Source organism: Lithobates pipiens, unplaced genomic scaffold, assembly GCF_037356315.1.
Source record: "Lithobates pipiens isolate NorthernLeopardFrog02 unplaced genomic scaffold, aLitPip1_a1.2 Scaffold_3, whole genome shotgun sequence".
In the NCBI taxonomy this organism is placed as follows: Eukaryota; Metazoa; Chordata; class Amphibia; order Anura; family Ranidae; genus Lithobates; species Lithobates pipiens.
In genome coordinates, this window is record NW_027507790.1 from 59,443,146 (window position 1) to 59,515,234 (window position 72,089).

The 72,089-nt window shown below is 47.2% G+C and overlaps 1 long non-coding RNA gene across 1 annotated transcript; it reads left to right on the forward strand.

Annotated features, from left to right (window-relative positions):
* The first annotated feature begins 6,507 nt into the window (after nt 1–6,507).
* On the forward strand, nt 6,508–34,091 carry LOC143939979 (uncharacterized). Its single transcript, XR_013263776.1, has 3 exons — nt 6,508–6,718; nt 33,211–33,349; nt 33,445–34,091. It is a non-coding gene; the product is annotated as an uncharacterized LOC143939979 (long non-coding RNA).
* The last annotated feature ends 37,998 nt before the right edge of the window (nt 34,092–72,089 follow it).

The following is a 72,089-nucleotide window of genomic DNA, read 5'->3' on the forward strand; positions in this document are numbered from 1 at the left end:
TAGATCCGTTCGTCTGGATACCTGCGAGAAAGCTGCATCGACTCTGGGTTTCTTGTTCCAAACCTCTGAGTCTTTATCTTCGAAGGGAAACCTTCTCTTGAGAGCTTTAGAGAAGAAAGGGGCTTTTTCTGGGTCCTTCCACTCCTTTCTCACTGAGTCTGAGAGGACCCTGTGGACTGGAAAAACTCTCCGTTTTGTTTCGTCCAACCCCTGGTACATTTTGTCATGAACTGACAGTTGTACTTTTTCTTCTTGAATTTCTAGAGTAGTGTAGATTGCTTTTAGAATATCATCTACTTCCTCTAGTGATAGCTTGAATTTGGAGCCCCTGCTATCTTCTTCCTCTTCCTCCTCCTCAGAATCCCTGAAGGAGATGAGAGTACTACCCCCTTCGTCTCCAGACTCTTCAGTTTCCACCTGTCTGGATGACGACGCCCTGGGGCTGGGCGGTAAGTTCTGAGGCTCGGTCTGTGCAGGAGGGTTTTGTATCAGGATGGACCTGACTGAACTCAAGGAGTTTGTCAGTTCTTTAACTGAAGAAAACAAATCCTTATATTGTTGAGATGTTTCCTCTTCCACCAATTCTCTGATACAATTTCTGCACATTGCCTTCTGCCATGAATCTCTGAGGGGGGTCTTGCAAGAAGGACATTTTCTCTGACCTGGTCTAGCTTTTCCTAGTGATTTTTCCTGAAATGACATACAGGTTTAACTCACTAAAAGCTCTCAACAACCAGTGCTTAACACCAAGCCAGTGCAGAGACCCACCACCAAACAGACCACTAGTGAGACCCCAGAACTAGGCTGCAAAAGGTCAGAGCGAAGTCCACCTCTGACCTGCAGCGACAGGCCCCCAAGAGGGGGGGAACAGACAAAGACATAGCCCAACAGTAAAGCAGAGGGTGCCAGTGCACCTTACGTACCTGGGCTGGACCGGTGCTAGGGGCGCCTGTCTCCGCCATAGCTGGCTTACACTCTTCCATCGTTTGAGTGAGGCAGCTATCACAAACAGCTCTGTCGTTTTAAATTTTCCCGGCCGCCGCGTCATCAGGGCCGGCCGGAAGCACGCGGTCACCTGACCCGCCCCATGATCCCTGCGTTCCAGGCGCTTGAACCACGGCGCCACGCCCCCTCAGAGCGCCCGCGCGTCACCGTGAACGACGCCGTCGCCGCCCGGGACCCGGCGCCGAAAACGGAGCCATGCCGCTGACCTGCAGCGGCCTCCGCCAGCAACAGAGCCCTCCCTGCGCTAACCAGCGGACACCGGGCACCCGACGCCGGCACTCCGAGGGTCCTTACTCCCGTGAGATGGCGGGACCAGGAGCTCCAGGAGTCCTCTCCCCGTGGAGATGCTGCTGGGGGTCAAAAAAGAAACAACCTGCAACAAAAGGTAAGCCTTACTCCCCTGCAGAGAGTGTAGCTCTCCCTGGTTCAGGCACATGCTTCCTCCAAGGAGGAAACACAATAACTGAAGCCATGGAAGAAGAGGAGGTGTTTTTAAAGTGGGCATGTGTTTCCTAATTACAAGGTGGAGCTACACTCTCTCCGGGGTTGTCCTGAAAGGCGATTTGAGAAAAAAAAAAAAAAAAAAGAAATAAACATTAAAGTTAGCCCAATTTTTTTGCATAATGTGAAAGATTAAGTTACGCCGAGTAAAAAAGATACCTAACATGTCACGCTTCAAAACTGGACATGGTCGTGGAACGGTGCCAAACTTCAGTACTTAGAAAATCCCCATTGGCGATGCTTTAAAATTTTTTACTGGTTACCGTATTTATCGGCATATAACACGGCTGGCGTATAACACGCACCCCAAGTTTAGGAGGGAAGTTTAAGGGAAAAAAAAGCAACTTACATTTAAATGCCCATCAATGCAGCCTTGTCAGTGTCATATGCAGCCTTGTCCATCGTTGCAGCCTTGTTGGTGTTATTTTCAGGTTGTATTTTTAAAAATGCTGCCGCCGAGATGTCCTGTGTATATCGGCAGTGCCCGGTAGTTCTCGGCCGCTTCGGCCCTTCTCAGCGGCCAAAAGCGGCTTTTGGACGCTGAGAAGGGCCGAAGGCGGGCAAAAGCAGCCGAGAAGGGCCGAAGGCGGCTGAAAGCCACCCACAGGCTCAAAAATCATGAAGGATCAGCGTATAACACACACCCGCGATTTTCCCTTGATTTTAAGGGGAAAAAAGTGTGCGTTATACGCCGATAAATACGATACACATTTTGAGTTACAGAGGAGGTCTAGGGCTAGTATTATTGCTCTCGCTTTAACGTTCGCGGCGCTACCTCACATGTGTGGTTTGAACACCGTTTTCATATGTGGGCGGGGCTTGCATATGGGTTCACTTCTGCATGCGAGAACAAACAACCCTTGTAATAGGAATATGGCATGATCAGTCCTCTTTACAGTGAGATATGGGGTCAATAAGACCCACACATCTCACCTCTAGGCTGGGAAGTCTGAATTAAAAAAAAATTACATAAATGATCTTGGCTTCCCACCTCAAGGTGGCGCCATTTGTTTGAATGCAGAGGCCGGGCGTGATGTCATAAGATCGCACCCGGAGTACGAACGATCATAGAGACTCCAGTGACCATCTGGTCCACGGGAAATCTCTTTGGTAAACATCCAGGGCCGGCGGATCCTTTTTCCGACTCACCAATGTAAGTGGCGAGCCGGTAGAAGCACCGGAGGATGCCACCCATAAGAACGATCAAGCAGCGGAACAGCCGCTATGAACATTCTTATGGTGTAGGGAATCCCCAGCTGAAAAAGACGATATCTGAATGATGTCTGTAGCTGCAGGCACCATTCAGATATACCCCCGCAAAATCAAGGACGTCATATGATGTACCTTGGGTAGGAAGTCGTTAAAGTGATTTTTTATTTTTTTCAAACAAAACTTTACAAACATTTTATACTTACCTCTTCAGTGCAGTTGGATCTGAACAGAGCAGCCCAGATCCTCCTCTTCTCTGGTCCCTCTTTGCAGCTGCTGGCTCCTCCCTCCTATCAAGTGCCCCCAGAGTCAGCAACTTGCTATGGGGGCACTTCAACCGAGTCACAGCTATTTATTTTTTTTACTTTTTGCTATAATAAAAAAAAAAATGTATAAATTTCCTCATCAGTTTAGGCCAATATGTATTCTCCTACATATTTTTGGTAAAGAAAAAAGAAAAAATGTGCAACAAGCATATATTAATTGGTTTGCACAAAAGTTATAGAGCCTACAAAATAGGCGATATATTTATGAAATTTTTATTATTTTTTTTTTACTAGTAATGGTGGTGATATGCAATTTTTTAAACGGGACAGCAACATTGCGACGGACAGATCGGACACTTTTTTTGGGACCATTGACATTTATACTGCGATCAGAGCTAAAAATAGCCACTGATTACTGTATAAATGTCACTGGCAGGGAAAGGGTTAACATTAGGGGGTGATCAAGGGGTTAAGTGTTCCCTAGGGAGGTGTTTATAACGGTGGGGATCCCGCATCCAATTTGCAATAGTGAACCCAGCCTGAAAGTGGCAGAATTACTAACCTCTGTTTCAATAGTCGGAGGTCTTGATTTGCTGGTATGGAATGATGTTACATCCTGGCATGGCACTGTAAATGTAATGCACACCTCAGTGGACGTCCTGCAGAAGATTGTGAACAGGCAGGTAAGGTTTTTTTTGGGGGAGGGGAGGGGGGGGGGGGTTTGCATGTCACATCTAAAAAAAATTAAATAAAATGGCCTGCCTGTTCGTATTTTATTTTTTTTAAAAGGAGAAGTGCAGGAATCAAATAAATAAAAAAAACATACATACTTACCTACCGATGCTGCAAGCTTTCCGTCAGCTTTAAGCCTGAGAACTAAGTGATCATATGACCACTGATTGCTCAGTTCAACTCTGTTCTGCCGCTCCAGTGCTAACTGGATCACAGGGATGTGGAGGGAGCCTGCTGGCAGACTACCTGTAAAGTATCACTTGGGATACATCCAAGTTCATACATCCAGTCTGAAGCAGTTCTGTGACGTCAGCCTATTTTCGGTCACAGGAGAGCACAAGTAAATGCATTCAGAGACCCATGCAAGAAGCATGACCAAAAGAGCCTTGGCCATACATTCACTTTTACAAAAAAATATAAATACACATTTTTTGCAGGTAAAAAAAAATTATATATTATAATATATATTTATTTTTTAACCACTTGCCACCCACCAATGGGCAAATGGCGGCGAACGTTGTTGCGGGGTGTCAATCTGACACCCCGCAACTACGCTCTCTGTAAAGAGTCTCTGACGGAAACTCTATCACGTGATCAGCCGTGTCCAATCACGGCTGATCACAGTGTAAATAGGAAGAGCCAGTGATCGGCTTTTCCTCACTCGCGTCTGTCAGACGCGAGCCTATCGGCTGCTCCTCTGACAGGGGGGCGTCTGTGCTGATCGATTATCAGCACAGCCCCCCCCCCCCCCCAGGATGCCCACACTGGACCACCAGGGACGCCCAACACCCTAGACCATCAGGGATGCCAGTCAGTGCCCAATATGGGCATCACTGATTGTCATGTATTGTTTGGCGCTGATTGGCATCCATCGGTACAAAACAATGCAATACAATGTCGCTTATCAGTGCCCATCCAGGCCACCTATCAGTGCCCATCCGTGCCACCTATCAGTGCCACCTATCCATGCCCAATCCGTGCCACTTCATCAGTGCCCATCAATGCCACCTCATCAGTGCCCATCAGTGCAGCCCCATCAGTGAAGGAGAAAATGTACTTATTTAGAAAGTTTTGAAACTGAAACAAAAAAAACTTTATTTTTCAAAAGTTTCAGTCTTTTTTTATTTGTTTAGCAAAAAATAAAAACCATAGAGGTGATCAAATACCACAAAAAAAAGCTCTATTTGTGTGAAAAAAAAGGTAAAAATTTCATTTGAGTAGTGTAGCATGACCGCGCAATTGTCATTCCAAGTGCGACAGCACTGAAAGCTCAAAATTGGTCTGGGCGGGAAGGTGTTTAAGTGCCCAGTATTGAAGTGGTTAAGCATCGCCTATGGAGATTTTTAAGTACCATACCATGGTGGCTGAGTGTACTACCACTTTAACATGTTACAAAAGGTGAACTTATCCTTTAAACTTTATGTCTGCTGATGGATTCCCATGAATAACTGCTCCCGATTCGGGCTGGTCCAGTCTTGGTAGATCCCCCTCTATTGGCCTAGCGGTCATCCTCATCCAGTGGCTTCAATACTTGGAGTCACTGAGAGCTGCAATCACACCGTATCAGTTAAAGCGGACCTTCAGTCATTTTTTCATCTTTCCATCTATTACATTTTCTGCCCTTGTTGTTTTAACTTTGGATAGTAAAACTTTTTTTTTTCTGTCAGTAAATACCTTATACAGCCCACTTTCTGATTCTTGTCTGATAAAAAGCCTGGGCTTATGACATGATGCAAGGCTCTCTCTCTCTCTCATTCATATAGATAGAGATAGAGAGATTGCGATGAAGGGAGGGGGGATGAAAGAGGGCCAATGAAAGCTGCAGAGCTGGAGGTGTGTCTCTGTAAATCCAGGAAGTGAACAGGCAGCAGCTTCAGCTGCCCACAGTTAAAATGGTTGCAGCCAGAATTAGTGGAGGGAGATTTCCGCAGCATATTTGGCAAGTAAAAAATTACAGTATATATAAAATAATATACAAAGTGGTTGGAGGGAAGCTTCAGAATGGCAAAGATGTATTTATTAGAATTTACATGAGCAGACTGCATAGATGAAAACGGGAGCATACAAGAAAAGTGTTCCGTGTGCCCTGTTCCAGACATAATCCTGGACAGAGGTGGGTTATGTTGGGTAAGAAAACGCAGCAATGCTTCCTCTGCGATAATTATGGGACACTCCAATAAATAAAACCTTGCAAGTCATTGTATAAACACACAGCCCCACCCCTCACAATATACACCTGACCAGGTCTTATCACATGCATGCAGATGACAGATCAGGACTGGTGTACATTCTATCCTGGTGTATGACTCCAGCCATTCATCTCTAGATCACATCCAAACAACCACAGACTGCTTACATCCCCAACACAACTTTCCATACAGTGCATGGAGATGTATTTTAAACACTGCAGCCAACATTGCTCCATTCACCTGACCTGTCAGATCTGATGACAGTTGGGATATCGATTTCTCCATTCACTATATGAACACATTGCCTGATGAGCCTCCAAAAAGGAAACTACGTGCCCCACCCGCTACCTGCACAAGGAGTTCTCTGAGCAGACATTGAAACGTCTCGTGTCACGTGTACGTAGTACAGCGATCACGCATCCGCGCACACAACGTCCCTCCAGCTAGGCCGCACAACACGTGCACAGCCCAGTCCTCCGCGCTCAGGAACGTTCCATCTCATTGGCTAATCCTGTTCCGTTATTGCATGATTGGCTACTGTCAGATCTCTATCATCCTATCACCAGAAAGAGGTGGAGCGGTGTTTTCACTGAAGGGATGTAATCCGCAGGTAGACAAGGAGCGGAGCTGCTGGAGATGATTTTTTTCTGAATTGCCTAAGTATAATGAGACCCCCCAGTAAGGTGGGGGAGGCGCTGAGAGCAGAAAGATGTGCAGGAAGCAGCCTAGTTGAGCTCAAGGTTACATCTTTAGGACTTCAGCTTCTTACAATGCACCTCAACCCTCAAATGCTGAAATGACATCGAAGTAATAGCGGTAATTTTTTTTCCCATTAAAATAAAAAGGAAGTAATACCTGCTCTTTCCTCACAGGATTTGGTGCCCCCCACACCCCCTCCTCACAACAGGATTTGGTGCCCCCCACCACCTCCTCACAGGATTTGGTGCCCACACACCCCCTCCTCACAACAGGATTTGGTGCCCCCCACCACCTCCTCACAGGATTTGGTGCCCCCCACACCCCCTCCTCACAACAGGATTTGGTGCCCCCCACCACCTCCTCACAGGATTTGGTGCCCCCCACACCCCCTCCTCACAACAGGATTTGGTGCCCCCCACCACCTCCTCACAGGATTTGGTGCCCACACACCCCCTGCTCACAGTATTTGGTGCCCGACACCCCCTGCTCACAGTATTTGGTGCCCCCACACCCCCTGCTCACAGTATTTGGTGCCCCCACACCCCATGCTCACAATATTTGGTGCCCTCACACCCCCTCCTCACAGTATTTGGTGCCCCCACACCCCCTGCTCACAATATTTGGTGCCCCCACACCCCCTCCTCACAGGATTTGGTGCCCCCATACCCCCCCTCACAGCATTTGGTGCCCCCACCCCCTCCTCACAGGATTTGGTGCCCCCACACCCCCTGCTCACGATATTTGGTGCCCCACACCCCCTCCTCACAGGATTTGGTGCCCCCACACCCCCTCCTCACAGGATTTGGTGCCCCACACCCCCTGCTCACAGTATTTGGTGCCCCCACACCCCCTGCTCACAGTATTTGGTGCCCCCACACCCCCTGCTCACAATATTTGGTGCCTCCACACTCCCTCCTTAGAGTATTTGGTGCCCCACACCCCCTCCTCACAGGATTTGGTGCCCCCACACCCCCTCCTCACAAGATTTGGTGCCCCACACCCCCTGCTCACAGTATTTGGTGCCCCCACACCCCCTCCTCACAGTATTTGGTGCCCCCACACCCCCTCCTCACAGTATTTGGTGCCCCCACACCCCCTCCTCACAGGATTTGGTACCCCCACACTCCCTCCTGACAGGATTTGGTGCCCCCACCCCCTCCTAATGGGATTTGGTGCCCCCACACCCCCTGCTCACAGTATTTGGTGCCCCCACACCCCCTGCTCACAGGATTTGGTGCCCCCACACCCCCTGCTCACAGGATTTGGTGCCCCCACACCCCCTCCTCACAGGATTTGGTACCCCCACACCCCCTCATCACAGGATTTGGTGCCCCACACCCCCTCCTCAGAGTATTTGGTGCCCTCACACTCCCTCCTCAGAGTATTTGGTGCCCCCACACAGGATTTGGTGCCCCACACCCCCTCCTCACAGTATTTGGTGCCCCCACACTCCCTCCTTACATGAGTTGGTGCCCCCACACCCCCTCTTCACAGTATTTTGTGCCCCCACACCCCCTCCTCACAGTATTTTATACCCCCACACCCCCTCCTCACAGTATTTTGTGCCCTCACACCCCCTCCTTACAGGATTTGGTGCCTCCACACCCCCTCCTCACAGGATTTGGTGCCTCCACACCCCCTCCTCACAGGATTTGGTGCCTCCACACCCCCTCCTCACAGGATTTGGTGCCTCCACACCCCCTCCTCACAGGATTTGGTGCCTCCACACCCCCTCCTCACAGTATTTGGTGCCCCACCCCCCCTCCTCACAGGATTTGGTGCCCCTACAACCCCTCCTCACAGGATTTGGTGCCTCCCTATCCCATCTTCACAGGATTTGGTACCCCCACCTTATAGTATTTGATGTCCCCACACCCCCTCCTCACAATTACTTTAACTGACAATTTCATGGTCGTGTGATGTTGTACCCAAATACAATTTATGTTCTTTTTTTCTCACAAATAGAGCTTTCTTTTGGTGGCATAGTATCTCACAAAAGTGAGTACACCCCTCAAATTTCTGTAAATATTTTATTATAACTTTTCATGTGACAACATTGAAGAAATTATACTTTGCTACAATGTAAAGTAGTGAGTATACAGCTTCTATAACAGTGTAAATTTGCTGCCCCCACACCCCCTGCTCACTAGTGATGGCCGAACGGTTCGCCCGGCGGTCGTTTCGCGGCGAATTTCCGACTTTCGCCGTCCGCGGGTTCGAACGCCTTTTTCCGTCGTTCGCCCCGGCGGACTTACGTGTTTAATGTATACAAGAACTTTAACCTTTCGTGACACGTTTATCATGTGTTACAGGACAACCAATTGAGACATGACAGCTCATGGACACTTGGACATTCCCCCTAACCTATAAATACACCCGATCCGGTGGCCATTTTACATTCTTTCTTCTGTCACTGTAGGGAAAGGATCCTGTGTGGAGTAGGGACAGAGAAAACGCTAGCTATTTGGTACACAAAAGTTCTTTTCAGGACTGGTATAGGTGTTAGGTCAGCAGCCTGAGTTTCTTTTGTCAGTTTAGATAAAGGGACAGAGCGCTGTATGCTGCTATTTTAGGGACAGCTCAGCCAGATTAGTCTTTCTTCATCATCATCATCATCATCATCATTAGCTGTTACTATCAGGTCCACAAAAGAGCTGTTCCAGCTAATCGTTCCAGCCTACTCTTTTTTGCCAATTTGTATAGGGACAGGCAGGAAGCAGTGTGTCAGGCAGTGAGGATAATTTTAAAGACTTGCTGTTACTATTAGTTCCACAAAGGTTCTTTTCAGGACTGGTATCAGTGGTACGGTAATAGGCTTGTACACGTATAATATTCTTTCTTCCAAATATAGAAAGAATATTATACTTGACTGCTGCCCTTCTGCTGCAGTCTGCTAATCATTCACAACTCACTTGTTCCACAAAGCTCTTTATCAGGACTGGTAACTTGGTCTGTCTAGGGTGCTACGGTACATAGGCTTGGGTGCGGTACAGTCTGCTGTTCTGTAAGGACCGCTATCGGTCCACAATAGATAGGGTTGCCGTGCACTACTGCTGACCGCTGCCCTATACTGCAGCAGTCCTTCAGCGGTATAGGGACTGACGCACAGTCTGCTAAACACTAATACACAACCTGCTTGGTCCACAAAAGTTCTTATAAGGACTGGTAACTTGGTATAGGGTGCTACGGTACATAGGCCTGAGTGCGTTACAGTCTGCTGTTCTGTAAGGACCGCTATCGGTCCACAATACATAGGGTTGCCGTGCACTACTGCTGACCGCTGCCCTATACTGCAGCAGTCCTTCATTGGTATAGGGACTGACGTACAGTCTGCTAATCACTAACACACAACCTGCTTGGTCCACAAAAGTTCTTATAAGGACTGGTAACTTGGTATAGGGTGCTACGGTACATAGGCCTGAGTGCAGTACAGTCTGCTGTTCTGTAAGGACCGCTATCGGTCCACAATACATAGGGTTGCCGTGCACTACTGCTGACCGCTGCCCTATACTGCAGCAGTCCTTCAGCGGTATAGGGACTGACGCACAGTCTGCTAAACACTAATACACAACCTGCTTGGTCCACAAAAGTTCTTATAAGGACTGGTAACTTGGTATAGGGTGCTACGGTACATAGGCCTGAGTGCAGTACAGTCTGCTGTTCTGTAAGGACCGCTATCGGTCCACAATACATAGGGTTGCCGTGCACTACTGCTGACCGCTGCCCTATACTGCAGCAGTCCTTCATTGGTATAGGGACTGACGTACAGTCTGCTAATCACTAACACACAACCTGCTTGGTCCACAAAAGTTCTTATAAGGACTGGTAACTTGGTATAGGGTGCTACGGTACATAGGCCTGAGTGCAGTACAGTCTGCTGTTCTGTAAGGACCGCTATCGGTCCACAATACATAGGGTTGACGTGCACTACTGCTGACCGCTGCCCTATACTGCAGCAGTCCTTCAGCGGTATAGGGACTAAGAGTTTTGTCACAGGGTGATTTAAAAAATGACAGGCAGAGGAAGAGGCAGGCCCTTCCGCAGGGGTGGTAGGGGTAGGGCAGGAGCAACAGCCTTGAGCCAAAGTGGGAAGTTGCAGAAGGTGCGTTCAATTACTTTAAAGGACGCACCAGACTTGGTTGAGTGGCTCACTCAGCCTTATTCTTCTGCACCCTCCTCATCCTCTCGATCTGCACCCTCTTCTTCACTCTCTGCTATGTGCACCCCCAAAGACACTACCACCAACAACACCACCACCACCACATACCTTCCGCTTGAGTGCAAATGGGGGCCTTCATGCTCCAGTGTTTTAATAGGGACCCCCGTATAAAAAGCATGAGGGTCAAGGACCAGTACTGGGTGGCAACGTACTTAGATCCCCGGTACAAACACAAAATGGCGGAAATGTTACCGCCGTCGCAGAGGGCTGTCAGAATGCAGCACTTCCAGGCCTTGCTTCGAGAAATGCTGCATTCTGCTTTTGCGTGCGCTGGCAGAGGAGCAATTCCCACTCCCAGAGAAGGATTTGCGGGTACCAATCCAACAGCGCCTGCAAGAAGAGGCCGGTTTGAAGATGTGTTGGTGACTTCGGATATGAGGTCATTCTTTCAGCCGACCCATCGACAGGTGTCATCCGGATCCAGCATCAGGGAACGCCTAGACCGTCAGGTGTCCGACTACATTGGGTTAACGGCCGATGTGGACGCTCTGAGGAGTGATGAACCCCTAGACTACTGGGTGGGCAGGCTTGACCTCTGGCCAGAGCTTGCCCAATTTGCAATCGAACTGTTGGCTTGCCCCTCATCCAGTGTCCTGTCCGAAAGGACGTTCAGCGCAGCAGGGGGGATTGTGACCGATAAGCGTACTCGCCTAGCTCACGACAGTGTTAACTACCTCACATTTCTAAAAATGAATGAGGCATGGATCTCGGAGGAATTCAACACATGTGATCAGTAGACCATGTATATGTCTATAAACAATTTTTGGAATCAAGCACACAGACCTTCTTAATTCATTTGGCTCACTTCCCTGACCCAAAAAAGCACACCGTACTATATGCCCCTACCCTCCTCTTTGAAGAGGTTGAGCGGTGTCATATTTCTACTGGGGCTGCTTATTATGAGGGGTTCCCACCATCCCTGTGCTGTGCTGACTTCCTCCTGGGTGTTCTTATTATGAGGGGCTCCCACCATCCCTGTGCTGTGCTGACTTCCTCCTGGGGGTTCTTATTATGAGGGGCTCCCACCATCCCTGTGCTGTGCTGACTTCCTCCTGGGGGTTCTTATTATGAGGGGATCACACCATCCCTGTGCTGTGCTGACTTCCTCCTGGGGCTGCTTACGGTGCTGCTGTCAGCGCTGTATGTCACGGAGCTGCTGTCAGCGCTGTATGTCACGGAGCTGCTGTCAGCGCTGTATGTCACGGAGCTGCTGTCAGCGCTGTATGTCACGGAGCTGCTGTCAGCGCTGTATGTCACGGAGCTGCTGTCAGCGCTGTATGTCACGGAGCTGCTGTCAGCGCTGTATGTCACGGAGCTGCTGTCAGCGCTGTATGTCACGGAGCTGCTGTCAGCGCTGTATGTCACGGTGCTGCTGTCAGCGCTGTATGTCACGGAGCTGCTGTCAGCGCTGTATGTCACGGAGCTGCTGTCAGCGCTGTATGTCACGGAGCTGCTGTCAGCGCTGTATGTCACGGTGCTGCTGTCAGCGCTGTATGTCACGGAGCTGCTGTCAGCGCTGTATGTCACGGAGCTGCTGTCAGCGCTGTATGTCACGGAGCTGCTGTCAGCGCTGTATGTCACGGAGCTGCTGTCAGCGCTGTATGTCACGGAGCTGCTGTCAGCGCTGTATGTCACGGTGCTGATGTCAGTGCTCTGTATTACGGTGCTGCTGTCAGTGCTCTGTATCTCCTGCACCCTCTTGTTTGCCTACCCTGGTCCCTGACCTTCCCTCTCCTCCATTGCCTTCATTAGCTCCATAGTCCTGAATTGTCAGAACAATTTCCCAAATAAAAAAAAAATGCTTGTAGTTATCGATCCCAAATTCACCTCATACATGTATTATGCTATTGTCCAGGTGGTGGGACTACGTGCTACCCCCTAATAATTACCCCGTGGCCGCAAATTCGACCTAAAGGTTTGCGAAATTCGCCTCCCATTGAAGTCAATGGAGCCCGCGGCGAACGGTCGTTTTCGCGAACGTTTGTGTCCGTTCGCGTTTCGCGTTCGCGAAACGTCCCGTCGGAAGTTCGTCCATCACTACTGCTCACAGTATTTGGTGCCCCCACACCCCCTGCTCACAATATTTGGTGCCCTCACACCCCCTCCTCACAGTATTTGGTGCCCCCACACCCCCTGCTCACAATATTTGGTGCCCCCACACCCCCTCCTCACAGGATTTGGTGTCCCCATACCCCCCCTCACAGCATTTGGTGCCCCCACCCCCTCCTCACAGGATTTGGTGCCCCCACACCCCCTGCTCACGATATTTGGTGCCCCCACACCCCCTGCTCACAATATTTGGTGCCTCCACACTCCCTCCTTAGAGTATTTGGTGCCCCACACCCCCTCCTCACAGGATTTGGTGCCCCCACACCCCCTGCTCACAGTATTTGGTGCCCCCACACCCCCTGCTCACAGTATTTGGTGCCCCCACACCCCCTGCTCACAGTATTTGGTGCCCCCACACCCCCTCCTGACAGGATTTGGTACCCCCACACTCCCTCCTGACAGGATTTGGTGCCCCCACCCCCTCCTAATGGGATTTGGTGCCCCCACACCCCCTGCTCACAGTATCTGGTGCCCCCACACCCCCTCCTCACAGGATTTGGTGCCCCCACACCCCCTCCTCACAGTTTTTGGTGCCCCCACACCCCCTCCTCACAGTTTTTGGTGCCCCCACACCCCCTCCTCACAGGATTTGGTGCCCCCACACCCCCTCCTCACAGGATTTGGTACCCCCACACCCCCTCCTCACAGGATTTGGTACCCCCACACCCCCTCCTCACAGGATTTGGTACCCCCACACCCCCTCCTCACAGGATTTGGTACCCCCACACCCCCTCCTCACAGGATTTGGTACCCCCACACCCCCTCCTCACAGGATTTGGTACCCCCACACCCCCTCCTCACAGGATTTGGTACCCCCACACCCCCTCCTCACAGGATTTGGTACCCCCACACCCCCTCCTCACAGGATTTGGTACCCCCACACCCCCTCCTCACAGGATTTGGTACCCCCACACCCCCTCCTCACAGGATTTGGTACCCCCACACCCCCTCCTCACAGGATTTGGTACCCCCACACCCCCTCCTCACAGGATTTGGTACCCCCACACCCCCTCCTCACAGGATTTGGTACCCCCACACCCCCTCCTCACAGGATTTGGTACCCCCACACCCCCTCCTCACAGGATTTGGTACCCCCACACCCCCTCCTCACAGGATTTGGTACCCCCACACCCCCTCCTCACAGGATTTGGTACCCCCACACCCCCTCCTCACAGGATTTGGTACCCCCACACCCCCTCCTCACAGGATTTGGTACCCCCACACCCCCTCCTCACAGGATTTGGTACCCCCACACTCCCTCCTCACAGGATTTGGTACCCCCACACTCCCTCCTCACAGGATTTGGTACCCCCACACTCCCTCCTCACAGAATTTGGTACCCCCACACTCCCTCCTCACAGGATTTGGTACCCCCACACTCCCTCCTCACAGGATTTGGTACCCCCACACTCCCTCCTCACAGGATTTGGTACCCCCACACTCCCTCCTCACAGGATTTGGTACCCCCACACTCCCTCCTCACAGGATTTGGTACCCCCACACCCCCTCCTCACAGGATTTGGTACCCCCACACCCCCTCCTCACAGGATTTGGTACCCCCACACCCCCTCCTCACAGGATTTGGTACCCCCACACCCCCTCCTCACAGGATTTGGTACCCCCACACCCCCTCCTCACAGGATTTGGTGCCCCACACCCCCTCCTCACAGGATTTGGTGCCCCACACCCCCTCCTCACAGGATTTGGTGCCCCCACACCCCCTCCTCACAGGATTTGGTGCCCCCACACCCCCTCCTCACAGGATTTGGTGCCCCCACACCCCCTCCTCACAGGATTTGGTGCCCCCACACCCCCTCCTCACAGGATTTGGTGCCCCCACACCCCCTCCTCACAGGATTTGGTACCCCCACACCCCCTCCTCACAGGATTTGGTACCCCCACACCCCCTCCTCACAGGATTTGGTACCCCCACACCCCCTCCTCACAGGATTTGGTACCCCCACACCCCCTCCTCACAGGATTTGGTACCCCCACACCCCCTCCTCACAGGATTTGGTACCCCCACACCCCCTCCTCACAGGATTTGGTACCCCCACACCCCCTCCTCACAGGATTTGGTACCCCCACACCCCCTCCTCACAGGATTTGGTACCCCCACACCCCCTCCTCACAGGATTTGGTACCCCCACACCCCCTCCTCACAGGATTTGGTACCCCCACACCCCCTCCTCACAGGATTTGGTACCCCCACACCCCCTCCTCACAGGATTTGGTACCCCCACACCCCCTCCTCACAGGATTTGGTACCCCCACACCCCCTCCTCACAGGATTTGGTACCCCCACACCCCCTCCTCACAGGATTTGGTACCCCCACACCCCCTCCTCACAGGATTTGGTACCCCCACACCCCCTCCTCACAGGATTTGGTACCCCCACACCCCCTCCTCACAGGATTTGGTACCCCCACACCCCCTCCTCACAGGATTTGGTACCCCCACACTCCCTCCTCACAGGATTTGGTACCCCCACACTCCCTCCTCACAGGATTTGGTACCCCCACACTCCCTCCTCACAGGATTTGGTACCCCCACACTCCCTCCTCACAGGATTTGGTACCCCCACACCCCCTCTTCACAGTATTTTGTGCCCCCACACCCCCTCCTCACAGTATTTTATACCCCCACACCCCCTCCTCACAGTATTTTGTGCCTTCACACCCCCTCCTTACAGGATTTGGTGCCTCCACACCCCCTCCTCACAGGATTTGGTGCCTCCACACCCCCTCCTCACAGGATTTGGTGCCTCCACACCCCCTCCTCACAGGATTTGGTACCCCCACACCCCCTCCTCACAGGATTTGGCGCCCCACACCCCCTCCTCAGAGTATTTGGTGCCCTCACACTCCCTCCTCAGAGTATTTGGTGCCCCCACACAGGATTTGCTGCCCCACACCCCCTCCTCACAGTATTTGGTGCCCCCACACTCCCTCCTTACATGATTTGGTGCCCCCACACCCCCTCCTCACAGTATTTTGTGCCCCCACACCCCCTCCTCACAGTATTTTATGCCCCCACACCCCCTCCTCACAGTATTTTATACCCCCACACCCCCTCCTCACAGTATTTGGTGCCCCCACACCCCCTCCTCACAGGATTTGGTGCCTCCACACCCCCTCCTCACAGGATTTGGTGCCTCCACACCCCCTCCTCACAGTATTTGGTGCCCCACCCCCCCTCCTCACAGGATTTGGTGCCCCTACAACCCCTCCTCACAGGATTTGGTGCCTCCCTATCCCATCTTCACAGGATTTGGTGCCCCCACACCCCCACCTTATAGTATTTGATGTCCCCACACCCCCTCCTCACAATTACTTTAACTGACAATTTCATGGTCGTGTGATGTTGTACCCAAATACAATTTATGTTCTTTTTTTCTCACAAATAGAGCTTTCTTTTGGTGGCATAGTATCTCACAAAAGTGAGTACACCCCTCAAATTTCTGTAAATATTTTATTATAACTTTTCATGTGACAACATTGAAGAAATTATACTTTGCTACAATGTAAAGTAGTGAGTATACAGCTTCTATAACAGTGTAAATTTGCTGCCCCCCCACTGGCAACAAAAGTGAGTACGCCCTAAGTGAAAATGTCCAAATTGGGCCCAAAGTGTCAATATTTTTTAATTTTTTTTTTTCAGTTTTCAAAGAAAGTTTATAGAAGCTTAGAACACGGCATACATATAAAAATGGCAAAGAAAAAGCAATAGTGAAGTTGTAAAAAGGTGAATATCAAGGATACAGAGGATAGACCATACCGAGTGAAGAAATGAGATGCAAAACTAGGTGGATTTCCATGAGTGTGCCAGTGTGATCTTGGCTCCCAGGAGGATAAAGGGAATTAGAGAGGATGTCAATTTAGGAACATTCGGAATTTGCATGTTGTAAAGAGCGACAGTGGGTTCTTGTTTAACTGCGTACCCGGTGGATTTACGAATGAGAGTAAAAATTTTATTCCAGTATCCTCTGATTTTGGGGCACTCCCAGAGTGTGTGAAGGAGAGAGACTATATGGCCGCATCCTCTGAAACAGAGCGGAGAGGACTGGGGAAAGAACTTGGTGAACCGAGTGGGGACCAGGTATCATCGGGAAATTACTTTGAGGTCCGCCTCTACAAGGGAGTTATTAAGTATACCCCTGTAGGAGCGGGCAAAATTTGTGTGCCAGGTATCCAGGCCCCATTCAAATTGGAGGTCACGCTCCCACTTCAACATGTAGTTCGCTTTTCCCAGGGGATCAGCTAGTGCTGAGTATATAAGGGATATTCCCCCCCTCACTCCCGTGGCTGATAAACACCAGAGCTCATATTGAGTCACTGACAGAGGGGTGTTAGAGCTTTTCCACACCCTGTGTAACAAATTTGAAAGTTGGTTATAGCGGAAAGTCTCTGAAGGTGGCATGTCCAGTTTGGAGATGCAGTGTTTGAGTGAGATGGGGCCATTGCTGTTAAAGAAATGCCCTATTCTATAGAGGCCCTTATTGAGCCACCACTGAAAAGCCTTGATATTTAGACCCGGGGGGAATTGGGGATTGTGGAAGATGTGTGCCAGGGGATGCCAAGCAGAGATCAGAGAGTGTTTTTTTTTATGCAGTGTGTCGCATAGGACCATTGTGTGGGACAATGTTGAGGAAAGGATCGGAGGTCTTTCTTTTTTTGGTCTCCAAGTTATAAAGTCTAGAGTGTGCTTAGGAGTTGCCTGTCTTTCTATGTCTACCCAGTCTGATTTTGGACCCATGGTGTAAATGACTGAGAATTGGCAGAGTTGGGCAGCTTGGAAATACTGTAGATAAGAAGAAAAAAAGAAGAGAGGGGCGCATCTGGGTGCAGATTTTTCAAAAGGTTTTATTTACAATGTAATAGTCGTAAAATTTTGCACTCACATTTAGTAGGCAAAAGATAGGCATTAAACACAAGGGGTCATCTGGTGTATCTGATTCAAAACGTCAGCCAGTGATCCGGTCCACATCTGTCATCCTGTCATTCCTGTTCCTCTCAATATGGTCCACTACAGGTGTTTAGGAAGAAGCCAGCTTATGGTGGATGCAAGGTATGTAGTTTTTAAAACGAGGCTTGGGAGGCAGAGATGGCCAGGGCGCGGAGCTGTGACGTCATAGAACATTGGAAATACCACCATAAGTTAGGCAGTCCCAGCCCCCCTTTTTTCCTTTATCTATACAGAACCTTCTTAGAGAGGTGGTGGCCCTTCCCCCCCAGATAAACCGTATAATTGCTGACTGTAGTTTGTCCAGGATGCGCTTCTTAATGGGTATGGGCAGGGACCAGAAAAGGTATAAAATCTTGGGAAGCAGGGTCTTGATCGCATTTACGTGTCCCAGCCAGGACATTTTATAGAGGGACCATTGCGTGAGGTCTTCTGACAATCTCTTGAGTAAGGGGGGGTAATTATGTTGGTGTAAAAGTTCGATGTTAGGGGTGAGGTAGATACCCAAGTAAGGGAGGGAGGAAGTGCTCCAGGCAAAAGGGAAGTGATCTTTAAGTCTGTTCACTAGCTCTTGGGGGGTAGAAATGTTAAGGGCAATAGACTTAGACATATTTACCTGTAGTCCAGATATTGCCCCAAATTTTTTGAGAAGTAGGAGTATGTTGGGAGTAGAGATGAGGGGGGGAGGTGATGAATAGTAGTACGTCATCTGCAAAAAGGGCACATTTGTGGGTTCGTTGGCCGCATTTCACTCCATGAGTATCCGGGTGTTTTCTAATAGCTATGGCCAATGTTTCTATCGCAATGGCGAATAGAATGGGGGAGAGAAGGCAGCCTTGTCTGGTACCTTTAAAGCGGTAGTCCGCCAGGAGTGCGCGTTTTTTTTTTTTAAAAGCCAGCAGCTGCAGTATTTGTCTTTTAAAATAGTCTATTTGACTTTTAAAATAGTGACACTTACCTGTCCAGCGCGCCCGCGATGTCGGCACCCGAAGCCGATCTCTCGATCGTCTCTCGGGTGCTGCCGCCGCCATCTTGGGTATGGGAATCAGGAAGTGGAGCCTTTCGGCTTCATTTCCCGGTTCCCTACTGCGCATGCACGAGTCGCGCTGCGCAATGAGGATGGACTTTTGGAAAGGGGCGTAATCTACGCCCCTTTCCGCAGAGAGCTATCCAGGAAGTGGGTGCAGATACCTGTACTGTACAGGTACCTGCACCCCCCTCCCCCCTGAAAGGTGCCAATTGTGGCGCCGGAGGGGGGGAGGATTCCAATGAGTGGAAGGTCCACTTTAGGGTGGACCTCCGCTTTAAGGATTGGAAATTGGTCTGAGAGGTGGCCTTGCATTTTAATCTGCGTTTTCAGGGAGGAGTATAGGGATGACAGGGTTCTTAGAAAATCTGGGCCAAACCCCCATTTTTGGAGAATGGTAAATAGGTATGGCCATGTGACTGTGTCAAGGGCCTTTTGGAGATCTATGGAGAGGACATATCCTGATTGGGGGGAACTCCCGTCCCATGGGGATTGCATGAGGGAAATTAAGTCTACTACTCTCCTAATCTGGTCCGGCCCCTGTCTCCCAGGGATAATGCCCACCTGATCCTTATGGATGTACTTTTCAATAAAAGAGGCCATCCTATTTGCTAGAATTTTGGTCATAGTTTTCAAATCATTGTTGATCAAAGAGATTGGCCTATAGCTGCCTACGTCGCTGGGGTCCTTGCCTTGTTTGAGAATAACCGATATATAAGCAAGGTTAGCTGCTGGCTCCAAGGGGGAGCCCTCACCGAGGGAGTTGAAGAACTGGACCAGACGAGGAGAGAGGACTTCTGAGAATGCCTTATAATAACGTGCTGAGAACCCGTCGAGGCCGGGGTCTGAATCTGGTTTGAGGTTTTTTATGACGTCTTGGACTTCCTCAACCCAGAAGGGGGCGTCCATGATAATGCACTGAGAGTCTGAGAGTTTGGGGATGGTGAGATCCTCTAGAAAAGAGTCAGTGGAGTCAGGGTTTTTTGGGTTCTATGCCGAGTAAAGTTTAGAGTAAAAGGTCTGAAAGGTATGTAGGATTTTATGGGGGTTCTTGGGTCAATGTTCCTGACAGGGATTTGATCTTGGATAGAGAATATGTCCTTATTTTGGGGGAAAGTTTTGCTGCTAGCTGTGGACCAATTTTATTAGCCTGTAGGTAAAAGCGGTTGCTTAACCAGTTGAGGTGCTTGTTTGCATTTGACGTCAGTGCTAAGTTCAGTGCAACACATGCGGATTCTAGATTTGCTAGAGTGTCGGGTGGGGTTGTTCTTATGGGTTTTGCTAAGAGATTTAAACTCGAGTTCAAGTTTTTCTACATCTGCTTTCCTTCCCCGTTTAATTTTGGACGCAAGTTGAATAATTTTCCTCCTTAAGACCGCTTTGTGTGCTCCCCATAAAGAGCATGGGGATGTATCTCCGGTATCGTTAAGGAGAAAAAATTCCTGAATATCTTTTTACATGATGGTGCAGTGAACCGGATTGGACAAAAGGGTTTTACTTAAGCGCCACTGGGTGGTCCGGGCGGAGCGAGGGAGCTGGTTATTCTCAGAGTCACCAGAGAGTGGCCTGACCAAGGTACATCATGTATATCGGCATGAGTAGCTGTGTGAATCTCAGAGTTGGGGATAAATATATGATCAATTCTAGCGAACATTTTGTGCGGCGCAGAATAGTGTGTGAAGTCCTTGGCTGTGAGATTTAGTTCTCTCCAAGAGTCAATTAGGCCCCTGTCATGAAGAAGACGTGCAATTCTGAGACTCTGTTTGGTTTTTTTTTTTAAAGTGGGGTCTGTCCTGGACTGTTTTGTCTAGCATGTAATCGAATGTGGTGTTGGAGTCCCCCCCCCCCTAGGATTATTCTGCCTTCCATATGTGGGGAGAAGGCTGAGAGCATGGAGGCGAAGAAGCGTGTTTGTCCCTGGTTAGGGGCGTAGTAGGAAATGATAGAGTAGGGAACTCCTTCGATGAGCCCTTTAATGAGTATGTATCTACCACATCTTTGATCATGTGGGTGAGAACAAATGGGATTCTTTTTGCAAGAAGAATGGCCACCCCTGTTTTTCTGAGTCAGCATATGCTAGGTAGAAAGTGGGAAAGCTGCGGTGGAGGAAGGAGGGGGTGTAGCTGGCAGGGAAATGGGTACTTTGGAATGCCTTTTGGCGTTTGGAGGGTGAAATAAGCCCTTGTGCATTATGTGAAGTGATCTTCAGAGATAAGTGGTGGGGATTAGAGTCAGCCATGGGAGTCAGGAGTGAGAAGCGACAATGCGTGAGTGGAGTTTACCTCTGCCTTTGGAGCTTGGGAATCGTCCTTTGAGAATATGGTCGCCTGGTGGTGCCCTGAGGGCGGGTAGGGTGATCTCCGCGAGGGTTCCTGGAGGATGTGAGAGAGGTAGGGCAGGAGCAGGGGAGGAGACAAGAAAGAGGAAGAGAGAGAAGTGGAGAGGTGTGGAGTGAAAAGAGGGAAGGGAAACATGTTTAGCATAAGAGGTAAATATAACCTAACCATAAAACCAGTCTGATAAGGTAGCTACAGGACTGGCTAGCCAAGTCCTAGTCCGAATCCCCCGGATGGGAAGGACTTGGAGAGGGTACAACCACAAAAGGGGTTGTGTACCTGGTGTCACCCGAGGGAAGTGAGTCCCTCCCAGTCACAACAGAAGGGGTGGCATGTTGGGCCGCTCCAGCCATCAGCTCCCCTCGTGGGGGAAAGTGAAAATTATGGGACTGAGGAAACAACAAGTGCAGTAAAGAACATTTCTAATGCAACGCTGTCATTGGCTACGATCAAACAGAAAACATACAATCGCTGGGGAGGGGCTCTCGGGGGGGGGGGGGGGGTTACTATCCTTAAAGTGGTGTTTCCACCAAAAAAAAGCTTAAAATTCATAAAAAAATAAAAATTGGATTTTTTTTTTTTTACTCAACTCTAAATGCCTGTTGCTAGGAGGTCCCTCGTAGTCTGCCTCCTTCAGTCCCTGGGCACTGACATCACTTCCCTTTGGCACCGCATAGTCATCTGGGACCTGTCACGTGTCCTGGCGCCACTCGTGCATGCGCAGTGGGTGCCCAGCTGTGAAGCCACAGCCAGATGCCCACAGTAAGAATGCCAGCGCCGCAAGCGGAGCGGGGAATGAGGGGGTGCTTTGTTCCCCCGCATCGCTGGACCCTGGGACAGGTAAGTGTCCAATTATTAAAAGTCAGCAGCTGCAGTATTTATAGCTGCCTTTTCCTTTTTTTTTTTTTAGGGGGCACCCCACTTTAAGGTGGATATTAAGGAAGAGGGATCTGATGAAAGCATGACCTTGTGAGGGAAATACCAATAAGAAAATATAAAAATAATAACTAAAGAGCCTTTGGAAGGCAGGATAAGAGTAGCCAATGTGAGGTTAACTTCACCCCAGGCGGGGTGGTCAGATTTATGGCTAAGACGTGTGTCCCAGCTAGCCATAGGGGAGGCTATTGGGGCCCGATCCACAGAAGCAATGGAGCCTGAAAAAAAAAAAAGGGGGAAAATGACAAAAGTCAGAGTCATGTAAGGCTATCCACTACATATCCGAGTGGGTGCAGCAATCAGCCCCAAATGTAGGATTAACCCATTGCGAACAGGAGCACTGGGGGGGTCTCGCTCATCTTGGGGGGGGTGAGATTCTCGATACCTCTTTGGTAGTTGTTTGTTCCACAGGGGGGTCAGAGGGCTGGCTGGTGGAGCTTGTCTTGGCTGGGTGATGCAGAGGAGCTAGTTCCTGGGTTATGAGTCCTAGTTGCAGTAGTTGGCGCTCTCTGTCAAGTAAGTTGGTGAATCCGTAGGATTTGTCTCTGAAATGAAACTGGAGACGAAAAGGGAATGACCAGCGGTACTTGATGGAATTCTGAGCTAGGATTTCAAGTAGGGGCTTGAGGGATCTCCGCTTCTGTATAGTGGTGGGGGAGATATCCGCAAAGATTTTGGATTTTGTGACCTTGGAATGAGAGGTTATCCAGATTACGGGTTAGTCTCATCACGTCCTCTTTGACTCAAGCACTCAACTTCTTTGGTCAACTATGGGAAGGCCTGTTCTCAGTTGAACCTGTCCTGTTAAACCACTGTATGGTCTTGGCCACCGTGCTGCAGCTCAGTTTTCAGGGTCTAGACCATTTTTAGGTAGATTTGCAGTATAAACAAAAAATACGATAAAAAAAAAAAAAAAAAACATTTTTTATATATTAAAAATCTAATTTCTTCATCAATTTAGGCCAATATGTATTCTGCTACAAGTTTTTGGTTAAAAAAATGCCAATAAGTGCATATTGATTGGTTTGCACAAAAGTTATAGTGTCTACACTCCATGGGATATTTTTATTTATTTATTTATTCTTTACTAGTAATGGTAGTGATTAGCGACTTATAGCGGGACTTCGATATTGCGATAGACATTCTGACACTAGCTGACACTTTTTGGGGATTGACACTGTACTAATGACACTGGCTGAAAAGGGGTGAACATCAGGGGCGATCAAGGGGGTTAACTGTGTGCCTAGCCAGTATTTTACTACAGTGGGGGAGGTGTTTTTAATAGGGGAAGAGATGGATCTTAGTCCCTGCTTTGCAAGAACACAGGATCCATGCCTTCCCTACTGTCAGAACGACAATCTGCCTTTTTTACATAGGCAGATTGTTGTTCTGCTGATCAGCTCCTGCTGTGTATAATCACAGCATGAGCGAGTCCCTGACGGCACGCATTCTCACCCCCTACCTGAAAGTGCAGGATCAAGTACAGGCCCGGACTGGGACAAAAAATAGGCCTGGGCAATTTAGACTGAGCAGCCACTTTTCCAGCAACCGCCCATTTGTGAGGGTGGTTGGTGACGGCATAATTAAAGAGTCAGTCCTCTACACTGTAATGTAATGGGGCACTTGATATAAATGTAATGATTACAATCTCCCTTTACAGTGCAGTTCCCTTTTCATCACAGTGTCCCTAACAATCACCCCAGCAGAGCATGATCCAATTTGCTAAAGCAGGGGAAAAAAATCCTTCCTGATTCCCTGAGAGGCAATCCAATTTTCCCCCGGATCAACTTTACCTATAAATGTTAGTACCCAGTTATATTATGTACATTTAGGAAATAATCCAGGCCTTTCTTAAAGCAATCTACTGAGCTGGCCAGAACCACCTCTGCAGGGAGTCTATTCCAAATTTTCACAGCTCTTACTGTGAAGAAACCTTTCCGTATTTGGAGATGAAATCTCTTTTCTTCTAGACGTAAAGAGTACCCCCTTGTCCTCTTTGTTGACTGTAAAGTGAATAACTCAACACCAAGTTTACTATATGGACCCCTTATATATGTGTACATGTTGATCATAGCCCCCCTTAATCTCCTCTTATCAAGAGTGAATAAATTCAGTTCCTCTAATCTTTCCTCATAGCTGAGCTCCTCCATGCCTCTAATCAGTTTGCTTGCCCTTCTCTGCACTTTCTCCAGTTCCCCAATATCCTTTTTTAGAACTGGTGCCCAAAACTGAACTGCATATTCCAGATGAGGTCTTACTAATGATTTGAACAGGGGCAAAATGATATCTCTCTCTGGAGTTGTCACGTACCTGGTGGTTGAGCCCACGGATGCAGGGAGTGGCTTCTCGTATTCCTTTGGCTCAAGAACTCCTGGTAGAGCAGACAGAGGTTCAGGAGCACAGAAGGGGCACAAGTGCCTGGCAGGTCACAGATGCAAGGGCTGGTCCGGACTCCAAGAAGCAGACGGGGAACTGGATGCAGGCTGGAATTGGGTTCAGCGGTGAGCAGGAGCAGCAGGAACACTCACACCGGATCAAAGAGGAAGGTGTCTTGTAGATTAGGACACTCAGCGGATCTTCAAGCAGGCCAGGTTGGACACTGATAGGCAGGAACAGCACCAAGGTGGCAGGTAAGGCGTAGTCGTAGTCAAGCCGGGTCAAACACAGGCGGGCAGGTACGGTATCAAGACAGCAGGCAGAAGAATAGTCAGGCAAGCCGGGGTCGGTGGCAGGCAGCAAGCAGAGAGTAGTCAGAGGCAAGCCGGGTAACAGAAATCAGGTAACAGACAAGGTAATAACAGGGGGGTCTCTCAGGAATGCTGTAAACCGGACAGCAGGGAGGCAAGGTGACAGGTCCCTTTAAATAGCCCCTTTGGCGCCAAGATTTGTCTTACTGCTCGCATTCGCGCACATACATTAACATTACCACGCACCCGCGTGCACCCATTGGTGCCCTTGCGCACATGCATTCACCCGACAGCGCTAGCGAGCACCCGCTTTCGCCCGATAGCTTTAGCGCACACCCACGTGCGCCCAGCAGTGTTAACACTCGGTTGGCTCTTCTGCTGGGGATTCTGCAGGTAAGACTTCTGGGAACAGGCAGGTGATCAGAACGTCCTTCTTAACATTGCCCCCCCCCCAAGGGGCAGCCTCCTGATGCCCAATTGAGCCATCTTAGTTGGGTGCGCTCTCTTGAAGGCCAGGATCAGTCTTTCAGCATGAATGTTGGATTCCGGCTCCCATGAATTATCTTCCGGGCCATACCCTTTCCACTTCACCAGGTACTGAACCTGACCACGTCTCTTCCTGCAGTGCAGAATTGTATCCACCTCAAACTCAACCTCTCCATCAATCAGAATAGGTTCGGGCGGACCGGTATTTCTGCCAATGAAGGGATCTGGGACAGTGGGCTTGAGTAGAGCCATATGCAAAATCGGGTGAATCCAGAATGACTCTGGCAACTGCAGTTCATAAGTCACACTGTTGATCTTCCTTTTCACAGGAAAGGGACCAACGAACTTAGGGCCCAACTTCCTGGAAGGACATGCCAGCTTTAGGTTCAGAGTTGATAACCAAACTTGATCTCCAGGCTCCAAGTTAAGTTCCCCTCTCCTCTTCTTGTCAAAGATTTCTTTATAGTTTTCCTGGGTCCTGGACATTGTTTCCCGGAGAAGTTTATTGTTGGCACTGAAAAAGGCTAAAGTCTCTTGAGCAGCAGGCACCGAGCATTCCGGAAGGTTATTTGACAGGAACAAGGGATGAAATCCATAGTTTGCAAAGAATGCAGTCTACGCCATCTTAGAAAGTCTGTCCACAACCACAAAGATGGTAGAGTGGTTTTCAGAAGGGGGCAGCTCAACGATAAAATCCATGGAGATCATCCTCCATGGTCTTTCAGGAACAGGCAGAGGCTTCAGCAGACCCCAGGCTTTGGATCTGCTGCCCTTATTCTGAGTGCAGACAGTGCAAGATGCCACGTAATTCCTGCAGTCCTTTTCTAACTGCAGCCACCAAAGCGTACGCTAGAGAAGTTCAGATGTCTTGTGTACCCCGAAATGGCCAGCTAACTTGTGGTCATGGCAGGCACTGAGAACAGCAACTCGTACCGCCTGGGGTACAAAAATTGGATCCTGATGCCACAACAGATCGTCCCTCACTTGCAGTGTGACATCAGATGGAGGAGAGGCACAAACAGAAGCTCGTTTGATCTGGGCCAACAAGTCTTCCTGAAGCCAAAGGAAGTTTCCTGGAGACAAGATGGTGTCTGGGGGTGAAGAGGCCTCAGACTCGCTGAACATTCTCGAGAGGGCATCTGGCTTGGTGTTCTTTGACCCTGGTCTGTAAGTAATGTGGAAAGAAAATCGAGTAAAGAAGAGAGCCCACCTGGCCTGACGTGGTTTCAATCTCTTTGCGACTTTCAAATACTCGAGATTCTTGTGGTCAGTGTAGATAAGGATTGGATGTGCTGCTCCCTCCAGAAGGTACCGCCATTCTTCAAGTGCTGACTTGATGGCCAATAGTTCCCGGTCTCCCACATCGTAGTTCCTCTCAGCTTCAAATAGTCTACAGGAAAAGAACGCAACTGGGTGTAAGAGAGCCTTGGATCCTTGTCTCTGAGAAAGTACTGCCCCTACTGCAATTTTGGAATCGTCTACCTCTAGAATGTAAGGTAACGCTGGGTCAGGATGCTTCAGAACCGATGCAGAGGTAAACAGGTTCTTGAGGGTTACAAAGGCTTTCTGGGCTTCGGATGACCAACGGAAACGACTGCCTTGCTTTGTGAGTTCCGTAATGGGAGAGATGATAGTGGAAAATCCCTTAATAAACTTCCAGTAAAAGTTTGCGAAACGCTGAACACCCTTCTTAGCCGTATGGGCAAGCCAGTCCAAAATGGCAGAAACTTTCTGAGAGTCCATCTGGATACCTTCCACAGAGGTGATTAATCCCAGGAACTGAATGCTCTGCTGCTCGAACACACATTTTTTCGGGTTTAGCGTATAAGCCATGGCATCGCAGTCTTGTTAACACTTTCTTAACGTGTTCACGGTGCTCGGGCAGAGAAGGGGAGAAAATCAGAATATCATCTAGGTAAACGATAACGAACAGATCGAGGTAGTCTCTGAAAATATCATTCACAAAGTGCTGGAACGTGGCAGGGCCATTACACAGTCCAAAGGGCATGACCAGGTAGGTACTCAAAATGCCAGAACCGGGTGCAAAAGGCAGTCTTCCACTCGTCGTCACTCCGGATGCGGACTAAGTTGTAGGCCCCGCGAAGATCCAGTTTGGTGAATACTGCTGCTGCCCCCAGTCTTTGGGATAGTTTGGGTACCAAGGGTAGAGGATACCGATTCTTGATCGTAATTTTGTTGAGCTCCTGATAATCTACGCAGGGACGTAGCGAGTGGTCCTTCTTCTCTACAAAAAATATTCCTGCTCCTGCAGGGGAGGTGGACGGCCGGATGAACCCTTTCTCTAGGTTTTTGTCAATATAAGCCATTAGGATCCCCAACTCCAGCTCTGTTAAGGGGAAGATTCTCCCAAAAGGAATTTCGGCTCCAGGGAGGAGCTCAATCGGGCAGTCGTATGGCCTGTGAGGAGGGAGAGTATCTGCACCCTTCTTGTTGAAAACATCCAGGAAACCGTGATAGGCTTTGGGAACAGATTGGCGGATCTCCTTGTCCGCTTCCAAACATAACAAAGACGGGGGGTCTTCAGCAGTCTTTAACAGGCAGTGTTGGTTACAGTAGGGAGAAGGGAAGCTGATTCTCCCAGTAGACCAGTCAATCTGTGCGTTATGGGCCAGCAGAACGTTCTGATCTTCGCTCCCTTAGTCGCCTATCTATCTGGATGGATAGGCTAATGAGGGCATCTAAAGTCTCTGGAATACCCACTTGGGCTAGTTCGTCCTTCAGGGATTCTGAAAGACCCATGCGAAATTGGTAATGCAGGGCGGCATTGTTCCAGTTGGTATCAGAACTCCAACGTCTAAATTCTGACACATAGTCCTCCACTGGTCTGCGGCCCTGCTGTAAGGAGTTCAGAGCCGCCTCCGCAGTGGCTGTCAGTTGTGGGTCTTTGTAGAGCTGAGACATGGCTTGGAAAAAAGAGTTCAGATCATTAAGTGAAGCGTGCTTCTGCTCCAGAAGGCTGTGGGACCAAGACTGTGGTCCTCCCAGCAGCAGCGAGATGACAAATCCCACTTTAGTAGATTCAAGTGAAAAAGTGCGGCGCTGCAGAGCAAAGAATAGTTCACAAGCATTACGAAAAGGCCTGAATTTACTTCGGTCCCCTGTGAACCTCTCGGGTGTGGGGACCCTTGGCTCGGGTGGCAGCATTACTACTGAGGGAGCGGAGAAAGTTCCTGATGAAGAAGGTGAAGGTGCAGACAGGGCCTGAACTTGCTCCTCCAGTCGGTTGTAACCTTCTTGCAGGTTCTTCACAGCTTGGGTAAGTCCGGCAAGATGGCGACAAAGTTCGTCCATTGGAGAGGCTCCCTGCGTGGGCTCGGACATGGCTGTCAGGTACTTTCACGTACCTGGTGGTTGAGCCCACGGATGCAGGGAGCGGCTTCTCGTATTCCTCTGGCTCAAGAACTCCTGGTAGAGCAGACAGAGGTTCAGGAACACAGAAGGGGCACAAGTGCCTGGCAGGTCACAGATGCAGGGGCTGGTTCAGACTCCAAGAAGCAGACAGGGAACCGGATGCAGGCTGGAACTGGGATCATTGGTGAGCAGGAGCAGCAGGAACACTCACACCGGATCAAAGAGGAAGGTGTCTTGTAGATCAGGACACTCAGCGGATCTTCAAGCAGGCCGGGTTGGACACTGGTAGGCAGGAACAGCACCAAGGCAGCAGGCAAGGCGTAGTCGTAGTCAAGCCGGGTCAAACACAGGCGGGCAGGTACGATACCAAGACAGCAGGCAGAAGAATAGTCAGACAAGCCGGGGTCGGTGGCAGGCAGCAAGCAGAGAGTAGTCAGGCAAGCCGGGGAAACAGGAATCAGGTAACAGAGAAGGTAATAACAGGGGGGTCTTTCAGGAACGCTGTAGACCGGACAGCAGGGAGGCAAGGTGACAGGTCCCTTTAAATAGCCCCTTTGGCGCCAAGATTTGTCATGCTGAGTGTCCACGCGCACCCGAGTACGCCCGTGCGCACGCGTGCATACTCGTTCACGTGCATACATTAACATTACTACACACCCGCGTGCGCCCATTGGTGCCCTCGCGCACACGCATGCGCCCATCGGCGTTGGCACGCACCCGCGTGCGCCCGACAGCGTTAGTGTGCGCCCGGCAGTGTTAACGTGCGCCAGTGTGCGCCGGTTGGCTCTTCTGCTGGGGATTCTGCAGGTAAGACTTCTGGGAACAGCCGGGTGATCAGAGCGTCCTTCTTGACAAGAGTCCATACCTCTCTTAATACAAGAAAGGACTTTGCTCGCTTTGGAAACCGCAGCTTGGCATTGCATGCTATTATTGAGCTTATGATCTACCAAAACCCCCAGATCCTCTCCACTATGGATCCCCCCCAGTTGTACTCCCCCTAGAATGTATGATGCATGCATTTTCTTAGCCCCTAAGTGCATAACTTTACATTTCTCAACATTAAACCTCATCTGCCACATTAAATGGAGACATCCTGTAAGGACGTTATTCCACTACATAGCTTGGTGTCACCTGCAAAGACGGGAATGTTACTTTTGATCCCAGACCCAATATCATTTATAAAGATATTAAAAAGTAAAGCCCCATACACACGAGAGGACTTATGTCCGACAGACTTCCAAAGGAGATCTGCCGGAGTTCCGACAGATTTCTGACGGACTTTTCGACTGAGCGGACTTGGCCACACACAATCACACCAAACTCTGACGGATTCGAACGTGATGACGTACGACTGGACTCGAATAAGGAAGTTCATAGCCAGTAGCCAATAGCTGCCCTAGCGTCGGTTTTAGTCCGTCGGAATAGCATACACACGAGCGAATTTTTCGGTAGGAACTGGGTCCGGCGGAGTTCCGTCTGAAAAATTTGAAGCATGTTCCATTTTCTAAAGTCCGTCAGACTTTTGCGAATCAAAAGTCCGTTGCAGCCCACACACGATCGAATAGTCTGACGGAATCATTCCGTCGGACTTTGGATGTTGAAAAGTCCGCTCGTGTGTACGGGGCTTAAGGGTCCCAGCATTGAACCTTGGGATACACCACTGATAACCTTAGACCATTCAGAGTAAGAATCATTAGCCACTATTCTCTGAAATCTGTCTTTTAGCCAGTTTTCTATTCATTTACAAACTTATATTTCCAAACCTGTAGACTTTATCTTACACATGAGCCATGTGTGCGCCATAGTTGAGCTGCACTAGTTTTTGTTATTTACATTGGGGCTTCTGTGACAATCTACTCTGTACGTTAGAAATGGAGCAGTTAATGCAGACCCCTGTAAATAACTTTCACGCTTGCAAATTGTCACCCTAAGGCCGCGTACACACGGGCGGATTGTCTGGCCAACTAAGTTCGTCACACAATCCGACAGACAGTCCGTTCAACTTTTGAATGAACGGACTTGACCACATACGATGAACAGACAGTCCGCCGAAAGCTTGCGCGATGACGTGTACGGCACGTACGACGGGTCGAGAAATTCGACGTCCAATACACTGCAATGCAACCTTCGCCGTGTAAATCCTTTCTGAGCATGCGCCAAACTTAGTCCGTCGAACTAGCCTACTCACGAGCGGATTGTCCGCTGAAACCAAGTTTGGACGGACTGTATTACGGAAATTCCGAAAGACTAAGTCCGTCAGACTGTCTGCTGAAAAAATCCGCTGAAGCCCACACACGAGCGGATTGTCCGCTGAAACACGGTTCAGCGGACTAAGTTGGACAGACAGTCCGTCCGTGTGTACGCGGCCTTAGGCTGGATTCACACTAACTGTGGCCGCTGCTCGAAGCAGGGGGTCCGGTACATCCCGGTACACCATTTCAGGTGCGAATCGGGTCCGAATTTTTTGCTGAATTCGCACCTGAAACTGCGCTAAAGACACACAGGGCCCTTCCCAGTGGCGCCCCAGAGATGTGTGAACCTTCTCCATTGAGAGACAGCCACAGTCTCCTGTCATGCGAATTGGATGTGGGGAAACCCACATTCAATTTGTATTAGTGTGATTCTATCAGAGTGTGTGTTATTGCCAAAGCTGTATTCTAATATACTGGCTTGCAGTTATCCACAGTTGGCTTTTATTTTTAATGAAGTCTGCATAGCATTCTGTATCTATTATTTGCTGCTTCAGGTCAATCTTTCTTCTCTATATGTGAGATCCCAGGTACAAGTCTGTAGTACAAAAATCGGATAAATAACATAGAAACAGCTAGTCCCCTAATTTTGAGAACTCTGTCTTAAGGATATTATCTGTATGTTTTTAAATTTGTACAATCTACAGTATATTGGTTGACACAGAAATTCCTGGCTCTGTATGCCACAACATACATAACAGATACCTTTCAAAAATAGATATAATGAACAGAAATCACACAACCACTATACATAACATAAATATCAACTTTAATTACATGTTATTATTTTAATACGGAACACAACCAGAAATACTAAATAGCTCTTACAATATTATTTAAATGTGAAACACAACCAGAAATACTACATAACCCTCAAAGTATATATACTATATTCTACTATATATATATATATATATATATATATATATATATATATATATATATATATATATATATATATATATATATATATATATATATATATATATATATATAATTAAAACACCACATACATTGAGGGATAGGATTGCACCTAATGTGCTTAACCCTCCAAAAGGAGTATCATTGATTACAGACATAAATGGCTTTTGACTCTTGCAATTATATGATATGCAAGCTAGATGGTACATCTTTTATGTCATACTCCACTGGGAGAAGCTACTCCATTGATTCCTTCATTTTATGCAATAGTAGGTATGGTGCATATCTGTTGGAGTGTTCATGCCAGAAACAGTACACAGGGAGGACGACCAGGCATCTAAGAGACTGCCTAAGGGCGCATTTGTACAACATCAAAAAGGGTCATAAAGAACACTCCCTTTCCAGACACTTTAGGGAAAGTCAATATAGAGACCCCACTGGGATTAAATTTGTGGGGCTTGATGTAATACGTGCCCATTGGAGTGGAGGTAATAAACGTAGAATGGTATCCATGCTCGAAACGAGATAGTTCCCATGGGTTTGAATGTTGACATGACAACTGTTTTGTAGATAATAGATAGACCTTGCTATTTGCATACAATTACACAGTATTTACATGTAATTTATACATATGTGTACATATTTGACTTTGTGTTCTTTATATATATTCTATGAATATGTTGCATTTTTTTTTATCAATTTGTTTTTATACGCTGGCTTAAATAGCCTGCTTTTTATTGGTTATTTTTACTAACTATTGAGCACGTTATCTACAGTGCCTTGAAAAAGTATTCACACCCCTTGAAATTTTACAAAAACATAAATGTATTTTATTGGAATTTTTTCCCAGAAGTCTGCCTAAGATACAAGTCAGATTTCGGGAATCCCTTGCAACCTAAATGTCGTTTTTTGAGAGATACTTTCAATAGGAACCCGTCTAAAGGGATGCAGACCCAACAGATTTCCTCATTAGTGCCCTGTAGCTCCACACCTGACAGTTAATTATGAAACTCCCATTAGACCTACTCAGAACAGAGGAACAGAGAAACACACATGGATATATTCAGAATAACAAAAGGTAGGAATCTGCAACAAAGTTTGTTATAATCCTTGCAATGTACATAGATCACCCAGAGTTATACTTTAAGAATATCCTAAATGATTCTCCAGGTGTCTCGGATAATACCGCTAGCTGTAGATATTCCAATCAAAAAGTCATAATGCAAACTTGCACTTGAATGACCAGTTGCCAGGTACCTGAAATGAAAAAGTGAATAAATATTGTATGTTTTTTATGTTTTTCAGTAAAAACTCTACAAACACATTGGAAGAGTCTAAAAGATTGCTACAATCGGCAACTTAAGAACAAATAAGGAGGCTAAGAGCCGATCAGGAAGTAAAAAAGTTGCCCTGTACTGCTATATCCAGGAATTGGAATGGGAGAGTAAGCTATCAGCTTTCATATTTGTGTTTTGTCAACAAAGAATAGTGTAATCATGCTTCATAATAACAACAAACTATTTTTATTCCAAAACACAGACTAGCTGGGAAGACAGCCCCTCAGATGATGTGCCAGAGGAAGCGTGGCCAGCGGAGGAGCAGGAAAAAGACAATAGTGGCCAGGAACCCCCACTTTTTGAAATCCAGTCAACCTCAACTCCTCGGTCTGTAACAGAGGAGGAACCTGAACCAGGTCCTAGCAAGAATAAGCAGACTTATGAGGGGGGAAGGTCGAAAAACCATAGAGCTACTGTTAGTAGTGACTGAGATGTTATGGAAATTAGATGAGTAGACATGTGATGATGCAGCCTTTGCAACAGTATTATTAGGGATGTGCAAGAGAGTACGCCCCGAAAAAAAATGTCATTGCTTATAAATACTGCCCAATCATTTTTAGATGATGAGCCATCCTCATCGTCTATGTGTGGACCCATCCCACTTTCCATACATTATCAGCCCTACCCACCACCTCCACCACAAAAAACTATTTTTAACTGTAATGTTCCTGTATATGTCAGAATATTTATACTGAAATATTAAAAATGTATTGTAATTACGAAAATATGCAAATCTTTGATTTGGGAGATTTACAATTCTCTAACAATACAAACAAGAAATGTAAGTTTGTTTATCCGTGCTATTTTGAAGACAAGTGATACAAATGATGTTACTTAAAAATATATATTTATTAATTAAAAATACAGTGCAAAATAATATCAGGTATATTTTGCGATAAAACAAATAAATGGATATACAAATGTAGACTTCTACATATCAGAGGTGATAAAGATAATATTATTCACATTTCTATACAAGCTCTATAACAAAATACCACATTTCAATTCTTGAATGATACTTGTATATTTAAGACTTGGAACTTGAGAATGGCTTCCGTGACCTCACGGACTTATTTAACCCTTTCATGACTAAACCTATTTTTGGAACTTCGTGTTTACAAGTTAAAATCCATATTTTTTGCTAGAAAATTACTTGGAACCCCCAAACATTATATATATTTTTTTAGCAGAGGCCCTAGAGAATAAAACGGCGATTGTTGCAATATTTTATGTCACACGGTATTTGCGCAGTGGTGTTTTAAACGCAACTTTTTGGGAAAAGGGACACTTTCATTAATAATAAAAAAAAAAACAGTAAAATTAGCCCAATTTTTTTGCGTAATGTGAAAGATAATGTTACGCCGAGTAAATAGATACCAAACATGTCACACTTTATAATTGCGCGCACTTGTAGATTGACGACAAAGTACGGTACCTAAAAATCTCAATAGGCTAGGCTTTAAATTTTTTTTACGGTTACCAGGTTAGTGTTACAGAGGAGGTCTACTGCTAGAATTATTGCTCTCGCTCTGACGATCGCGGCGATACCTCACATGTGTGATTTGAACACCGTTTACATACGCGGGCGCGACTTCCGTATGCGTTTTCTTTGCTTCGCGAGCTCGCGGGGACGGCGGGCGCTTTGAATTTTTTTATTTTTTTATTTATTTTAAAATGACTAAATTGTTTTAAAAAAAAAAATAAAAAATTTGATCACTTTTATTGCTGTCACAAGGAATGTAAACATCCCTTGTGACAGTAATAGGTGGTGACAGGTACTCTTTATGGAGGGATCGGGGGTCTAAAAGACCCCCCACCCCTCCTTTACACTTCAATGTATTCAGATCGCCGAAAACGGCGATTCTGAATACCGGATATTTTTTTAAAACCGGCGCCATTGGCAGCCGAGTAAACGGGAAGTGACGTCATGACGTCGCTTCCGTGTTTACGATGAGGAGACTGGAACGAAGCCGATTACGGCTTCGTTCCAGTTCCTCCCCAGCAGCCAGAGCCGACGGATCGCTAATCGGTGCTCCCGATCGAGCGGGAGCACCGGTAACAGCGGCGAGAGGCGGCGGGAGGGGGGGACGTCCCCTCCCGCTCCTCCGGCATAACAGCCGAGCGGCTTTTAGCCGCATCGGTTGTTATGGCTGGAAAGCCAATCGCCCGCTGTAAAAAATGGTACCGGGATGATGCCTGCAGGTGCGGGCATCATCCCGGTATACCCCCCGGAAGCCGAGTACGCAGATCTGCGTACGCTCGGTGGGAAGGGGTTAAACAATCTGTGTTTACATTAAACTATATGATCCTTCTCAAACAAACAGATCTCCTCCACTTACACTCTTAAATGTGCACAAACAAAATGTTATATTGTACACAGCTTGATAATTTGATCAAGGCTTCTGTTAAATTTAGAATGAATGTATTTTTAAACACATATCACGACAAAACCATTATGCAGACTTTGGTCTTAGCTTTATAGACACAAATGTGTATGTCTATTAATATTTGGAATATAATTATGTCATGCTGCAGGTAGACATAACACAACTCCAAATGCTAGGCCACAATATTAAATGGTTCTGTTTTGTATATGTCAAAACAACTCAATTACCAAAAAGGTAAAATAAACAAACTAATACGTTACCAGAGCTTTAAGAAGTCTGTTGTCTTGAGAAGCTTCATTTAGGTGATGATGAGTCCTCCAGAGGGACCTCTTCCAACCGCCCTACATTTCTTCAGATACCTTCCTTTCTTCCCATTAGACTCCAGATCTGTGGTCTATAGCTACTTTTATCTTACCCTAAAATGGGTGTGTATTGCATTTATTATAATTTCATGATGTCATATGACGATGGAGATTCCACATCACCATGACAACATGCATACGTGGCCATCTTGGATTCTTACTATTTCCCCCTCTAGGGGGCAGTGTTGTATCAGAAATTACCTTCATTGTGATTGGCATGACCTTCAGACCTTGGCATAGCAAAACACCATTAATTGTGTAAGGGTTGACAATCAAGTGTCACTATCCCCAGCCATCCTGGCGCTTCTTAAAATATATAGGCATGAAAACATGTACCTCACATCTAGTTAATTGTTTGTACATTCCTAGGACTTGAAGTCACTAGAATATAACCCTTAGCCTAAAAAGTTATTCATGAACAAACTCTTCATAGGAACCCACACTTGCAACCTTATAATAATATATATGTGGACAGTTTTATAAATGAATAACTAATACATATATAATATAAACATATTATAAAAGAAAACATCATTTCTTGATCATACATCACGGGACACAGGAGCTTCATTACATAGTGGTTATATAGGCACCTCTGGTGATTTGACACTGGTTAACCCCAATTAAGGAGAATTCCTCCCCTATATAACCCCTCCCATATGGGAGGTACCTCAGTTTTTTCGCCAGTGTCTATGGTGGTTGGTCACGTAAAACATGTGCTATGAAGAAAGCTCTGTGCAGGTCCCTGCAGGGGCCTAAGGGCTACAACAAACCGGATCCATATCTCGGGCCTATATTTGACTCCCAAGATGGTATGGTACCCGGGCCTCGTCATCCGAAGAAACGAGGTTTGGCCTGTAAGTCCTCTCCTATTGGAAGACTGGGCTCTGGGAAAACCAGACTTGGTGTACTGTTTACACAGATGGCACGAAAGTTTCTGGCAGAGTCTTTCTGAGAAAGAACCCCAGATAAACCTGAAGGTTGGCAAACTCTGCCCGCCGTGATGGGTGAAGGCTGGAATCTGTCTGTTTCAGCAATTCCTGCGGCGAGGACAGGTAAGGGAAGTTAATCCTATATATAATTATATTATGGATTTCTTCATTTTTGAGTAGTAGTATGTCTTACCTGGTTTCCACCACTAGAGGGAGTAAGAGCAGCCTGATGCATACTTACATGCCTTTCAGTACACACGCTCAGTGAAGCCTGGTTCTCCAGAGGTCTCATGTCTCCAATGCAGTCCCTGCCACAACAAGGTAATACAGGGGTCCCTCGTAGTCTGGGGGTCCCACGCAGCTCTGATGGAGATTCCTTTCCCCCTCTGGATTCCGGCGGTCCTCGTGCGTGCACGTGCACGCGCGCCGAGCGCGCTCCCGGGCTAATGGAGGAGGGGGGAGTGTGGTTGTGAGCCGTGCACGTTGGTGTGCACGGCGCTGTACTGCGCAGGCGCCAGGCGGCAGTTTTAAAAGCCCAGAGCGTCAGGGGGCTGTAAGTGTGAGACACAGGAGCTGTGGGCAGTAAGCATTCCAGGGGATTGGATCCAGGCAAACCTTAGACACCTACTCAGCATCAGGTTGTGCAGTATTAAGCATATATATTTATTGTTAGACTTTAAGCACAACAGTGATTGCACTTTGTACTAGTACCTCTGCTTGTAGCTTAGGACTATGTCTCCTCGTAAGAGGGTCTCAGGGGGAGGTAACAAGGGCACTGGTAAATCACCGCCTAGGTCCAGGGGTTCTAAAAATGCCTGTAAGTTACCATCCCCCCCTGCAAGACTGGAGCCAGCCTCACAGGACGAGTCAGTGCCCCTGTCAGGTTTTGCAGCCTCTCCTAATGTCTCAGCCCTGGTATACGTCACTGAGGACTCTCTTAGGGATACATTGGAGGGTTTTGAAGGGAGAATCATGAATTTTATTTCTGCTTCCCTGAGAGATAGCAGGGAAAGGGGTAGATCCCCTCCCTCTGCTGAGATTCCTCTTTCAGATGATTCTTCTGACAAGGAGGAGAGATCCCTATCTTGGGACAGGGATCTTGAGCAGTCGGAGGAATCAGAGGAAGAGGAGAGAGTCCCCTCCTCCCAGGCGCTCAGAAAACAGGTGCAGTATTATACTGAAGTGGTGCGTACCACATTCAGAATGCCTGCTGCTGAAGTCGCTACATCCTCTGTTTCTTCCCTAGGAGTCAGGAAAAGTCCCACAGACTGCTTTTTCCTTTCCAATTCATCCTTTAATGGATAAATTGATGTACGAGGATTGGGGACATCCCGATAAACTGTTTGCTCCTCCTAAAAGGTTTTCTATGCATTATCCTCTGGAGGAAAGTTTCACCAAGAAATGGGTCCCATCTGTCGATGCGGCTGTTTCTTGTGTGAATAAAAACTTGACCTGTCTGTTGGATAATGCTCAGGTATTTAAAGATCCAACTGATAAGAGGTTGGAAACATTATTAAAAGCCTCCTTTTCCATGACTGGCGCGGTAGTGCAACCTACAGTCGCAGCCGTGGGGTTGTGTCAGTTCCTCAAGGAACAGGTTAAGCAGATGCTTGGCCTCGTTCCCAGTGAGGAAGTGGAGAATTATGCAGAAATACCTCAAATTCTGTGTTTCATGATTGATGCGATTTTGGATTCTGTCCAACACATGCGAAGGGCCCTATGGCTAAAGAATTGGGCAGCTGAGCTGTCATGCAAGAAGCATTTGATTGGGTTCCCGTTTAAAGGGGAACGTCTGTTTGGAGAAGAATTAGACAAATTCGTCCAAAAAATTTCAGGGGGTAAATCTACTCTCCTCCCAGTCAAAAAGAGCAAACGTCCATCATTTAGGCGTTCTCTCTCTCCCGAAGCATCAAGCTCTAAGCAGTGGCGACGGCCTTCTCAACCCTTCTCTACAGGAAAGGCTCAGGGCCGGGCCCAGGGGCAGAAAAAGACTTGGGGGCAAAAGCCTGCCAAGCAGAGCCCAAAAGGTTCCTTGTGAAGGGGCGCCCCCGCTCGGCCGAGTGTGGGGAAGGCTTCTGCAGTTTGCAGAAGCCTGGTGGGAAGGGATCCGGGACAAGTGGGTGATCTCTTCGGTATCTCTAGGCTACAAGCTAGAGTTTCAGGATATTCCACCTTCTCGCTTTCTAAGGTCAAGGATCCCCAGGGATCCAGTAAAGCAAAAACCGCTATTTCTGGCCTTAGATCACTTACTTTCCCAAGGGGTGATAGTAGAAGTGGACCCAAAAGAACAGGGTTCAGGGTTTTACTTGAATCTCTTCACCGTTCCGAAGCCAAATGGAAGTGTCAGACCTATCCCGGATCTGAAGGATCTGAACCGGTTTTTACGCATCCGGTCCTTCCGAATGCAGTCAATTCGCACTGTGGTCTCCTCCCTGCAAGGGGGAGAGTTTTTGGCATCAATAGACATCAAGGATGCATATCTCCATGTGCCAATTTTTCCCACACACCAAAAGTATCTAAGGTTCGCGGTAGAGCGGCGCCATTTTCAATTTGTGGCCTTGCCGTTCGGGCTCGCTACGGCCCCTCAAGTCTTCACAAAGATTCTGGACCCTCTCTTGGCAAACCTAAGAGCTCAGGGTATAGCCATCATGGCTTATCTAGACGACTTGCTTCTCATGGAGAAAACTGTAGCGTTCCTGAACCACAGTGTTTCCAGAACACTAGAACACCTGGAACGCCTAGGTTGGATTATAAACCTAGAAAAGTCGTCCCTACAGCCTGCTACCAGGTTGGAATATCTGGGTATGTTTATCGACACCGTTCAGGGCAAGGTGTTTCTACCAAGGCCAAAAGCCTTGGCCATCGGGGATCTGGTGCGCCTAATTCTGGGCAGGAGATCTTCCCCCATTCGGTTGTGCATGAGACTGTTAGGGAAAATGGTTGCCTCCTTCGAGGCCGTTCCATTTGCCCAGTTCCACTCAAGGCCTCTGCAAAGATGCATCCTTGCGGCTTGGAACAGGAAGCCCCAATCCTTGGATCTTCCTATGCGTTTATCCCCAGAGACACGCAAGAGTCTCGTCTGGTGGTTACAAACCGAGAATTTGCTGAAAGGCAAAACCTTTCTTCCTCTTCCATGAAAGGATATTACGACAGATGCCAGCCTGACAGGCTGGGGAGCAGTGTTAGAGGAGACGTGCTCGCAGGGGAAATGGTCTGCGATCGAGAAGCTATTGCCCATAAATGTCTTGGAGATTCGGGCAGTTTATATGGCTCTCATAAAGTGGTCTTCCAGACTATGGGGTCTCCCTGTTCGGGTTCAGTCCGACAATGCCACAGCAGTGGCCTATATCAATCACCAGGGCGGTACCAGGAGTCTGGTTGCGCAAAAGGAGGTGAATCGCATACTTGTCTGGGCAGAAAAGCATGTTCCATTCCTTTCTGCAGTCTTCATTCCAGGAGTGGAAAATTGGCGGGTGGATTTTCTGAGCCGCCAGCAGTTGTGCCCAGGAAAATGGGCTCTGCACCCCGACGTGTTTTTAGACATATGTCGCAGGTGGGATACTCCAGACGTAATTCTGTTTGAGTCCAGGTTCAACAGAAAACTGGACAAATTAGTGTCAAGAACAAGAGATACACTTGCTCAGGGATCAGATGCTCTGACAGTTCCCTGGGATCAGTACAATCTGATTTATGCCTTCCCCCCGTACCCGCTTCTGTCGCGGTTCCTGGGAAGAGTCAAGAGGGAGACAAAATCGGTTCTTTTGGTAGCCCCGACTTGGCCCAGGCGACCCTAGTACGCAGAGATCATGAAGTTGGCAGTAGGCAGGCCATGGATCCTCCCTCTCCGGCCAGATCTGCTCTTGCAGGGTCCAATTTACCATCCTGCTTTACACAGTCTGAATTTGACGGTTTGGCTGCTGAGACCCACATTCTGAGAGACCGTGGGCTTTCGGGGCCAGTCCTTTCTATTCTGGTTAATGCCAGAAAGCCGGCCTCCAGGCTTATTTACTACAAAATCTGAAGGGCATATGTTTCCTGGTGTGAACTCAGGGAATGGCATCCTAGAAAGTATGTCATTAGCAGGATCTTGGCCTTTCTCCAGTCAGGCCTAGAGATGAATTTGGTCGTAAGCACTATCAAGGTGCAGATTTCGGCCTTGTCAGTGTTTTTTCAGAAGCCACTTGCATCGCATTCCCTGGTGCAGGCTTTCATCAGTCAAACCTCTGGTATGCCCATGGGATCTGAATTTGGTTCTCTCGGCTTTGCAGGGGCAACCTTTTGAACTTTGGCATCTGGCTTCATTGGTTCTTTTGACCAAAAAATTGGTTTTCTTGGTAGCCATTTCCACAGCTAGAAGAGAGTCAGAACTAGCAGCTCTCTCCAGCAAAGAGCCGTATCTAATTGTTCATAAGGACCGGGTGGTCATGCGCCCCAACAGGTCCTTTCTACCTAAGGTGGTTTCGGGATTCCATTTGAATCAAGATGTAATCCTACCATCCTTTTTTCCGGACCCACAGTCCACAGAAGAAGAATCTTTGCACACTTTGGATGTGGTTAGGGCAATCAGTATCTATCTTCAAGCAACGACTCAGATAAGGAAAACTGATTGCTTATTTATTTTGCCGGAAGGCCCTAGGAAGGGCCAGGCGGCATCAAAATCCACTCTCTCAAGGTAGATTAGACAGATTATTTCTCAGGCCTATAGTGTTAAAAGGAAAATCCCTCCTTTTCAAGTGAAAGCGCACTCTACTAGGGCTGTAAGTGCTTCTTGGGCAGTGCATCACCAGGCCTCCCTGGCTCAGATCTGTAAGGCTGCAACTTGGTCATCAGTCCACACATTCACCAGATTCTATCAGGTGGATGTCAGAGGGCAAGAGGATATCGCCTTTGGGCGCAGTGTACTGCAAGCTGCAGTTTAGGTCCTCCGGCCCATGGCGATCTATAATTATGATCTGTGTCTCCCTCCCCTCAATCTGAGCATTGCTATGGGACATCCCACTATGTAATGAAGCTCCTGTGTCCCGTGATGTATGATCAAGAAAATTGGATTTTTATATGCAGCTTACCTGTAAAATCCTTTTCTTGAGAGTACATCACGGGACACAGGGCTCCCGCCCCTCTTGGATTTTACGTGGTTTCTTATTGCTTTGCTACAAAACTGAGGTACCTCCCATATGGGAGGGGTTATATAGGGGAGGAATTTTCCTTAATTGGGGTTAACCAGTGTCCAATCACCAGAGGTGCCTATATAACCACTATGTAATGAAGCTCCTGTGTCCCGTGATGTACTCTCAAGAAAAGGATTTTACAGGTAAGCTGTATATAAAATCCCATTTTAAAATTCAATATGAGAGGAAATGTGAATAAGCCCTTTGGTTTCTGTGGCTCATTCTAGAAATACCAATTAGGTCTGTAAGCTCACTTGAAATCTGTGTAAGTCTGTATGACTCCCCTTATCTTAAGTAAATAAACAAGTGTTCAAACCTTTGAATTATAACCTGGAAGATGGCACAACCAGACTTAAGACTCTTTGTAAAACATAAAATAACTTTTGTAACAATGCATATTCATTTAGCTATGAACTTAATTTCAACTTTAAAAAGAGATAGAAGATGGCTTTGGGTTTGCTCAAAGCCTCCATGAAAATATACATAATAGAAAGGCCTGTATATATATGAATATAAATTCTTTTAACCCCAAATGTTCTGACATATTTATAAGTCTCCAAGTTCTACCTTATTTGAGTTTAAATTATTTAAGTTTATATTAGGGATGCACCGAATGTTTTTTTTTCGATACCGAAAATAAATCTTCCTTGATCCCGAAAACCGATACAGAAACAGCACCGATACCGAAATTGACTGTTTTAAAAAAATATTTTTATACAGGAGATGGTCAGAGACTGGGGACATGGTACAGGAGATGGTCAGAGACTGGGGACATACTACAGGAGATGGCCAGAGACTGGGGACATGCTACAGGAGATGGTCAGAGACTGAAGACATGCTATAGGAGGTGGTCAGAGACTGCAGACATGGTACAGGAGATGGTCAGAAAGTGCAGACATGGTACAGGAGATGGTCAGAGAGTGCAGGCATGGTACAGGAGATGGTCAGAGAGTGCAGGCAAGGTACAAGAGATGGTCAGAGAGTGCAGGCATGGTACAGGAGATGTTCAGAGACTGCAGGCATGGTACAGGAGATGGTCAGAGACTGCAGACATGGCACAGGAGATGGTCAGAGACTGCAGACATGGCACAGGAGATGGTCAGAGACTGCAGGCATGGTACAGGAGATGGTCAGAGACTGCAGGCATGGTACAGGAGATGGTCAGAAACTGCAGGCATGGTACAGGAGATGGTCAGAGACTGCAGGCATGGTACAGGAGATGGTCAGAGACTGCAGACATGGTACAGGAGATGGTAAGAGACTGCAGACATGGTACAGGAGATGGTAAGAGACTGCGGACATGCTACAGGAGATCAATGCAGCCTCACTGTGCCCAGCAGCCTACCAGTGCCCTTCATGTAGCCTGCCTGTGCCTCACCAGTGCATATAAACATACACATATAAAAACACACACGCACACACACACACACACACACATACATACATATATATATATATATATATATATATATATATATATATATATATATATATATATATATATATATAAAAAAACATACACACATACAGTGGTGTGAAAAAGTGTTTGCCCCCTTCCTCATTTCCTGTTCCTTTGCATGTTTGTCACACTTAAGTGTTTCGGAACATCAAACCAATTTAAACAATAGTCAAGGACAACACAAGTAAACACAAAATGCAATTTGTAAATGAAGGTGTTTATTATTAAAGGTGAAAAAAAATCCAAACCATCATGGCCCTGTGTGAAAAAGTGATTGCCCCCCTTGTTAAAACATACTATAACTGTGGTTGTCCACACCTGAGTTCAATTTCTCTAGCCACACCCAGGCCTGATTATTGCCACACCTGTTCACAATCAAGGCATCACTTAAATAGGAGCTGCTTGACACAGTAAGGTCCACCAGAAGATCCTTAAAAGCTACACATCATGCCGAGACCCAAAGAAATTCAGGAACAATTGAGAAAGAAAGTAATTGAGATCTATCAGTCTGGAAAGGGTTATAAAACCATTTCTAAAGCTTTGGGAATCCAGCGAACCACAGTGAGAGCCATTATCCACAAATGGCGAAGACATGGAACAGTGGTGAACCTTCCCAGGAGTGGCCAGCCGCCCAAAATTACCCCAAGAGCGCAGTGACGACTCATCCAAGAGGTCACAAAAGACCCCACAACAATGTCCAAGGAACTGCAGGCCTCACTTGCCTCAGTTAAGGTCAGCGTTCATGCCTCCACCATCAGGAAAAGACTGGGCAAAAATGGCCTGCATGGCAGAGTTCCAAGGAGAAAACCACTGCTGAGCAAAAAGAACATCAAAGCTCGTCTCAATTTCTCCACAACACATCTTGATGATCCCCAAGACTTTTGGGACAACATTCTGTGGACCGATGAGACAAAAGTGGAACTCTTTGGAAGGTGTGTGTCCAAGTATATCTGGCGTAGAAGGAACACTGCATTTCAGAAAAAGAACATTATACCAACAGTAAAATATGGTGGTGGTAGTGTGATGGTCTGGGGCTGTTTTGCTGCTTCAGGACCTGGAAGACTTGCCGTGATAAAAGGAACTATGAATTCTGCTGTCTACCAAGAGATCCTGAAGGAGAATGTCCGACCATCTGTTCGTGTACTCAAGCTGAAACGAACTTGGGTTCTGCAGCAGGACAATGATCCTAAACACACCAGCAAGTCCACCACCGAATGGCTGAAGAAAAACAAAATGAAGACTTTGGAGTGGCCTAGCCAAAGTCCTGACCTGAATCCTATTGAGATGTTGTGGTATGACCTTAAAAAGGCCGTTCATGCTCGAAAACCCTCTAATGTAACTGAATTAGGACAATTCTGCAAAGATGAGTGGGCCAAAATTCCTCCAGGACGCTGTAAAAGCCTCATTGCACGTTATCGCAAACGCTTGGTTGCAGTTGTTGCTGCTAAGGGTGGCCCAACCAGTTATTAGGTTTAGGGGGCAATCTCTTTTTCACACAGGGCCATGATGGTTTGGATTTTTTTTCACCTTTAATAATAAACACCTTCATTTACAAATTGCATTTTGTGTTTACTTGTGTTGTCCTTGACTATTGTTTAAATTGGTTTGATGTTCCGAAACACTTAAGTGTGACAAACATGCAAAGGAACAGGAAATGAGGAAGGGGGCAAACACTTTTTCACACCACTGTATAATACACACACATGCACACATATAACACACACATATAAACATACACACATATAACACACACACACAAACATACACGCATAAAACACTAGACATGTGCAAAAGGAAAAAAATTTGTTTAGTTTCTTTCGTTTTAATTCGTTAATTAATTAATTTTGTTTAGTTATATTCGTTAAATTCCTTAAATTCGTTTTCGGATTTCTTTTCGTTTTCTACCAAATTCGAAAAATCGGTCGCATTCGAAAATATTTCAACCAAAATCGAAATGATTTCAACATGATTCGAAATAATTTCAACCGCATTCTAAACTATTTCAACCGGATTCGAAAATATTTTGCGACCCGAATTTAGGGCCATGTATGTCGGGGTCACTTGGTGCTATAAACCCCAAATTTTGAGATGTTGTAGTGCTAGTTCTATTGTGTTTGCATACCAAATTTGTTGTGTCTAGCTATAAGTGACCCCGAGATATGTGGCCCCAAATTCGGGTCGCAAAATGTCATTCTCTGCTGCAGAAAAGTACTTGCCCATATCTGGGGTCACTTGGTGGCAGGTGACGTGGCAAGTGGACAATCCACAACTTGGTCACAAGGCACTCGTGGCCGGTCACATGGCACTCGTGTCAGGTCACGTGGCACTCGTGGCCGGCCACGTGGCACTCGTGGCAGGTGTCGTGGCAAGTGGACAATACACAACTTGTGGCAGGTGACGTGGCAAGTGGACAAATACAATACACAACTTGTGGCAAGTGGACAATGACCTACAGCATATGTACTTGCCTTGCGATCGACATCTGTGACTTCTTTAATCAGGCATGCTGACAACTTTTTTTTGCACTGGTACCCTGCAAGTATGAAAAGTTGATGTGACAGATATATATAAGTATAAGTAACTAACTATCTTCCAAAATTTCTAATTCAAATAGAAAAGATTAGAACGGAATAGAAAAAAAATATAATTTAATAGAATAAAATAGAAAGAATATACAACCATCTTCTGAAATTCAAATTGGAATAGAATAAATTTGAATTTCGAATAGTATGAATTCAAATTTTTAAATTAATTAATTTTAAATTTGGATAGAAAAGATTATAATAAAATAGAAAATAGACTAGAAAAATGATAGAACAGAATAGAATATATATTATATATATATATATATATATATATATATATATATATATATATATATATATATATATTGTTTTTCTAGTCTATTCTTTTATATTCAATTAAAATATTTTCTATTAAAATCTGCCTGGTTGAGAACCCTGCATTCTTCTGCTGGTGGGGTACCATACTACCACAGTAAGTATAAGTAACTAACCATCTTCCAAGATTTCTAATTCAAATAGAAAAGATTAGAAAAAAATATAATTTAATAGAATAAAATAGAAAGAATATATGCTCGTAGGGATCATCAAAGATTTGGATATTTTTTTTTTATAACCTAACCCTGACTTGTACTTCTCAACAACATTGTCTCTTACTTGTCTTTAGAGTCCCTTGGTCTTCATGGCAGTGTTTGGTTAGTGGTGCCTCTTGCTTAGGTGTTGCAGCCTCTGGGGCCTTTCAAAAAGGTGTGTATATGTAATGACAGATCATGTGACACTTAGATTGCACACAGGTGGACATCATTTCACTAATTATGTGACTTCTGAAGGTAATTGGTTAAACCAGAGATTTTGCTATTGTGTTCTGATCCATCACATATAATTTAGATTTTAAAAAAATTGAACTAAAGGCTGTAACATAACAAAATAGGTAAAATCCAGGAAGTGAACAGGCAGCAGTTTCAGCTGCCCACAGTTATAATGGCTGCAGCCAGACTTTATTAGAGGGAGATTTTTGCAGCATATTTGGCAAGTACAGAATCACAGTATATATAAAATAATATGCAAAGTGGTTGGAGAGAAGCTTCAGAATGACAAAGATGTTTTTAGTACAAATTATGTGAGCAGACTGCAGTTCCTCTTTAACTACTTAAGGACCGCCTCATGAACATATACGTCGGCACTTTGAAGAGGGATATCTCGGTAATGGCAGCAGCTGCTGCCACAACCGAGATATCCCTCTTTACAGGAGGCGGTCTTGTTTACAATAATGGTGGTCTACGCGGCAGGATCACCGTTATCGGCAGCAGGAGAGGTACCACCCCCTCCTGCTGCTCTCCCATGCCCTCTGCCGCTTAACGGAGCTGTCGGTAGTGGCGGAGGCGATCGGGTCTTTTCCTGTGCTGGGTATAGAGACGAGTGAGGCTAAGATGGCCCCCACTCATCTCTATACCATAGGAGGGCAGAAACAACGTCAAAAGTCACTTCCGCCCATACCTCTTAATCACTTTGAGACCGGACCATTTTGCTGGCTTAAGACCAGACCACTTTTTGCGATTCTGCACTGCGTCGGTTTAACTGACAATTGCGCGGCCGTGCGACGTGGCTCCCAAATAAAATGGGCGTGGTTTATGTTAAATAGTGGGCGTGGCTTACATGGGGCGTGACTCAAAGGGGTGTGGTTAGAGTCTGAGATGAATGCGGGATGGAGAGGGAAAGGAGGGGGTGGAGAGAGGGAAGGGGGGGAGAGGGAAAGGAGGGACAGCAGCCCCCCGATCCTACACCACAATAGCAATATGTGTTTTCCAGAGTTTGACAATCAGCAGATAAAGATACTCCAAATACCTGGTGTTGGCGCTTCAATCATCCCGGCGCCATGATTGTTATGGTGTCAGGATGATTGAAGCGCATTATTTCTATTAAAGGTATAAAGTATTCTCGCGCCAGACTCCGTGCCCTAAAGTAAAAATAAAGACTATGGTTGCAGCAAAACACCGGCAGGGCTGATAACCCTCCCCAGGATAAGTGATAATAGATAATAGTTGGTGTTGCGCTCCAAACAAACAAACAAAGATACCAGTAAACTAAAATAAACTAACTACAGTGCCTAAACAGCAATAAATAGTAAATAAATAAACTCCGTGCATAAATAAACTCAGACAGTGTATATATCCACTTTGGTGCAGTGGATCAAACGGTGCACTAAACCTAATGTAAGCGGTAGCGGATCAAGTGCTATGTGAAATCAAAAATAGCGGTGAAAACAGCGTGCAATGACAATGGACATATATATAAATAAAGTATATATATATATAGAATTAAAGTACAAATAAATCAAAAATATAAAAAAGGGTAAAGCTTATAAAACACTGAATAGTGCAACTTAATACAGTGCAATATCAATCGGTGTATCAAAAGTGCATACAGTGCTGAAAATAATAATAAAAAACCAAACGCACATCAAAAATGTGCTCTAGAATATAACCATCCAAAAAAGTGCTCTAAGACATCACATCAAATAATAGTTAGCTATGATCATGCAAAGAGTGAGTCCATTCAGTGGTAAACGAATCAATGTCCTGCGTGATCAAACAAAGGGGGAGTAATTCCACCGGTGCTCCTGTGAATCTTGTGTTCACACAATAGGTGCAGTAACTACCTTACCTTACTGCTGTAAGGTAAACAGCATTCCAAGAAACACTTGGTGTGGGTTCAGTAAATGATTTTACTCTGGACACTCAGTCACCATATGCATGTAGTATCATAGAGGGAAGGAAGGGGAACACTCCAATAGTGAAGTATGTATTCACAATTTCGATTTATTCAGATAAGAAAACAGCTTGGGTACTCACATTTAAAAAATACACAGTGTACAATTACAAAACGAACAATTCCCTGATGAAGTCATATGACGATACGCGTAGGAACGCTATTGGAGAGTGAGGACACCGGAAGTGACGTCCGGAGTACGAGCGCGGCGCTCGTTCGTTTTGTAATTGTACACTGTGTATTTTTTAAATGTGAGTACCCAAGCTGTTTTCTTATCTGAATAAATCGAAATTGTGAATACATACTTCACTATTGGAGTGTTCCCCTTCCTTCCCTCTATGATACTACATGCATATGGTGACTGAGTGTCCAGAGTAAAATCATTTACTGAACCCACACCAACGGATAGCAAGTGTTTCTTGGAATGCTGTTTACCTTACAGCAGTAAGGTAAGGTAGTTACTGCACCTATTGTGTGAACACAAGATTCACAGGAGCACCGGTGGAATTACTCCCCCTTTGTTGGATCACGCAGGACATTGATTCGTTTACCACTGAATGGACTCACTCTTTGCATGATCATAGCTAACTATTATTTGATGTGATATCTTAGAGCACTTTTTTGGATGGTTATATTCTAGAGCACATTTTTGATGTGCGTTTGGTTTTTTATTATTATTTTCAGCACTGTATGCACTTTTGATACACCGATTGATATTGCACTGTATTAAGTTGCACTATTCAGTGTTTTATAAGCTTTACCCTTTTTTATATTTTTGATTTATTTGTACTTTAATTCTATATATATATATACTTTATTTATATATATGTCCATTGTCATTGCACGCTGTTTTCACCGCTATTTTTGATTTCACATAGCACTTGATCCGCTACCGCTTACATTAGGTTTAGTGCACCGTTTGATCCACTGCACCAAAATGGATATATACACTGTCTGAGTTTATTTATGCACGGAGTTTATTTATTTACTATTTATTGCTGTTTAGGCGCTGTAGTTAGTTTATTTTAGTTTACTGGTATCTTGGTTTGTTTATTTGGAGCGCAACACCAACTATTATCTATTATGCATTATTTCTATTATTACATTGTAATATAAAATGAAATCATTCAACTCACCATAATGCAGAATCAGTGAGAGCCCTGAGCGCGTCACTAGCCACGTTGCCTGCCACCAGATGCCATCCGGTGTCCCAAGCGGAGTTTGTCCTTACATCAGGTGCCCCATCAGTGGTACGTTCCTCACATCTGTGTCCATCAGTGGAGCCCCTCCTTACATCTGGTGCCCCTCTGACATCCACAGACCGGCCCCCACATACTCCACAGACCGGCCCCCACCTCCACAGACTGGCCCCCACGTCCACAGACTGGCCCCCACATTCACAGACTGGCCCCCAACATACCACTGGCCCCCACATTCACAGACTGGCCCCCGACATACGACTGGCCCCCACGTCCACAGACTGGCCCCCACGTCCACAGACTGGCCCCCATGTTCACAGACTGGCCCCCCACATTCACAGACTGGCCCCCCACATTCACAGACTGGCCCCCGACATACGACTTGCCCCCATGTTCACAGACTGGCCCCCACGTTCACAGACTGGCCCCCAACATACCACTGGCCCCCACATTCACAGACTGCCCCCAACATACGACTGGCCCCCACATTCACAGACTGGCCCCCGACATACGACTGGCCCCCGACATACGACTGGCCCCCACGTTCACAGACTGGCCCCCAACATATCACTGGCCCCCACGTTCACAGACTGGCCCCCAACATATCACTGGCCCCCACATTCACAGACTGGCCCCCACATTCACAGACTGGCCCCCGACATACGACTGGCCCCCACGTTCACAGACTGGCCCCCACGTTCACAGACTGGCCCCCAACATACCACTGGCCCCCACATTCACAGACTGGCTCCCAACATATGACTGGCCCCCACATTCACAGACTGGCCCCCGACATACGACTGGCCCCCGACATACGACTGGCCCCCGATATATGACTGGCCCCCACGTCCACAGACTGGTCCCCACGTTCACAGACTGGCCCCCAACATACCACTGGCCCCCACATTCACAGACTGGCCCCCAACATACCACTGGCCCCCCACATTCACAGACTGGCCCCCCACATTCACAGACCATGACTGTCACTGGCCCCCACATTCACAGACCATGACTGTCTGTCACTGGCCCCCGACATCCGACTGGCCCCCGACCCGACATCCACATTGTAGACTGACTGGCCCCCGACCCGACATCCACATTGTAGACTGACTGGCCCCCGACCCGACATCCACATTGTAGACTGACTGGCCCCTGACATGATGCCGCCATTGCCGCGCGCAGATGACTGTGGTGCCACCCACCGCCCCTTTACACTCTGACTGACACAAACAGTAACACACTAGCAGCGGGGGTGGGCGGCGCCACAGGTGTAGACCAACTTCTGGTCTTCTTAAAAATGGCGGCCGGCGGAGACATTGTCCCCGCCGGCCGCCGACCTCTAGCGGCCGGCGGCAAAAAAACAGGAAATTCAATTTCCTGGGACAAACCAAATTTCGCGGGACATTTCCCGGGACAAAATTAATTCGGGACAAATGTCCTAATGGCGGGAATGTCCCACGAAATTCGTGACAGTTGGCAACTATGTGATGGACAGAGGAGGAAGCTGGGAAAAGTGCAGGATCATACCGCGGGTAAGTAGATAGGGCCTGGCAATCTTTTTTTTTTAATACAATAGTGAGGGGTGAAAATATTTTAAGAAATGTTGGTGTTATTCTTTAGCCACTTAAATTATTGTAAACACCTTGTAAAACAACCCACTCAGTTTAAAATAAAAATGAAAGGCAAAACTTTTTTTTATAAATATAAAAAAAATGATGAATACCTTTTTCTCTTTTTTTTATTATGCCGCGTACACACGACCGGACTTTCCGGCAGACTTTCGGCGGAGTCCCAACGAACTTTCCGAACGAACACATTTGGCCACACACGAATGGACTAAGTCCGTTCGAAACTCCATTTTGAACGTGATGACGTAAGACAGGACTAAAGAAGGAAGTTCAGTAGCCAGTAGCCAATAGCTTCCCTTGCGTCGTATTTCTTCCTTCGGACCAGCATACAGACGAACAGTTTTCCCGATAGGAATCGAGTCCATCAGACAGATTTGAAACGTTCTATTTCTAAATGAATAACAAAGTGAAACAAACTGCACTAGCGGAAAAAAGTGCATATACAAAAAAAGTACTATAACATATGTTGTGCTTAATCATATAACGCCATAATAAACCAAAGATTAATTTAAATAGCCATACTAAACAAATATAAAGTGCTTAGTGATGTTTTCAGTAGTGAAAAGGACTCAAATCCTTGGGGTGCTGATCCCCTCTGGTAACCTCACTCCCCAGAGTTGCTGGACCCTCAGCTTTTCAGTTCAGGGGTCAAGGAGAGCTTTAAAACTTGATGGAGATATATGGAATATCCAGAGGCTAAATCACAGTTGCTTGAAGGAATCCCGAGAAAATATGTATATGCCGAGGTAAAAGAGAGAAGAAACATACATGTGAAGTACCGCCGATAAATACCTAATCATATATCACTCACGAGACGTATGGATAAGACAGGCATCAGCGTGTTTTTTTCGGGTCTGCACACTCAGCGTGCGTTCCACGGTGTCACTGGTTCTCAATACCGGAAATACGTTGATGCGTTTCGCCCCTCCCCCAGGGCCTCATCAAGGACATGGATGTCCTTGATGAGATGTCTGCTGAGTGTGAAAGCCAAAAGTCGCGAGAGGGGCGGAGAGCGGCCGAAAGCCGCCAAAGACAGCCGAGTGCGGCCGAAAATAACCGAAAGCCGCCGAGAACGGCCAAGTGCCACCGAAAGCCAACGAGAAAAGCCCAGAGAACTCACAATCGGCGGGGATCGGCGTATAACACGCACCCACGATTTTCCCCTGATTTTAAGGGGAAAAAAGTGTGTGTTATACTCCGATAAATACAGTATATATTTTTGCACCTTTGAATATTTTTCCTCAGCGCAAGTTTTATTTTGTTTGTTTTTTATGTTCTTTTTCTACGTCCGTCTGATTTTTAAATGAAAAATGATCGGATTAGAACCCACATGATCGGATTGTCCGACAGACTGATTCCGTCGGACCTAGTCAGCCGAAAAGTCCTGTCGTGAGTACGCGACATAAGTGATCACATTCCCTGCATAAGAGCTGGGGGGAGGAAAAGCAGCAGCACACCAGTGAATGGCGGTGCGGGGGGCGGGGGGGGTGTCAGGACCAGTCTGATCATTGGAGGAGAGTATACAGAGTTCCCAGCATAGCTAGAGAACTGACCACAGTGTGCTTTCCTGCTTAGTGTGGTTAGTTTTAATAGGAAAGCAAGGGGACTAGCAGGAACACCAGTGATTTCACACAAAAAAGGAAGCAGTACAAAGATAACAGGAGATTTTCTCATACAAGTACATGGTACAGCAAGCAAATATCAGGAATATGAAGTGATAGGGTTACAAACGCTTTAAGCCTGGGTGCTATTTTAAAACGCCAAAAAAACAGCAGTAATTTGTCCATTTTAAGATAGCATTTGGACTCAGCGGGTCCTAACCATTATGTAAGGTCTTCCATTATGTAAGGTGAGACTGCTACAGTAGTTAGTGACATCCAGCACTAAGCTCAGGAGCTGAAACAATCAGCTCCCAGATTTATGATCTTGCTACAAATTGCTCCATAGGAAACACAATTCTTTCACATTTTGATTATATTTGAGGTGAGGAGGTAATGTCACAGCACTTCCTCCTATTATGGAGGTTTAGACAAAGCTGAAGAAGCCCCTACCTTCCTCTCCATGAAGCAGCAGATCACACTCCTAGTGATTTATTGATAGCTGACTGCAGCCAGCAATAGATCACTATAAGAAAAAATTCATTATGGCACAACAACATGAACGGGTTAGATAAGGTCTCCACTGAGCAGATCCAGACCACCCATGAAGGTTAAAAAAAAAGGTTAAAATGTAAAAAAAAAAATCTAATAAAAAAAATAATACAATTAAATATATATTAGATATATAGATATATATTACCAAAAGTATTCGGACACCTGCTTTTACACGCACATGAACTTTAATTGCATCCAGGTCTTAGTCCGTAGGGTTCAATATTGAGTTGGCCCACTCTTCACAGCTATAACAGCTTCAACTCTTCTGGGAAAGCTGTCCACAAGGTTTAGTAGTGTCTCTATGGGAATGTTTGACCATTCTGCCAGAAGCGCAATTGTGAGGTCAGGAACTGATGTGGATGAGAAGGCCATATTTTCCACTATAATTCATCCCAAAGGTGTTCTATCGGGTTCAGGTCAAGACTTCGTGCAGGCCAATCAAGTTCCTCCACCCCAAATTTGCTCATCCATATCTTTATGGACCTTGTTTGTGTTTATATACTATTTGTGTGAGCTGCACATGTTCATATATGCTTTTTAACCACTTCAATACAGGGCACTTAAACACCTTCCTGCCCAAACCAATTTTGAGCTTTCAGCGCTGTTGCACTTTGAATGACAATTGCGCGGTCATGCTACACGGTACCCAAATGAAATTTTTATCATTTTTTTCCCACAAATAGAGCTTTCTTTTGGTGGTATTTGATCACCTCTACGGTTTTTATTTTTTGCGCTACAAATAAAAAAATACCGGTTTTTTTTTTTAATATGTTTTTTTTTGTTTTAGTATCAAAACTTTGTAAATAAGTACATTTTCTCCTTCACTGATGGGCACTGATGGGGCTAAACTGATGGGCACTGATAAGGCGGCACTGATGGGCACCAATGATGTGGCACCAATGAAGTGGCACTGATGAGGTGGCATTGATGGACACTGATATGTGGCACTGATGGGCACTGATAGGCGGCACTGATGGGTGGCACTGATGCGCACTGATAGGTGGCACAAATTGGCACTGATAGCTGGCACGGATTGGCATGGATGGGCGGCACAGATGGGCATGGATAGGCGGCACAGATGGGCATGTGTGGGCACAGATGGGTGGCACGGATGGACACTGATAGGCGGCACAGGTGGACACTGATAGGCGGCACAGGTGGGCACTGATAGGCGGCATTGTATTGTTATACTGTACTAATGGATGCCAATCAGTGCCAAACAATAATGCATGCCAATCAGTGATGCCCATTGTGGGCACTGATTGGCATCCATTATGGGCACTGATTGGCATCCATTGTGGCACTGACTGGCATCCCTGGTGGTCTAGGGAGGATTACATTTTGCTGGGCTTCCCTGGTGGTCTGGTGGCATCCCTGGTGGTCCAGTGTGGGCATCCTCGGGGGGCTGTGCTGACAATCGATTAGCACAGACCCCCCCTGTCAGAGGAGCAGCCGATCAGCTCTCCTCTACTCGCGTCTGACAGACGCGAGTGAGGAAAAGCCGATCACCGGCTCTTCCTATTTACACTGTGATCAGCCGTGATTGGACACGGCTGATCACGTGGTAAAGAGTCTCCGTCGGAGACTCTTTACCGAGATCGTAGTTGCCGGGTGTCAGACTGACACCCCACAACAACGATCGCCGCGATGCGCGCCCCCGGGGGCGCGCAGCGGCTCATAATCCTGATCACGTCATATGACTTCCGATCAGGATTATGCAACCACTTTGCCACCGTCAATTGCCTATAGGGAGGGCGGCAAGTGGTTAAGCCAAGGTATACATGCCAAGCAAGCTCTGCTTCCTGCCCAACAATAAACAATATATATAAAAAAAATTTATGTGATGTGACAAAAAGTGATGAGAAATGCTACATTTGTCACCTAAACAGGAAGGTGAGGCAAATTCTTCTACATTTTTCACCGTCTTTGTCCCATTGGGGAGATTGGGGGAGATTTCCCTTCACTTAATGTCCCATAGCGAACACAGGAAGTGTGAGGAAATCTCTGGTTGTCTTCAGGGTCACCAGAACTAATGTCCCCATTCAAAGATTTCCATTCTATTACTTTTCTGGATATAGCCCAAAATTTTGGATTTTCTATTACTTTCACTTCAGTGATAATGATAAACAGAACTATTAGAAAGGTTGAATCTCCCTAATGGGAACACAGACAGCAATAAAAACCCAACAGGCTGCAGTGGCAGCTGGGGAAGTTTTAGGATGGGGAGGCGCCAGACCACGCCCTTCCTTTGTGACCCCTCCCAGTTCTCATAAGACCCACCTGCCACCCCTTTTATATTTCACCCGCTCCGTCCCCTGTGTTCCACGTGCTTCCACCCATAGTGTCAGGAGTACACATCTCAGCATCACAGGACAGAGTATATGACTCAGCCTTACAGATCAGGGTGTACAGATAAAGGTATACAGATCCGGGTATACAGATCAGGGTAAAAAGATCAGGGTGTACAGATAAAAGGTATACAGATCAGGGTGTACAGAGCAGGGTATAGAGAGCAAAATGTACAGATCAGGGTATACAGATAAAGGTATACAGATCAGTGTATACAGATAAAAGGTATACAGATCAGGGTATACAGATCAGTGTGTACAGAGTAGGGTGTACAGATAAAGGTATACAGATCAGGGTATACAGATCAGGGTGTACAGATAAAAAGTATACAGATCAGGGTGTACAGATAAATGGTATACAGTCAGATCAGGGTATACAGATAAAAGGTATACAGATCAGGGTGTACAGAGAAGGGCATACAGATCAAGGTGTACCGATAAAGGTATACAGATCAGGGTATACAGATAAAAGGTATACAGATCAGGGTATACAGATAAGGATATACAGATCAGGGTACAGCAAACCCCCCCTCGTGACTCTGACAGCCCCCATCTGCTCGCAGCTCTGACAGCCCCTCCGCTCACTGCTGATGCAAGCTTGTGGCTCTGAGATTCCCCCTGCTCACGGCTCTGATATTCCCCCCCCACCCGCGGCTCTGACAGCACCCCCCCCCCCCCCCACAGGTGGTCCAGCATTTACCGCCAGTCCTGAGTCCACCAGAGCAGCCATGGCGGCGGGGATGTCCATCCTCGTGTCTCCTCTGTGCCACTTCTTCCTAAGCGCCAGGCATCTCCACTGAATGTTTTGCAATGCAGATTGCATTGCAAAACATTTCTCCCTGGCCAGAGCCGGACTGGCCTACCGGTATACTGGGAGATTTCCCGGTAGCCTGCCTGCCCTGGGGCCACTTTTAGTTGCGGCTGCATTTGTGCTTTCTACAGAGCATCACAGCACTGGCTGGCTCTGTGTAACACGGCCCGCCACCCCAGACCAGCTTGTGTGATAGTAGATAGAATCAACGTTCCACCTATCACATGAGGCGGACTGGAGGGGCTTGGCCATGTTACAGAGCGGCCGCCGAACACAGAGCCAGCCCGCCCTGTGTGCCTGGATAGGAGGATCAGCAGAGGGGCTGCATATAGAGGAGATGAGCTTTCTATATTCCTCCATGCAGTCACTAAATGCTTGCAGGAGGGAGAGGAGGAGAATCAAGCATTCAGCAGCTGCATGGAGGAATATAGAAAGATAATTTCCTCTATATGCAGCCCCCCTGCCGATCCTCCTATCCAACTTATTTTACTGCCCCCCCAGTTCACCTTGTGCTCACTGCCCCCCCCAGTGCTCTCCTCCCCCACCACACTCTCCAGCCCCCCCCCCCACAGTTCTCTCTACCCCTGTTCTTTCTGCCCCCCCAACCTGCTCTCCAGTTCTCCCCATCCTTCTCTAGCCACCATCCCAGTGCTCTTCACCCCCCTGCTCCCCCCGTGCTATCCCCCCCAGTGCTCTTCATCCCCCCAGTGCTCTTCACTCCCCCCAGTGCTCTCCCCCCCAGTGCTCTTCAGCCCCTCCCCCCAGTGCTCTTGACCCATCCAGTGCTCTCCCCCAGTGCTCTTCACCCCCTCCCCTCAGTTCTCTTCTCCCCCTCCAGTGCTCTCCACTCTCCCCAGTGCTCTCCTCCCCTGTTCTCCCCCCAGTGCGCTCCACTTCCCCAGTGCCCTCCACCCCCCCCAGTGCTCCCCCCTGTGCTCTTCACTCCCCCTAATGCTCTCCCCCCAGTGCTCTCCACTCCCCCCAGTGCTCTCCCCCCTGTTCTCAACTCCCCCCAGTGCTCCCCCCTGTTCTCCCCCCCCAGTGCTCCCCCTGTTCTTTCCCCCCAGTGCTCTCCCCCCCTGTTCTCTCCCACCCCCAATGCTCTCCCCCTGTTCTCCCCCCAGTGCTCTCCACTCCCCCCAGTGATCTCCCCCCTGCCCCCCCCCAGTGCTCTCCACTCCCCCCAGTGCTCTCCCCCCTGTTCTCCCCCCAGTGCTCTCCACTCCCCCCAGTGCTCTCCCCCCTGTTCTTTTCCCCCAGTGCTCTCCCCCCTGTTCTTTCTCACCCCTCTAGTGCTCTCCAGCTCTCCCCATCACTCTCCAGCCCCCACCCCAGTGCTCTCCAGCCCTCCATTCTCCCCACTCCTGTTCTTTCTGGCCCCTTGGTGCTCTCAAGCTCCACGCATCGCTCTCCACCCCCCCCCCCAGTGCTCTCTACCCCCGTGCTCTCCACTCCTGTTCTTTTTGGCTCCCCCCAGCACTCTCCACTCCCCACCCCTGTACTCTCCACTCCCCCCTGCATTTTGCCCCCACCTCCCATAATGCTCTCCTGTCCCCCGTGCTTTTCCCCCTGTTATTTCTGGCCCCCACTGGTGCTCTCAAGCTCTCCCCCCTACTCTTTGTACCCCCCAGTACTCTCCAGCCCCCATGCTCTCGACCCCTGTTTTTCTGCCCCCCAGTGCTCTTCGCCACCCCACACTCTTAGCCCCCTCAGTGCTCTCAGCCTACCATGCTCTCCACCCCTGTTCTTTTTGCCCCCCCAGTACTCTCAAGTTCCCCCCCCCAGCGCTCTCTGCTCCCCACCCCTGTGATCTCCACTACCCCCTGCTCTTTGCCCCCACCCATGTGTTCTCCATCCCCGCCAGTACTCTCTGCTCCCCCTTCTCTCCAGCTCCCACCCAGTGCTCTCCACTTCCCCAGGACCAGAGGACAGGCTGACTGGGGCCGGAAAATGAGGATGGCTGAAGGTGCAGGTGGCCAGGGACCACTTCATCTCACAGCAAACAGATCCACTGGAAGGAGCACCATCCCCATCCAAAACGAGAACAGACCCTGCCTGCTGCTGCCCGTCATGGATATCCTGCTGGCATGCAAGGTACCGTACCGAGCATCAACAACACACCTTCCCACAGACAGGGACTGCAGACTGGGACATGGGGCACAGGAGGGACTGCATTCATTGGCACAGTGAGACTGCATTCACGGCACAGTAAAGCTGCATTTGATGGGAACAGTGAGGCTGCAATAATGGGCACAGTAAGGCTGCAATGGTGGGCATGGTGAGGTCGCATTTGTGGGCACAGTGAGATGTATTCACGGGCAGAGTAAAGCTGCATTTGGTGGACGCCCACCCCCCTTACCTTAGTGTATTCTTTCTGTGGAAGGTGGTCCCACCCCCCCATGTTCTGAGTTCCTGGGGTCCCCCTTGATGATTGTCCACTTACCACTTGTAACTGGAATTTGCATATATATATATATATATATATATATATATATATATATATATATATATATATATATATATCCCTATGTGATTTCATATCTATATATAATACACTCTTCATCAAATGTGCTTTAAAATGTAAGGTTTTCCCTTTCATGAACAAGAAAATAATGACGTTATGCTGTGGCGCTGGTATGACATTTTTTCCAGGGCTGGTTTTTATTCCCAGTCCGGCCCTGTCCCTGGCTAAGCTAGCCAGGGACACCAAGAGTCTGACCAGCAAGAAGGGGGGGGGAGCTCCTCCCCAGCCACCGGCAACTGCCATGTCGGTCCCGGGCCCGCAGATGGGTAAGCAGAGCATGGAAAACATGGTGGGGGTTGTGTGTGAGCAATCGGGCGGCAGCACAGCCTCCAGAATGCTTTCACCTGATAGGGCAGGAAACTGCCTGTCAGTTTCACACACAATGCTGGTGGCTGTATCTACCAGATTTTGTGTGAAACCCCCCGCTGTCAGGTCCTTATGATATACTGTAGGAACCTGGCAACGAAAGTGTGCAAAATAAGTATTATAAAAAAAGAAAAAATACTACTTATATTACCTGGATGGAACTGTGGCTCCTGATCTTGTGCCCAGTCTGTGCACAAAGAACATGGTACAGTGACAGCTGTAGTCACAAGGCCCCGGGGGTCACCATGTTTCACAGGATGCAAGAGAACATCCGTTTGGGTGAAATTAGTTGGGGTGGAATCCCAGTGCTGACGTCATGCCAATGTACGATCCCGGGTCGTCAGTGGTTCTCTCTGCTCCTTCGTGAGCTCTATCTGTTCCAGTGGGAGTTGGCTTTTTCTGCTGCCTAAGAGGAGTGATTCCACAGTGGAAGTGTATACACTTGGGGAAGATTTGTACATGAGAAACAATGCTGTGTCTGCTGTACCCGTTACAGCTTATGGTCTGGTGAGTGTGCATTTAATTAAGGTGGTGGCACTCTGTGATTTCACTGCAAGCATCTTCTGGATGGTGGAAGATTTTTTTTATCTGAATATATATGGACATAGATTTAAGACTTCATGTTTGGCACACTGAACACTGTTTACTTATTCGTTTTTTTGTTTTTTTTTATGTTTTTCTTATATTCACTGGCGCTGCATCATTTTACAATATGTGAACAAGCCCTTAATTTATTTTTCATTATTTTTTTACAATTTTATTTATTTATTTCCAAGCAGCCCTGTTGGGAAGGGGAGTGGGGTTTGCGAAAGGGAAGGAGGACATAGATTCAATCTTTTCTCTGCAGCCACAGCTGCACTGAAGAGTGAATGAACAGGAAGCTTTCTGTACTGAGGGAATGGGGAGGTGATCAGAGTGGCGGGAAGAGGTGGGGGATACAGCTACTGGAACAGATCTTCTTGGGGCTCCCCTTGCGACAGCTAAAAAGCCATCAGGAGGGAGAAGAGAAGAAGCCGGCTGCACTGTAGGGGGAGTCACAGTGGGATCAGCATCAACAAAAAGGCAGAAAAGCCAGCCCTCCTGCTCGTCTGCCTGGGCCCCCTTGTTGAAATGATGGGCCCCGGGCCCCATACAGAAGGGTCAGCTCTACTGCCTTATCAGTGGCCCTGTACTTACCTATTTTCTGGCTGTTCCAGTCTGATCTTGTGATTTCTTCAGGGCCAGTGGCAGCTGCAGGGGAAAGTAGAGAACGCTGAACAATGGTTGGCTATGCTTGGGAGCAGTGACATCACTCATAGGCTCCTATGGTCTAGCCATTGTTGGTGCTCCCTCCTTTCCACTGCAGCTGCCGTTGGCTGACAGAGGGGAGCCAGATTATGTGACCAGACTGGTGCTGCCTAAAAATAGGTAAGTAAACAGCTCTTTCTTATAAAGGTTAGTCAGAATAGGTGTTAGGAGGTTTTACCTGGAATTCTACTTTAAGTAAAACAAATTAGTTATTGTTAAGTTATCTAGTGCATACTTATAGTAAACTGCTAAATGTGGTCTTGCCAGGGATGTATCTGGCGTGAGGCAAACAAGGCGTTACCTTGGACAGCATTTTCCGGGGTGGACGGCACAGCCCAGAAGCAAAACAGAACCAAACGGGTCAGAGATCTGCAGGGGAGCTGTCTTGGCAGCTGCCATCAGGCCCTCTGGGATCCCTAGAGGAGGAGAGGCTGCTTGTGAATGCACACTGGGCTGTGGACGGGGTGCACTGCGTTGTGATAATAGACGAAGTGTTGGTTGGGAAGGGTGGGTGGGTAAGAAGGTAGATGGCGGTGGCTGATGCCAGGGATGTCCCCAGTTCTGCAGTCATTACCCTTGCATGGCTCCCCAGTTCAACCTGCTGGAATCGCTTGCAGCTTACTGGGATCCGCTCTTATCAGGGCCATGTCCAGCTCTCGGTGACTGACATGGAGCAAATTCAGCAGACTGAAAGTGAATGAGGGTGGGGTGCAAGTGCAGTGTGTGGCTGGCTGTGTCTGAGTCCCTGGATCCCTCCTATGTGTCCCGGTTCCTGGGTCCCTCCATTGCGTTGTCAACTCACCCTTCAGCCAAGAGGATGCGCTGCACAGGAAAAGACCAGGCTCTGCTACTGCCCAAATCAGTACCTGCTGCCCCCCTCTCGGCCTAGCTTTGATTGGTACAGAGGGCTCTGATACACATTACCCCTGACCATGCCAGGCTATCTGGTGTCCCCTGCGACACTGTCCTCTGCCCTCAACTCCTCTCCTGACCCTATGCGGGAGCCCTTTCCTATTAGTGCACCGCCCATCTACCCTGCACCCCTCACCCCATACTGATCTACTCTACAGATCCCTGCACCCCTCACTATACACCCTGCCTCCACCCCAGAGAACACTGTACCCCTCACTGTTCACCCTGCCCCACCTCATAGAACACTGAACCTCTCACTATACACCCTGCCCCCACCTCATAGAACACTGCACTCCTCACTATAAACCCTGCCCCCACCTCAAAGAACACTGCACCCCTCACTACACACCCTGCTCCACCTCATAAAACACTGCACCCCTCACCATACACCCTGCCCCCAACTCATAGAACACTGCACCCCTCACTATATACCCTGCCCCTACCTCATGGAACACTGCTCCCTTCAACGGCCTAGGGTTCCTGGTTGTCCGGCACAGGGCGGGGGGGGGGAGATTTTAGTCTTGCCTAGGGCAGCACAAAACCAAAATACACCACTGGGTCTGACCATCTAGTCTTTAATGACCTATGGACATAAAAGAGTTAAATTCCACTGCATGATAATTTCACATTGGGTAATACTTGGAATAATACAAGAGCATTCTTTTATTTTTTGGACTTGTCTTACATGCTTACTCGGGGTAAGCTTGAATAATTTGAAGACTTTCAAACACATAAGTAAAATAAAATAGCCTTGTTAACTTACCCAGTGCATATTACAGTACAATACACTGCTAAATGTGATCTGCCATCTAGTCTTTAATGACTTATGGACATAAAAGAGCTAAATTGCATTACATTGCATCACAACTTGATAAGAATTGTATTGAGTAGTACTTAGAATAATGGAATAATGCAAAAGGTTTTTATATATTTTTTATTTTTTGGGGATTTGTCCTACATGCTTATCCATGGTAACCTTGAATAATTTGCGTTGCAGACTTTCCAGCTCATACCACAGAAACATCCTTTTATAGGTGGTTGTGAAAAGCCCAAGGCATTGTATCTTTTAAATATATATGTCAGTGCAACTCACCAGCAACCCTTATTTGACATCGATGATACTCAGCATGGGGCATCATTGTTATAAGCTAGACAATCATGCCTTCTAATGTTCAGACTGCTCTGGACGGGGTGCCTAAAACTTGCATGGAGCACATGAAAGCTCCATTCTCAGAGACATGCTGGTGTTTTCTTCTGCCAGGATACAGAATGTATGAGCAACATCCTGTTTTTGTAGAAGGTACAGCTTCAGCATGAGCTCCTGTGACACAGCTCTGTCTGATCTTCACAGCTTTTGACTCGTGTTTGTACATTTTGCCAAGCTGGTGGCAAGGGGCAGAAACCTATTGACAGCCACTTTAAAGAAACTGGTTTCAGTATTAACGTAAAAAAATCATTTTAAGCCAGCTTGTTAAAGATGACAGACATTTTTATGCAATTTCTTTGATAGATGAAAACACATCAGAGTATCAGTCCAAACAGTTCCCCCCCCCCCCCCCCCCCCCCCAATGCTAACCCTGCTGGTGTTGCAAGTTCTTTTGGTAATAAAAGGATAATGAGAACAAAACAAAGCTCAAGCTGATTGCCCTTTATCCAAAACATAACCTGAAAAATTAAGATTAGATCTTTCCCATGTCTAACCAGGATGTAAATGTGCATAGCACATATAAATAACAGGTAAATATGCTTAGTAAAAGAACACATTAAAGTAGCCAGTAAACAAACATTTAGAACTTAACTCTGGGCATATATAAAAGAGGTATAAGTACTTGAAGTTAAAGTGGTTGTAAACCCTTACAAACCACTTTGACCTACAGGTAAGCCTAGATTAAGGCTTACCTGTAGGTCCAAGCAATATCTCCTAAACCTATATGGTTTAGGAGATATTTGCCCGGAAACGGGCACCGCTGTCTACGGCGCATACACCGTAGACAGCGACGCGCAGGCGCACTGAGCGCGGCATTTCCAAGAATGGAGCTGCCGCGCGTGTCGACTCCCGTGCGCATGTGCGGGAGTGACGTCATCGCGGCTTCGCCGAATGACAGCGGCGGAGCTGCGAGACCCCACCAACAAGCTGGATGCAGCGGACTACAGGGGACAGCAGCGACTTCGCTGGCTCCTGTGTCAGGTAAGTGACACATAATGGGCTAATATGCGATGCATAGTAGTCCATTATGCTTTGCCTTTGCAGGGAATGAAAGAGGAAGTAAACTCATCAGGGTTTACTTCCTCTTTAACATGATACCAGCTTCTTGCAGTCCCTAGAATTTGTGCAGAGCTGGAGAGTGAGTGGAAGAAGCAGTACAATGAGCCAATTAGTTCATGCACTGACAAAAATACTAATAGGAAAAGAAAGCAGAGAGATGAGCTCATCACTGTACTGCTTCTCCTTTCACATTCCAGTCACAGGCTGGGCAGGTCCAGGACGTCAGGGGCTCAGAGGATGTTGATTAAATTATGCCATAAGGCTGGGGATATCTAACAGCAGAAAAAAAGGTACTGTGGATGAAATCTCTGGACCAAAGGTGATTATTGCTGCAAAATATGTTTTCTTATTTTATCTGTTAATGGGCTTTTCGTTTTTATCTTGTATTCTTGGCTGGTGTTCTGCTTTGTTTTTTTTATGCCCCAGAGTTTGGTATACTGGTACAGAGAGGGGGACTATATTAGTTCTATAATATATTTTAAATCAATTTTAATTTGCTTTTAAATTTATGGTTTATATATTTTTTTACAAATGAACATTTAATATAGGGTGCACACATGACTCTGGGGTCACAGAGAATAATAGGTTTTTAAAAAGAAAACACAGCAGAAGTTATTTGCCTCCTTTGACTAAAATTCTATTATGCCCAGCTGAACACGGCAGAGTAAGTGTAAATTTCACATTAAGTTATTGAGCCCAGTAAACATTTTTAATACAAACAAAGAAGACCATGAACACGTGACAAAAGGAGCCTAGAGCTATGCTTCCTGGCCTCCCAAAAAATTCCAAATATTTATGTAGCGTTCCACATAGGCGTCGTAAGTATAACTGGGATCCCATACCCTGCACAGCCAGGCACACCGAATTTCAACAGGCACCCTCGAGTCAGTGAACAGTAGAGTAATTTGTTTTTTTGTATTTTATTGAGGGATTTGAACTTGGATGGGGATCTAGGTATTATAGGATGTCCTCTTGATGTCAGAAAAACTCTTCAGGGACAACTTTTCTTGTATACAGCTATGCACAATCTCTATGTACACTCTTCTTCCTCCAGCACTAACTTGCTTGCATAAGAAACTGGGACACCTTTAGTGGATCTGACAAAGCACTCAGCCAGATCAGCTGGGACACCTTTAGTGGATCTGGCAAAGTATTCAGTCAGATCAAAGCAAGAGCGCTCTGCAGGCAGGGTCCCCGGGACCCTTTAGTTGTGTAGAAAAGTCCAGTGTCCAGCTTACATCCCTATGGCTACTGATCCCAGCACCACCTCTTCAGGCACTGCCAGCCCACCTGGCTGCAGCTACCCCTTTCACTAGCCCTCCTGGCTACTTCTCCACAGTCCTCCCAGACTGCACACTCACCAGCCCACTCAGCTGACTTCTCCTGGAGAACTCCTGGACATGCTGTCTATACACTTGCTCCTGTGCACCCAGGAAGGATATCCTCCACGTGTTGTAGAGGATCCCTCTAGCACCCGTGCCTCTGGTCACCCCCTCCAGACTAGCAGGCACCTTTAAGGGCCACCTATAGCTTCCTCAGCACTGCTTCTCCATCTTCCACCCAACTGCCCCTCCTGGCTTGACCCAAGAGTATTTAAGAGGTGCCTGCCCCCTGCCAACCCACTTTGCTGGGGATTGGCCGGGGCCTGCATAAATACTACAAGCAGCTCCTCCTAGACTCCACCCTCTACTTCTGGAAGCTTCTTCGAGGTTCCTGAGAGCAGGGGGAGTTACCAGAGTTGCTGCTTGATGAGTCATCCAGCCTCCTTGAGTCACTCAGTCCTGACCCAAATTAAACCTAGGCTTGGCTGACTGCTACATTAAATTTACCTACACTAACAACAATGTACACTGGCACTTAGCTAGAGGGTGCTACATTTATTTTCAAGATTTTAGATTTTCGTGACATAAAATATATAGTTTTTTTTCCCCTGGCTATATGACTTAATGAAAATATTTACAAATCACTACACACTCCTTTTAAGAACGTATCAGTTACTATTATATAGGCTAAGTAGGCTTCCTATTTGGCTTTTAATTACACCCAGCATTATTTTGTATGTTGTAACAGTGGCCAGGACTATAGTGAAGTGTATCTCAATTGTGCATTGCGTTTCACTTGCTCTAAAGCAAGAAGATCACTATCCAAATAGATTAAATAAAAAAAAAAGAAATAAGCTGGGAGTTGAGCTAAGTCACAAGACCTATGAAAATTATGAAACCAGCCTCTTCTCCAGTCACAGAATTCTTGCTGCTACGTCAATCAGAAGGAGATCCATGAGATCCTGTTCCATACCATAGGCCTTTATTTTATAAATGGCATACAGTTAAAAATGTAATTCTCATGGTAACATTGCAGTGGCAAGCACAGATATAAACAGGCCCATGAGCTTTGTAATTCTATTTATGTTTATAACACAACTGTAGCCCTGCCCAGTCACTGAATTATTTAAAGTATGTAGCGCCAGACATTTATTTATTTAGCTTTGGCAATATTGAGGGAACATTAGAACCTCTATGGAGATTTTCCTGCCCTCTGTAACCCCGTTGGGGAGGATTCCCTTCACTTTTTATCCCAATACCTGTGGCCACCAAGGTAGGAAGTCTAAATCTAACAAGGACACAGCGTACAGTAAAAACACAATTTTTTATTAGAGAGTAAAGGGTTGGAGCTCAGTCAGATTTTTATTGTTCTTAGCTCCTCCTGTCCCAATGACTGTGATCATTGGAATAGGAATAAAATAGGAAATAGGAATGTATTGTTCCTTCTATGTGCTAGAAATATTTTAGAAACTTTCTAATTTCAGGCAGGCATTTTGATTGCTTTAAGCCACAATGACAGTCTGATCAGCTAAATTTCAAGTATATAAGTGTATTTCTGTTGATTTTTTTTTTTACTTTCTAGTAAAAATCCCCACTCTGTATAGCAATTCTGATTCTGCATTAACGTAGACATAAATTCTAAAGTTAGTTTTATCTTTGTCAATCTGTCAAGCATTAGGAACAGGGGATAGGGTTGTGATGGTGTGTAGAAATGTATCTACTGCCTATATAATATAACCGGTGATGGTGATGTCTTTCCGGTTGATGCACAAACCGTTGTGAAAAAAAACAATGTGATTTTATTATATGTGAGTGCATTTATATCTTTTTTTTTTAAATACTTTTTATTGGCTTTCTGAAAAAGTTGTGTAATACAGAGCCTTTGGGCATTCCCCGGCTCAAAGAGCACAAAACAATCAAAAAGAAAAAGAGAAAAACACAACTACTACAATGAACTCCTCAGGTTAAAACCTGTGTAAAAAAAGTTCATCCAATCGTAACTGCTCCCTCTCACAAATATTGTGTTATAGCAATGTAGGGATGAGCTTCATGTTCGAGTCGAACATACGTTCGACTCGAACATCGGCTGTTCGCCCATTCGGCGAATTCCGAACGTTATGGGCCGTTCGCGCCAAATTCGTGTGGCGCTCACGGCCCACAATGCACTGCGTCATCGCAGTGCATTGCTGGCTCATGATTGGCCAAGCATGCACTGTGACCCCGCATGCTTGGCCAATCACAGCGCCAGCAGCGAGGAGAGCCATTATTGGCCACAGGCAGGATGCCTGTGGCCAATCATAGCTCAGGCTGTGTAGTACACGCCCCACACTATATAAGGCCGCCAGCGCGGCGGCCTAGTGTAGTGTGTTGGCGTCTGAAGCAGTTAGTGGGTGTTCTGTGTACCTTCAACACAGTACACACCGATCGTTTTCGGCCGATTTTCGATCTTGCTGTTGTGTAGTGGTTGTTGTCTGTGTGCCCTGACCGCAGTATACACCGCTATATTCACCTCACCTATATAGCTAGTGAAATATCTTTTATAATAGAGCTTGCAGTCAGTAGTGTTAGGAGCTTGTGCGTGCTGTCTGCGTGCTCTGTACCCAGTACACACCGCTATATCCACCTACATAGCTCTTCTCTATTTGAGCCCACTTGCCATCTTCAGGAGTTATTGGAAGTTGTGTGTGCCTCCAGCACAGCACAGTATACATCTGTATATACCCCTTTATCTCTGGTGTTCTATAAAAAAGGCATCTGCAGGAGTTAGTGGGTTTTTTGTGCCTCCAGCACAATATACACCTGTATCTACCCTTTATTGCTGTTCTCTAATAGAGCCATCTGCAGGGCTTAGTGGGTGTTGTGTGACTCAATTACAGTATACCCCTTTATCTCTGGTGTTCATAATAAAGGCATCTGCAGGAGTTAGTGGGTGTTGTGTGACTCCAGCACAATATACACCTGTATCTACCGTTTATTGCTGTTCTCTAATAGAGCCATCTGCAGGGCTTAGTGGGTGTTGTGTGACTCCATTACACTGCTGTTTTACCCAACTCCCTTCAGGCCATTACCATGTCTGGAAGGCCAGCAAGGAGAGGCAGACAGGCGCGAGCCGATAAAAGAGGGCAAGCAGGCTCTGTGTCTAGAGACAACAGTGCTGGTCGTGGACGCGGTGCATTGTCATCAGCACATGGCCATGGGACACGCTTGTCCTTCTTTTCGGCAGCTGGACATGTTGAACCGCAACATGCCAACGACTTGGTAGAGTGGATGACCAAGCCCTCTTCATCCTCCTCATCCTCTCTCACCCAGTCTCAGGGTACTAGCAAAGCAGCTGCCAACGCATCGTCTTCCCTCCTCTCAATGTCATCATCAGTGACTCCTTCCCTAGACCCACCATGTCCTCCTGAGGAGTCTCCTGAACTCTTTGAGCACAGTGTTGGGTACATGCTCCAGGAGGATGCCCAGTGTTTTGTGGGCTCTGATGATGACACTCAGCTAGAGGAAGGCAGTAGCGTGAGCGCAGAGAGAGGGGATGCTCAAGAAGGACAGCAATCTGGCAGTCATGTTCCACAAGCTGCAGCATACTGCCAGGTTTGCTACAGCGATGAAGAGGGAGGGGATGATGAGGGCACTGACTCCACATGGGTGCCTGGAAGGAGAGAGGAGGAGGAGGAGGCACATGTCCAACGAGGCAGGATGCCCTCCGGGGGCCAGCTTAGGGGCAACACACCGACAGAATCACACCGCAGAGCTCCACCTGTGCAGGGCGCTGCCTCTGCGCGTTATTCTAAAAGTTCTTTGGTATGGGCCTTTTTTGAGACGAGTCATCAGATCGCACCGCTGCTATTTGCAACATATGTCTCAAGCGCATCTCGCGTGGCCAAAACATCAGCCGCTTGGGCACCACATGCTTGACCAGACATATGTTGACCTGCCATGCAGCTCGTTGGCAAGCGTCCCTTAAAGACCCACACCAAAGAACAAAGCGGACCTCTCCTTGCTCCTCATCAGCTGGCATCTCCAACCCCACTAGACCTTCAGTCCTCTCTGAAACCTGCTCTGAGAGGAATGAAGGTGTAGAATTAGGTGTGTCACAGCCAAGTGCTTCCGGGAACTCTGCTAGCGGTACACCCACGTCCGATTATAGCAGGCAAATGTCCCTGCCCCAGCTGCTGGACCGGCGAAAGAAGTTCACTCCCAGCCATCCACATGCCCAGCGGTTGAATGCTAGCTTGGCTAAATTGCTAGCACTTCAACCTCTGCCTTTTCAGTTGGTAGACTCTGCCCCCTTCCGTGAGTTTGTACAATGTGCGGTTCCTCAGTGGCAGGTCCCCAAATGCCACTTTTTCTCACGGAAGGCGATTCCGGCTCTCTACCGGCATGTGGAAGGCAATGTCCTTGCCTCGCTGGACAGGGCGGTCAGCGGTAAGGTGCATATTACTGCTGACTCATGGTCCAGCAGGCATGGACAGGGACGTTACCCGTCTTTCACGGCCCATTGGGTCACTCTTCTGGCAGCTGGGAATGATGCAGGACAAGGTGCAGTAGTGTTGGAGGTTGTTCCGCCACCACGCCTCCAAAATGCTACAATTGGTTGTGACACACCTCTCTCCTCCACCCCCTCCTCTTCTTGTTCCTCCATGGCCTCTTCCAGTGCTCTGTCCTCAGAACCAGCGGTGCTCCGTAGGCGTTCCAGGGGCTACGCAAGTACGCAGGCAAAACGATGCCATGCCGTGCTTGCGCTGGTTTGTTTGGGGGACAGGAGCCACACTGGGGCGGATGTTTTGTCAGCTCTGCAGGGGCAGGCCGAGAGGTGGTTGACGCCACGCCAGCTTAAGCCAGGAATGGTGGTTTGTGACAATGGCACCAACCTCCTCTCTGCCCTCCGACAGGGACAACTGACCCATGTGCCCTGTGTAGTCCGTTTAGAACAGGATATACAGCAGCCACGTTTGGCACTGTACATTCAGGGTTATCTAACCCGTCTTTATTTGCACCCCCTGTACCTACAGCTCCGGCGGTAAAGATTTTTAAGGATCTTGTACTTGGTGACCTAGAGAAACTTCCTATTAAGCATGTGAATAGGTCCACCCTCTCACAGGCCGGTTTTAACTCTTTGTGTGAACAAAAGGAGGTCGTCGTGCGTCCTGCTGACAAAGGGGGTGGGATTGTTATCCTGGACAAGGAACAGTATAAAGCCGAAATGTGCAGGATACTAGAAGAACCGGGGACATATAAATTACTCCCTAACAATCCCACAAATCTTTACAAAAGACAACTTAAGAGCCTTGTCGAGAAAGGATACGACTCGAAAATTCTGAATAAGAAAGAAAAATCATTTTTGATCCCTATTGCTCCAAGAATTCCCACTATATATTATCTACCAAAGATTCATAAAGATGCGATTAACCCTCCCGGCAGGCCTATAGTGAGTGGTATCAATTCTATCACCTCACGTATAGGTCGATATATAGATTTCTACCTGCAACCTTTAGTGAAAAAAACTCCTTCGTATCTTAAGGATACAGGAGCGACAATTAGGAGACTGGCAAATATAACTCCCCAGGATGAATGCATTATTGCCACAGCAGATGTGGCTTCTCTATATACTTGCATTCCACATAGAAGGGGTATAGAAGCTGTCCGCTATTTTTTGGATCAAGAAGATTCTCTAGCGCCTTTCCAACGCGACTATCTCATTGAACTGCTTGAGTTTGCAACCGAGCATAATTATTTTTGGTTTAATGGGAATTACTATTCACAGCAGAGAGGTGTAGCAATGGGGGCCAAATTTGCCCCCAGTCTTGCCAATTTATTTATGGCAAAGTGGGAGGAGGATGTCGTCTATGCCCATCATAACCCCTCGTTGGCTTTATGGGCAAGATATATAGACGACATCCTCCTCCTATGGAATGGCACACCCGAATCGCTAAGAGAATTTTTTGGTACTTTGAACCACAATGATAGGGGTATCTCATTATCGCTAGAAATGAGCACCTCTAAGATTAACTTCTTGGATCTAGAAATTGAAATATTAAATAATAAATTCGTGTTCAAAACACATTTCAAAGAAACTGATCGGAACAGCTTCATTCCCCTAGATAGCTGCCACCACAGAGCGTGGCTTAATTCTGTTCCACGGAGCCAGTTTCTACGTCTCCGGAGGAATTGTACAGATCTAGAGACATTCAAAATACAAGCCAAAAATCTTAGGCAGAAATTTGAAGATAAGGGGTACGATAGAGCTATTTTGGATAGGGAAATATGCAAGGTTGCGGAAACCAATAGAGAGGACCTCATTGTTGAGAAAACACAAAATGCACCTGATGATACTTACAGATGGTCTATGATAACAACGTTTTCATCACAGCATAGACAGATCAAGTCTATTATAAACAAACATTGGAGTATACTAAAAAACGATTCCGTGTT